The sequence below is a fragment of the Pseudorasbora parva genome, chromosome 11 (genome assembly GCF_024679245.1).
Source record: "Pseudorasbora parva isolate DD20220531a chromosome 11, ASM2467924v1, whole genome shotgun sequence".
NCBI lineage: Eukaryota > Metazoa > Chordata > Actinopteri > Cypriniformes > Gobionidae > Pseudorasbora > Pseudorasbora parva.
Genome location: NC_090182.1, coordinates 3,815,986 through 3,888,074, shown reverse-complemented (window position 1 = coordinate 3,888,074; position 72,089 = coordinate 3,815,986). Strand labels below are relative to the sequence as shown.

Genomic DNA, 72,089 nt, shown 5'->3' with positions numbered 1-72,089 from the left:
AACGTTATTTACCTCATTAATCCAGATAAAGTCGGGTTACGGTTTTATGGGGGGTCTTTTACAGATAACACATGAATCTTTCTTGGCTTACCTTTGTCTGAGGAGGAACTTCCTCCTGAAAGCATTAATCACATCCTGTCACAGGTTTGGGTCGGGCGGCATTAGTTTGGCATTTATGCTGTATAGATTTGCACGTCCTGTGTTTCTTGCAGAATTATTAGATTTACATTGAAAGAGGGACCCAAGCCGTATAGAGAAAAGACACTTGAGGGAGGACTCTTTTATCTTGAGCCAGCGAGCCACCACCCCGAGCATCCTCTTAAAAACACAAATTTCACACCGAAGGAAGTGCAGGTTGAAAACACATGCCTAAAATGCCTCGTTTGTAGTCTTGCCATTATTTCCATGACACTGTGTTACACATTTGCATAATGCCCGCCTCCTTAAGCGTCCCGACCCCTTTTATTTCCGTTCGTGTCCTATGTATTCAGTACTCCTCCTGACCCCCATTATCTGACAATGTTTATTGAAAAAAAAAAAAAAAAAAAATAAAAAAAAAAAAAAAATAATAATATATATATATATATATATATATATATATATATATATATATATATATATATATATATATATATATATATATATATATATAAATATAAATATCTATAAACCATGTAAATGATTACCCTTCATGATTGCATTCGTATGTATCTTTCTTGTTTTGATAGTGGTATATTGTCAGTGTGTTTGTATGCTTTCTTAAATGGTTTAATGTTCTTTTTCTTTTGTTTTTGGACATTCCGTTCTGTACTTAATAAAACATAATGCCCACTTCCGCCCTCAAAGAACCGCTGTGTGAATGCTTTCTCCACGTCGAGCAGACTTTTTGCCCTGCTGCACTTACAATAGTTACAAAAATTCTTTTTCAGCTGCTCATGAATCCTCTGAATTTTACTTTACATTTCGAACACGTTCTAAAGGATTGGCCAATCAGAGCAGACTTTAAAGGGTTAAAGGGACAGGAACTAAAGCACAGAGTGAAAAGAGCCAGAAATATTTTAACGGATTCTAACAATGCGATTTTGTGAGAACATAAATGTGAATGACGCGGGTTCTACATCTTCACGAAAGTTTTAGCCTTTCCGATTTATTACAATAAAATAAAGTAGGCTAGAATTTAATAAAGTATCATTATATTGTACTCTACTTTATTCTACTCTATTCTGCTCTAATTCTGTTCTACTTTGCTTTATTCTAGTACCGGCATACCCTATTCTATTCTGGTCTACCATACTTTATTCTATTCTATTCTATTCTATTCTATTCTATTCTATTCTATTCTATTCTATTCTATTCTATTCTATTCTATTCTATTCTATTCTATTCTATTCTATTCTATTCTACCATACTTTACTCTATTCTACTCTACTACATTATACTTTATTATACTCTATTCTGTTCTACTCTACTCTATTCTGTTCTATTCTAGTCTATTAAAAAATCACAAATACTCTCTTTCACTTCTTCTTGGGCTAGCAGACATATTCAAACAAAATTATGTCAAAATGGCCATCTTGGCAAGTATCCTCATAAACACAGTTTAAGTGAATGTAAACAGTTGAGAAAGTAAACGTGTGTGTATCAGTGTATTTGATCTGTGCGTTTGCTCTTAAAGTGACAGCAGCCTAATATCCCTGCTGCTGCTTTTAATATTAATCAAATAACAGAATACAAATAAAATCACTCACTGTTCTAAACTGAATAACTCTAATAAGGATTCATCTGTTTCATGGCTGGTAAAAAGTATTTATACATTTTCTTAAGTCACCGGTCATTGGCAGGTGTGGAAAAAAGTCACTTTTAGGTCTTGTGTGAAATGTATTAGCAGAACCCAAATAATCGTAAAATGATGGGCTTGTAAATGAGCAGTAAGAGGCTATAATAAGCCGATGGCTGTAGATGAGCTGTGTAACATCTGCGGTATCTCCTGTGTTTGTGGCAGATGTGTGGAGAGCGGATCCTCCTCAACACCTACACGAGGGCTTTATTCATGTGGATCTGGTTCCCTTTAGAGGTCCAGCATGAGCACATGTGCAGCGCAATTACTGATCTGTGTTTTGTGCAATCTGTAGTTTGAAAACTCTCATCTGTAATGCATCTTAAACACACTCCATTTAAAGCACTATATGTCTGTTTTGTGTATTTCTGTATTCCATTAAAGACCCAGGGGATTTTTGCTGCCAGTTTTTCTGTATATCTGGTGACAAATGTTAAAATAATAAAAGGCATGCCTAAATGTTATGATTAGTCAGTGGAAGCTCACCTTTACAGCCCATGGACTTCTTCCTGTTGTGACTCTGATGTCAGCTTTATGTGCACACCAGTTTCCACAGTTTTCAACATTGATATTTTTGTTATTTTAAATGGTTAGCCTTGCTGACCATTAGAGACTCTACAATGAACAGTGTTAATGGCAGTGTCTGACATGTGACAGTGAGGTGTCAGGATCAAAGAGCTGAGGCAGAGGCTGAGATCTCATAGATCTCGTGCTCAATCTGTGCTCCATGTGAATGAACTCATTAGGACTGAGATATACGGGGTAATCAAGCATAGCCTGTTTAAATGAACGCCTCAAGCATGACCTCCGTGTCCTGTGTGTCTGTTTACGGGTGAGTGGAGCTGACTGTACAAGCCCAGAAAAGAGATGGTTCAGCTCTGCTCTCCTCACAGATTCCTTCCAAAACATTTAAAATCTTACAAAAACACAAACCTTTAAATGATACTGTATATGCACCAGGAGGAATAGCTCAATGTTGCTACAGTATTTTGTGCTATGATATAAATGCCCATTTCTGAGAGGAAGGAAAAACATGTGAGTGGAAATTATGCTGATAGGGCATCAGCAGTCGTGGGCGGGGTCTATGCTAATAGGGCATCAGCAGTCGTGGGCGGGGTCTATGCTAATAGGGCATCAGCAGTCGTGGGCAGGGTCTATGCTAATAGGGCATCAGCAGTCGTGGGCGGGGTCTATGCTAATAGGGCATCAGCAGTTGTGGGCGGGGTCTATGCTAATAGGGCATCAGCAGTTGTGGGCAGGGTCTATGCTAATAGGGCATCAGCAGTCGTGGGCGGGGTCTATGCTAATAGGGCATCAGCAGTCGTGGGCGGGGTCTATGCTAATAGGGCATCAGCAGTCGTGGGTGGGGTCTATGCTAATAGGGCATCAGCAGTTGTGGGCAGGGTCTACGCTAATAGGGCATCAGCAGTCGTGTGCGGGGTCTATGCTAATAGGGCATCAGCAGTTGTGGGCAGGGTCTATGCTAATAGGGCATCAGCAGTCATGGGCGGGGTCTATGCTAATAGGACGTCAGCAGTCTAGGGTGGGGTCTATGCTAATAGGGCATCAGCAGTTGTGGGTGGGGTCAGCAGTTGTGGGTGGGGTCTATGCACCTGTTTAGCTGTGCATTTACTGAATGAGCACTGTGCCACTGTACGTCCGACTGATTGCACCTTATCTATGCATCATTTTTTAAATAATTTTTTATAACTGTTTTAGTTTACCTGTTCTTTTCTTTGGTTATCATCATTTTATTATTTTTAATTCTCTTTACATTGTATTCTTTTTCTTATGCATTTTTAGCCCTATTTTAATTCCTTTCTAATGAAAAGTACTTTGAATTGCCATTGTGTATGAAATGTGCTATATAAATAAACTTGCCTTGCCTTGCCTAATAGGGCGTTAGTAGTCGTGGATGGAGTCTAAGCTAATAGGGCAGAGTCTGTCAGCAGTCATGGGTGGGGTCTATGCTAATGGGGCAGAGTCCTTTAGTAGTCGTGGGTGGAGTCTATGCTTATAGGGCAGAGTCCATCAGCAATCGTGGGTGGTGTCTATGCTAATAGGGCAGAGTCCATCAGTACTCGTGGGTGGAGTCTATGCTTATAGGGCAGAGTCCATCAGTACTCGTGGGTGGAGTCTATGCTAATAGGGCAGAGTCCATCAGTACTCGTGGGTGGTGTCTATGCTAATAGGGCAGAGTCCATCAGTAGTCGTGGGTGGAGTCTATGCTTATAGGGCAGAGTCCATCAGTACTCGTGGGTGGAGTCTATGCTAATAGGGCAGAGTCCATCAGTAGTCGTGGGTGGGGTCTATGCTAATAGGGCAGAGTCCATCAGTAGTCGTGGGTGGTGTCTATGCTAATAGGGCAGAGTCCATCAGCAATCGTGGGTGGAGTCTATGCTAATAGGGCAGAGTCCATCAGTACTCGTGGGTGGAGTCTATGTTAACAGGGCAGAGTCCATCAGTAGTCATGGGCAGAGTCCATCAGTAGTCGTGGGCGGTGTCTATGCTAATAGGGCAGAGTCCATCAGCAGTCGTTGGTGGAGTCTATACTAATAGGGCGTCAGCAGTCATGGGCGGGGTCTAAGCTAATGGGGCAGAGTCCATCAGTAGTCATGGGTGGTGTCTATGCTAATAGGGCAGAGTCCATCAGCAGTCGTGGGTGGAGTATATGCTAATAGGGCAGAGTCCATCAGCAATCATGGGCGGAGTCTATGCTAATAGGGCAGAGTCCATCAGTACTCGTGGGTGGAGTCTATGTTAACAGGGCAGAGTCCATCAGTAGTCGTGGGAAGAGTCCATCAGTAGTCGTGGGCGGTGTCTAAGCTAATAGGGCAGAGTCCATCAGTAGTCGTGGGCGGTGTCTAAGCTAATAGGGCAGAGTCCATCAGTAGTCGTGGGTGGGGTCTAAGCTAATAGGGCAGAGTCTGTCAGCAGTCATGGGTGGGGTCTATGCTAATGGGGCAGAGTCCATCAGTAGTCGTGGGTGGGGTCTATGCTAATAGGGCAGAGTCCATCAATAGTCGTGGGTGGGGTCTATGCTAATAGGGCAGAGTCCATCAGTAGTCGTGGGTGGGGTCTAAGCTAATAGGGCGGAGTCTGTCAGTCATGGGTGGGGTCTATGCTAATGGGGCAGAGTCCATCAGTAGTCGTTGGTGGAGTCTATGCTAATAGGACGTCAGCACTCGTGGGGGGTCTATGCTAATAGGGCAGGGTCTGTCAGCAGTCGTGGGTGGGGTCTATGCTAATAGGGTAGGTCTGTCAGCAGTTATGGGCGGAGCCTAATAATATGTGACGTCACTGCTAGAATCTGCAATTGCATGTTCTGAGACACTGCTTATGAATTATGGGGATTAGAAAAAAGAGGAGTGGGTGGATTTTCACTATTATAGGGTAGTTGTGTACACACTGCAGACACACATTTATGTTCAAACACTTTGTAAAACTGATTTTTGTATAAAATATCTCCTTCAATACATTTTCATTGACCACTACAGTAAAAAGTTTGATCAATTACAACAACAAAAAAATTGAAACATGCTAAATCAGAAGAGGCTGAAGTTCTGAATGTAGCTTGAAAACTCATTACAGTCAGACTTTGATGGTTTGTTATGGGTTAGGAAACACAAACCAGCTTGATCTTTGTCAGGTTTGATGAATGAAGCTTGAAAGTTTGGAGGCCTCTGTTTAGAGATGTGGAAAAAGTTGTTACAAAAGTAGTGTTATTCTGGTCAAGCCAGCATCCATCACTGCCGTGGACACACTCGTCACTTCCTTAATCATTCATTAAGCCTAAAGTAAACATCAACTCTACTAATGTCCCGAACAGTCTCTTAGATGACCCAAAGACAACAGACAGGTGTGGACCGTCCACAACAGGATGACTGAGCTCAACACCTCCACGCCCCCCGCTGAGCTCCTCCAGCCCAGCCACACAGCCTCCTGCTGGGGCAGAGAGAGGGAGGAGCCGGCCGCCTCTGTTTCTGTTTCAAACACACACGGCTGATGTTTACATAGCTGCACCCACAGAACCAATGCATGAGCTAAAGTTACCCGTGATAACCTGAAGCCTGCCGGCTTAACCTTCACGCTGGAGCGCCGGCTCAAGTGGGAGTGTAAGGCCAGAGAAGAGCTTTTTTATTTATTTATTGTTCTTCCTGACTGTGGGCGTTAAGGTTTGCTGAGTGATGGTCATTCAATCTGCATGTGTTTGAGTTCTGGACCAACACTGAATTTTCACATCAGATTGCAAAGGGACTACCCACTGTGTGTGTGTGTTTGCGCATGTTTTTGTGAAATATCAGGACACAAATGTGTATAATGCCATGGGTATGACACAGGTATTACAGGAGAGGGTGAAATATGAGGACATTACCCATGTCCCCACTTTTCAAAAGGCTTATAAATCACACAGGAGGAGTTTTTATGAGAAATAAATTGCAGAATGTTTCCTGTGATGGGGCAGTGTGTGTGTGTGTGTGTGTGTGTGTGTGTGTGTGTGTGTGTGTGTGTGTGTGTGTGTGTGTGTGTGTGTGTGTGTGTGTGTGTGTGTGATGTAAACAAGGACACATGGCTCACATTTTACAGTCTTCTTTAGCAGTCTTGATCTGAGTTTTAGGGGAGACTGGGTTTATTTTTACCAGATCAGTGTTGACGGCAAAAGTACAGATCTTTTTTTATTATCTCAATAGTTTTGTAAAGAAACTCAGAACAAATGGAGGCTTTCACTTGAGGCCATTTTCACACTTTGAACCTCAAGTAATTTCTAAACAACATGTCAGACTGTGCTCAGACCCCAAAGATTCACAATGATTTGAATCTATTCACATTCACTGTATTTAAACATTTGCATCCTGTTTTTCTGGGCCCTTCTCCTTCATGTCCCTCTACTTTGCAACGGTTGAAATACACTTTGTAAATACCAATATCATAAAACATATGCATATTTGTATTATGTAGTGTGAAAACAAAATATTTAAAGGGGTGATGAATTGAGAAATCAACTTTTCAATTTGACTAAACTTTATTTAAGTTGAAACAGCCATTTTTTACAGTGTATTATTATTACATTTCTTTGTGATGTTACAAGAAACAATGTCACACTTTTAAGTTTCATGCATTTATGACAATTTCATGTGTCCAACTTTAAGTGATGTTACACTGACAACTTACAGATGTGACGTATTTTATCTAATATTTCCAAAATTAATAATTTAAAAATCCAACTATTCTTAAGCTTACATTTTTACTTAATATAGAATATTTACATATGTATTATTTACAAAAAACAAGCATTTTTTTCTCTTCTATTTGATTAGTGCTGAGGAATTTTAGGAGAAAAAGAAAAAAGTAAATTAAGTAAATCATCTCCAAACTCCATTAGGTCAACCTGTTAGCAATAAAATGCCCTTCTACAACAGAGGAGCACTGAAGGGTCAAGTGTTGAACTGTTTTCATTGGCTTCAGTCGAATTCGCCTTATTTTAGCAGATTCTCCAGCATTATGGCCAAACAAAGAGAGCCAGGCAGGAGTCTGGGCATTGTTCCTAATAATGCTAATTAGCATTGATTGGTTTCTTTACTGTCTACAGGGCTTTGCAGCGTCCAACTAGAGCTTAGTTTGTGTGCTCAGCCTGACAAAACATCTTGGCAATGACAGATTGCGTCTCTGTGCAGACCACCCTTCCCCGGACACGGCTCCCTTTCTTATTCTTTCTCTTTTCTGGCCAAACACACTGCATCTCTTTGGTCTGTTGGGAAGATCAGTGTCCTCGGACAGAGCTCGACATAAACACACACACACGGTCATAACACACAGTGCTTTCATGTTCTTTCATTTTCATTTTTGGTGAATAAGGTGCGAATCTGTTCAGTGTATTTCCCTCTTATTGTATTGATTGATTGTTTCTGCAACACTTTCCTTCGTCGCTCAAATCTCTTAACACAAGCACATATTCAGACTTACTGTGTCAGGATGCATTATGTCAGATTTGATGTAAATTATATGAAAATGAGACTGGTTTGAAACCCAACATGCCCAGTTTGAATATGTGTAAGTGTGCATGACATTTGAGCATTTCAATGAATTAAAACGATGCTTTAATATAAACATTGATGTTCAAAGAGCATTGTGTGTTAACCATGTTTAATGCTCCGTGTATGTGCATTGGTCAATGTTGATATGTCAATAAAAAGCTTAAATTACCCCTCTAGTCACATGGTGGTCACATTTTTTTATTATTTATAATAAAAAAATAATGAGTGCACTATTTGTAGTTTGATAGTGTTTTTTTTTAATTTTAAAAAAAAATTTTTTTTGTTGCATTTTTAGGAGATTTGATGGTACTAAATTATATTCCATTTGTTGACTTTAAGCAAAAAACTGAAAATTAAATTTCCAAAAGGGGTGATGAATTGAGAAATGAACTTTCACTTGAGCTTTTGATATATAAAAGGTCATGGTAATATAAGAATATCCTCAGAGCTGAAAACAAAGAAAAGCTTTTATAGACACCAGGCCCAGAAAACGAGACTGTCAAATCTGTCACCTGCGTATGTAGCCCCACCCACCTGCATATGTAGCCCCGCCCACCTGTATATGTAACCCCGCCCACCTGTGTATGTTGCCCCGCCCACCGACTCATGCAGCTAAGAGCAGTAAACATTCCGAAGATAGCAAGATAATTGTTTGTAAATAAGACACAGGTCGACACTGGATTAGCAGACATATTGAGATTAAAACACAATGCTGTGCCTCTATATCGGATCCGCATGGTGCAACACACTTATGTGAGCAAAACACAGTTTTTATATGTGACAGTATTGCATTGTTACAGATCGTTTTGATTATGTGTACGTGTCTAACAGAACATACCTTAGCATGCTGTCACAGGCTGGAGAATCCTTCATTTGTTGGATCATTGGGATTTGGGATCAGACTCGGACATGTATGGGCCAGGGCTCGCAACGCCCAACGTCCCGGGGCTGTGTTTTCCAGACCAAAACGTAAGCCCATTGGCAGGCGGTGAATCTTAAATTGTAAAATAGCATTAATTTCTTGATCTGCATTGTTTACTCTCTTGACTTGATATTTGATCGGGTGGGCCAAGTAAAAAAAAAAGTATCAATCGCGGGTGGATGAGAGAAAAATCATTGTGTTTGTTTGATAAAGACGTTTTGAGAGTCGGAGAATTATACTGGTTGCCGCTTTCAAAACAATCCCTCCCTCATGTGAACTGACAGGAGAGCTGAAGCTCATTAAATATGCAAATCTTATCCAATCCTAGCCGTGGGCGTTTACTTCCAAGTCGCCAGTGACACAAACCCAGCGTTCAGGAGAGAGCCTCAAAACCAGTGTAGAAAATAGACTATTACTGATTAGTTATGATGTTTCTGAATGTAAAAACAACAAAAACGTCATTAGTTGACCTCAACAGTATAAAAAATAAAAAACTTTAAACTGTCATAAATCTTGAAAGTTTTGGAGCAAAGTGTAACAGAATTTCCACTGGAGGCGAGTTTCAGAACCCAAGTGCAGTTTTTTCCCAAAATTATAAACAAAACAAAGACTTGGCTTGGCAAAGCTATAAACAAAAGACTTGGCTTGACTAAACCAAATTTGACTTGATTTGATTTGACTTGATTTGACTTGACTTGACATAACATGAACAGACGACTAAACTTGACATGACCTAGACTTAAGCAGAAACAATCTCACCAAACAATAGGTTACAACGTTCAATACCAGACAAGGACACATGGCAGACATGAGGGTTTAAATACACCGAGACTAATGACTGGAGACTAATGACTGGACAACGGACACCTGTGAACAATCATTAAACAATGAACCAATCACATGACAGAAGAACGCATGAGGGCATGGGAATCACATGACAACCAGGAAGCCTGATGGACGGAAGGATGAATGGAAGGACAGATGGAAGGAGGGAAGGAGGGATGGATGGATAAACAGAAATAGGGACGCATTGATAGACGGATGGAAGGATGGACGAACGGATGGATTGATGGATGGACTTTTAGACATCCAGACAGATAGACAGATAGATAGATAGATAGACAGATAGATAGATAGATAGATAGATAGATAGATAGACAGACAGACAGACAGACAGACAGACAGACAGACAGACAGACAGACAGACAGACAGACAGACAGACAGACAGATAGATAGATAGATAGATAGATAGATAGATAGATAGATAGATAGATAGATAGATAGATAGATAGATAGATAGATAGATAGATAGATAGATAGATAGATAGATAGATGAGTTTAGTGGATGTAGCTTGAAAATCTAGAAGTAGCATTTAAAAATTTAGTCTAGAAAGAATAATAAACAGCTTAGATCTGCTTTTTCAAGCCAAATGACGACAGAATGTTAATTTTTGTGGGCGAACCCTTCAGTGTGATCTTTCTCATGGCTATAGTGTGTGTTTTTCTCAGAGCTCCTGGTCACTGTATGCTTTCATTATCTGCTAGGCTTTTGTGTTTTACGCCATTTTAATTTTTGGTTGAACTGTTCCTATATGGAGTGAATGCATGTAAAGGACAGCTTTATTGTTTCAGAGTCATCTGATATCCACAGAGCCGATGCTTCTGGGAATTCAGGATTCGGCGGAAAGCCTGTCCCAGTCCGTCAAAGGTGCAGCGGCGTCTTGTTTAGCCAACATCTCAGCAGTCCAGGCAGAAGGTACGGCAGCATTGTTAAGCCACAGTTTAGTGCGGATGAATAGAAGGCCCGGGGAAAGACTGGCGAACCGCATACGGAAGGGCTGGAAATAATGGAGGGTTAATCCCAAAAGCAGCTCCTCCGATGCCCGCCTCCCAGACCCAGCATGTCTCCCATTCAGTCCTAAACACAGAGGACCTCCCCGAGCCGAGCCGGGCTAAAAAGAGCCTTCCCGAGGGATGAACTTTCTGATGGGGCCCTCAACTCCAGGGGCCAAACGAGCCCCCCTTCTCAAAAATACAGCCTCCCCTATACGAGGGCCATGAGGATGACATCATCAGCTGGCACAGGGAAAGGGGTGTAATGAGGCTGATATGGCACACAAATGAGTGTGTGTTGCTGAATACACAGAGTGTGTCAGCGCGAGTAATAAGAGTTACGCCACACGAATCACGTACACTCCATTCCCACCTCTAAAATTAGGAATGGGTTTTGTTTTGTTTGGTTTTTGTGTATGGCACAGAACACAGCGATTCACACTCCTAGGGCACTGAGAGGAATCCTAACAAGCCCAGCGTGGAAAACAATACGACGGTGAGCTAATGAGACGGCTAAGAGTTAATAAATCATCACATTAAAGAATCGGGCCCCCTTTATATCAAGAGTCTTAACCGTGTATTATTTAAATAAATCACTAATTGTGTACATACATGTTTTTACATTTTACTTATATTAAAAAAAATATATCTGCATGTAATTACAGTTACTTTCACAGACTTTCATTGAAGGGGTCAAAACTTTTGTACTATAAGACTTATAGCAAAGCTCAATGACTATCTTAGGACCAAATGTTAATTAATGCTAGCAAATATGTAAATTCATAATAATAATGTGCTAATTCATGTTAGCAATGTGTTAACCATGCTAACCACATGCTAAAACATGATAATTCATGCTAGCAAAAATGCTAATTAATGCAAGCAGTGTTTAAAATCATGTTAGCAAAAATGCTTATTTACAGGATGGACAGACTGACGGATGGACGGATGGATGGGTGGATGAACGGACGGATGGATGGACAGATGGACGGACAGATGGACGGACAGACGGACGGATGAATGGATGGACAGACTGACGGATCGACGGATGGACAGAGGGATGGGTGGATGGACGGACGGATGGACAGATGGATGGATGGATGGATGGATGGATGGATGGATGGATGGATGGATGGATGGATGGATGGACGGACAGACAGAGAGACAGACGGACGGACGGATGGATGGATGGATGGATGGATGGATGGATGGACGGACATATGGATGGATGGATGAATGGAGAGACGTACAGATGGATGGATGAAAGTATGGATGGACTGACTGATGGATCGACGGATAGATGGGTGGATGGACGGACGGACGGACAGACGGACGGATGGATGGATGGATGGATGGATGGATGGATGGATGGATGGACAGATGTACGGACGGATGGATGGGTGGATGGATGGATGAATGGATGGACAGATGTACGGACGGATGGATGGGTGGATGGATGGATGGATGGATGGATGGATGGATGGACAGATGTACGGACGGATGGATGGGTGGATGAATGGATGGATGGATGAATGGATGGACAGATGTACAGACAGATGGATGGATGGAAGGATGGCCAGATGGATGGAAGGAAGGACAGACAGAAGGATGAATGGAGAAATGGATGGATGGAAGGAGGGATGGATTGATGGACGGACGGAAGGAGGGATGGATGGACGGATGTTTGTTTATGCTAGCATAAGGCTAATTTGTGTTAGTAATGTACTAATCATGTTAGCAACGTGTTAATTTGTGGTGAGAAAAATAATCTTATTTCTGAAATCTTGTTTCTTGTTTCCTTCCCAAACAGAAATAAGATTATTTTTCTCACCCCGTCGGCAGATCATTTTGCCGGTTTTAAGCAAAAACTCACTTCATTTAGATTTTATTTTCCCAGAAAACAAGCAAAAATATCTTATGTCATTTTACTTATCTAGTAAATGCATCTTGATTTAAGAATATTTAGATATCTGGACTGGAAGCAAGAAAAAAATACTAAATAAGAAGAGCATTTTTTTGCAGTGTATAAGTTCACTGATGACCCTTAACCCTTCCCATTCCACCTGACCTGTGCTTGACCTTACCCGTATCCATCTCATTGCAAGTATAGAAAGACACCCAACAAAAAGTGCAACTTTGAAATAAACAAATAACACCTTAAAAATAACTTGATCTGTGAAGTCCCCAGTTCAGTGTGTATTGTCTGATGTGGAGTTGAGGGTGGGAAGGGCCGTGTCTATGTAAATGACTGACTATACATGACCCGCCCTCCGCGGTCCTCCCCGTCCCCGCAGTATACATCGCCTATTTAGTCATGTCCCTTTGTGTGCCGGCCACGCTTTGTCAGAGACTTTAAAAGACTTCCTTTAAGAGGCATTGGTCTTTGAATATTAACTGTGTGATCACACAAGGAGCATTCTTCAGACGTTCTGTAAAAACAGCTGAGAGTCTCTTCCCTTTGAGAGTCCATGAAGCCCCTGCGTTCAGATACACTGAGACCCTTGAGTTTGCCCGGTGGTCCACAGCAAAACTCTGCTTTTGAACACAAAACACATACAAATTGATCATATGACGTGTGATTGTTCCCTAGCGGATGATGGAAACCAAACATTCCCATAGACTTGATGGAGACTACTCGAAGTGACCCTATAGTGACCATTAGGGATGCACAATGTGATCATTTTTAATGTTATTGTTATCTAAGTTGCGCATTTGTGGTTACAAAGTGTACACATTTTAGATTATTTTTCCGAAAATGTCTGATGGTTTGTCTGGATTCCTCTATTCCTTGGAATAGTGATGGTTTGAGACTCTATTCCTCCTCTGGGAGTCTCTGAAGCTCTACCTCTGAAACTGAATTGATTTGGATCTTCAACCGTTGGTTCCCATTGAAGTCCATTATAAGGAATGTTTTCCTAAAAAAAAAACTTAATTTATTTTCGACTGAAGAAACAAAGTCATGAACATCTTGGATGAGATGGAGTGAGGAAACTGAAGTGAACTAATCCTTTAAAGGTGTCATGAACTGGCTTTTAAAAAAATTGTATACTGTTGTCTGATGGATGGATGGATGGATGGATGGATGGATGGATGGATGGGTGGACGGACCGATGGATGGATGGATGGATAGATGGATGGATGGATGGATGGATGGATGGATGGATGGATGGACGGACCGATGGATGGATGGATGGATGGAAGGAAGGACGGACAGATGGATGGACGGACCGATGGATGGATGGATGGATGGAAGGTTGGATGGAAGGACGGACAGATGCATGGATGGAAGGACGGACAAATGGATGGATGGATGGATGGATGGATGGATGGATGGATGAACGGACAAAATGGATAGGTGGATGGACGGACCGATGGATGGAAGGATGGATGGATAAATGGACAGACGGACAGATGGATGGATGGAAGGATGGATGGAAGGATGGACAGATGGATAGATGGATGGATGGATGGATGGATGGATGGATGGATGGATGGATGGACAGAAGGACAGATGCATGGATGGAAGGATGGACAGATGGATGGATGGATGGATAGATGGATGGATGGATGGATGGATGGATGGATGGATGGATGAATGGACAGACGGACAGATGGATGGATGGATGGATGGATGGATGGATGGATGGATGGATGGATTGATGGATGGATGGATGGATGGATGGATGGATGGACCGATGGATGGATGGATGGATGAATGGACAGATGGACAGATGGATGGATGGATGGACAGATGGACAGATGCATGGATGGATGGATGGACGGACTAATGGATGAATGGATGAATGGATGGATGGATGGATGGATGGAAGGACGGACAGATGGAAGGACGGACAGAGGGACGGATGGATTGACAGACGGACAGATGGATGGATGGATGGATGGATGGATGGATGGATGGATGGGTGGATGGATGGATGGAAGGATGGATGGAAGGACGGACAGACGGACAGATGGAAGGACGGATGGATGGCTGGATGGATGGATGGATGGATGGATGGAAGGATGGATGGAAGGACGGACAGACGGACAGATGGAAGGAGGGATGGATGGATGGATGGATGGATGGATGGATGGATGGATGTTCATTAGGCAACTAATGACGTTTTTGTGTTTTTTACATTCAGAAACATCATAACTAATCAGTAATAGTCTATTTTCTGCACTGGTTTTGAGGCTCTCTCCTGAACGCTGGGTTTAGATGGGCGTGTCACTGGAGACTTGGAAGTAAACGCCCACGGCTAGGACTGGAGAAGATTTGGAAATAAAATCAGAATGAAGTGAGTTTTTTCTTAAAACAGGCAAAATGATCTTATTTCTGAAATCTTGTTTCTTGTTTCCGTCCCAAACAGAAATAAGATTATTTTTCTCACCCCATCGGCAGATCATTTTGCCGGTTTTAAGCAAAAACTCACTTCATTTAGATTTTATTTTCAACAAAACAAGAAATAATATCTTATGTCTTTTGACTTATCTAGTAAATGCATCTTGAGTGGTGAGAGGGACGTCTGAGAACTACATGTTCATAATTAATGAGTGTAATGCATAATGTACATTAATTCTAAAGATAATCCACTAGTCATGACTCAAGTATTACCAAATCCTTCAGAAGGAATTGGATTTATTCTAAAGTGAGAGGCATTAAAATTGACTGAAGACTTTGCAAGCTTTTGCGGTTTCATAAACTGTAGCTCATTAGTCTTACTGTAGGCCATGAGCTCACCCAATCAGAATACAGAGTCTGTTTTATAAATCTAGTTTCACATGCTTAGATAAAGGCGTAATTTAAATTGAGATGGGGTTATTGTGTACATGGGCGTGATTACAAAGCCATGACTAGGAACAAGGCGAATTTAACAGGTGTGTGAGCAGCAATAATCCCTTTCATTACGGTTATGGAGTCGAAATATGAATAATCCCAGACCTCCCGTGAGTACATCCACCGACATCACACCCAAAAATAAAATAAGTCTGTGTTTCTACGGCATGCTTTCAGACTTTTTGCTTAGCTAGAGAAACAAGAACATACTTGCTTTGGCAATACACTGATCAGGATCTCACAATGCGTCGCAGCGTACTATATTATGTGGGAAATGCGGGATACAATGTCCTCACAATAGGGAGGAGAATAGGAACTCTCTCTTTATCGGCTTCCAGTTCCCGGGCCTCATGCCAAGAAGAGCTCATTCAAACTGCAGTGTATGAAAAAACCTGCTGGACTCACTTCAGCTCTGCCTATATTTAGATGGTTTTGTGAGCGATGGTCAATCTGTTTTCTCTTGAATGATGTCTCTCATGTCACTTGTTTTTCGCTGGTTCTTTGTCTTGTTTTCACATGAATGCTTTTGGACACCTGGGGTCCATTAAAACCCCAAGAGCCTGTGATCAAATGCAGGTGTGTCTCTGATCTTCAAACACTTCCAAGAAGGATGCAGTCACCATATTACAAACAGCTCCCCCACACAATCAATGCTGCTGCACAACGACTGCACAACACTTCTCATGGGTCTTGCACATGTTGGCATTTCATGCAGGTTTGTAAAAGGGAACGCTTGAGTCAGCGACTTTGCATTCTTTAGTGTGTGTTTTTGTTTTGTTGCTGGCAAAGAGGGACCAAATGAAATTGGATAAGTTCATGTAATGACACAGAGGACTGGTTTGTACGGTATAGTGTCAGACAGCACGCCCACGCTCCGCTCCGCTCACAGTGTGTGGAGAAATGCCAAGCTTCAGTCTACACTGCAGAAGAATCCTCTCCTTACTTATAATTGTTTTCTTGTTTCTAGTCTAAATATCGAACAATTCTTAAATCAAGACGCATATAAGTATAACAACGTAAGATATTTTTTCGTGTTTTGTTGAAAAATAAAATCTAAATGAAGTGAGTTTTTACTTAAAACAGGCAAAATGATCTGCCAATGGGGTGAGAAAAGTAATCTTATTTCTGATTGAAATCTTGTTTCTTGTTTCCGTCCCAAACAGAAATAAGATTATTTTTTTGCAGTGTAGCTGTGCAGTTTCCAGCTGAAAACGCCTAGTTCTTCAGTTTAGACGCTTTTCTTGCTATGATACAGAATATCCACATAAATGAACACTCGTCAAGTGCCAAATGCAAGGATAATTCAGCATTGACGAGTAGATGAAACATGAGAACAGTGTCACCCGCCAGTTGGCCGGTCACATTTTTGATAAATCCTAAAGGACTTTTTTCAACGGAACGATTTACATGCGTGTTTATCGGCGACGTTTAAAGGTGCCATGTGTAAAAATTGAGGTAAAAATATCCCAAAAATGACCTACACGCATCAAAAGATTCAGAAGAAATAAGGGCGAGGATGTCATTAAAAAAATGTCAAGTTATGGTGCTGCAGAGATATCAACCTGAGGCTACGTCTACACTAATCCGGATAAATTTAAAAACGTTTTCCTCTAAAAACGCTCTGTGTCCACACTATCATTTTCAATCGTTTTCCAAAAAATGTTCATCTACACTGAAACGTCTGAAAACACTTACATCCCCGTACTGCGCATGAGCAAATCCAAGACGCTTCGACTTGCGTCATTTCCGCTACTCGTTTATTTACTCTTTGAAATTTTGCGACAATATCGAGAAAAGGCACTGAGTTTTTTAAATGGGCAGTGAGGTGGAGTTGTTGCTGCGAGTAACACATGAATATAAAGTGTGAATTGGTAATATGACTGCATCACATGGCTTAAAAATGCGTCATCGTATTAAAAAGCCTCCGTTTTCACAGTCCACACTACGACGCGAAGAGGACGTTTTCAAATTGATCTGCTTTGGAGAGCGTTTTCAAAACGATACGTTTTCATTGACTTAAAACGCTGTCTCAGTGTGGACGGAAGGCCAAAATGGAGAGAACAATATACGTTTTCAAATGAAAACGTATTAGTGTGGACATGGCCTTATTTAGCAGTAGCATTACTAGCCCCGGCCCGACAGGTGTCGTAATACCAGTCTCGGCCATGGGAGGCGGTATGCGGCCAACATAACCACCAGCCAACCTGCAATACACGAATAACTCGCACAGCTTGTGGGCGTACTTGAACCTGATGTCAATCGTGTGTAAAGTACAACCCACTTCTTTATTTCAGTTAAGGGAAGAGAGCAGACGGATGGCCGAAGCCCTTGGCCCCTTAAATGTATCTAATATGATAAAAATAGCTGTTTTACCTGACCGGAAAAAGCAGAAGTCCGTGCGCCCGGCGACTGTGTCCCGTCCCGTCATAATAAAAGTCCCGGTACTCGCGAGCCGTGTGTGTATAACTATCGCTCCAGCGGCCGTGCTCAGCTCCAAAACACTCGGTCCTGCTCTGCTTCACACTACAGTAACGTTAATAACCGCATCTATGAACATGATTTCTGCCCGAGTCCTATTTTCCACTGGCTATGAGGTGAAGACCACATGTCCCAAGATACTGCGCTCACACCTGGCGTCATCAAACTACGCCTTTGTTTAGAATAGGCGCCCTCCAGTGGACGGAAAGTTGCCTAGTGCACCTTTAACACCCTGTGTTGCCAATTTGAGTGTGCACACCAACACACAAAACAGCAGGCGTAAAAGCATAAATATTATTATTTTTAAATCCCTTGGGTTCGTTTTTTTTGTTTTGAAGCGGTGCGTCAAAAACTGTCCGACCAATGAGATCAGCGCTTTTGTTCACGTGCCAAGAGCTGCTGAAGTTACAGTAAAACACGACATGGTCGCACTCAAGCACAAAACGAGCACAGAGCACACACTAGCTATATTTCCATCCATCTATTTGTATGCGCATTTTGGGATATTGCATCAAAAAAAGCTGAATGGAAACGCCAAGATGCGAATAAAAACGTATGCCGTGTTTCGGTAGATTCGAATACATTTTCCATCTGATACGAAAACACGCATAAACTACGATGGAAATGCATTTACCGAATATATGCCGTCTCATGGCGTATCCTCAGTATAAACAGTAAAGTTAGTAAACGCGTGTGTATCAGTGTATTAGATCCGTGCGTTTGTTCCTAAAGTGACAGCAGCCTGAAATTTTGAAAGTACAATCAACTTGGAAGTTTAAGTTTTTTCAACTTAGATTGTGTTAAACTGACTTAAAAAAATGAGTCAGATCTTGTATAACTTATAAAAAAAGTTTTTTCATTTCTTAACTTATTCTGATGAGTTAAAACAATGTAAAAACACACGTTGTCATAAATTATTAAACATATTAGTTTTAGCTGATTGTGTTTAATGTCAATCAAACAACAGAAGACAAAGATAAAATCACTCACTGCTCTTGATTGAATAACTTTTGTAACTTTAATAAGGATTATTAAAACGGAAAAACTGTGTGAACGGCTCCTTATGCTGCCTTCAAGTGTCATCAGTATAATCATAAATACGAGTTTCCTCAAATTGGACGTGGACGTCCTCTAAAGTCGTAATTACCTCTGGAAAGCTTGGAGATATTTTGATACTCAAGTTTCTGAGATGGGCCATAAACTTTAAACATAAACTGACTGCTATTCTTTATTAGTTGTTTTTTATATCTAGGCTACACTGCAAAAAAATGCTTTTCTTACTCAGTATTTTTGTTCTTAAAATAAGAAACATTTACTAGACAAGTAAAAATTATTGTCTTGTTTTGGGCAAAAAATAACTCAAAATGAAGAGAGTTTTTGCTTAAAATAAGATAAATAATCTGCCAATGGGGTGAGAAAAATAATCTTGTTTTTTGTTTGAATTAAGATTATATTTCTCACCCCATTGGCAGATTATTTATCTTATTTTAAGCAAAAACTCTCTTCATTTTGAGTTATTTTCCCCCAAAACAAGACAATTACTTTTGCTTGTCTAGTAAATACTTCTTGTTTTAAGAATTTTTAGATGTTTTGACTAGAAACAAGACAAAAATACTGAGTAAGAAAGCATTTTTTGCAGTGTACTTCACCCTATCTTGTCATTAAAGTGCATCTTTACATATGAATAATCATTTGAGGCGTGTATTGTATGTTTTACACACAGCAGAACTTGACCAAAATTCCAGATACGCTGCCTTCATGTGCAATCGGAAATTCCCCGCTCTCCCGCTTCTGAACTCCTGAAGCCTTTCAGACGCAGTATTTATGGGAGGAGAGTATTAAAGGCATCCTGACGGGATTTACTCAGGTTTGCGCTCGTCGATTTACTGGAGTTTGGGCCTTTATTTACAGAATGGAGTAATGCTGATGCAAATTTAGCTTCAATCACAGGAATAAATTACAGTTTACAATACATTTCAATAACTGTACGAATATTTCACAATGTTACTGTTTTTACTCTATCTATCTATCTATCTATCTATCTATCTATCTATCTATCTATCTATCTATCTATCTATCTATCTATCTATCTATCTATCTACCTATCCATCTATCTATCTATCTATCTATCTATCTATCTATCTATCTATCTATCTATCTATCTATCTATCTATCTATCTATCTATCTATCTACCTATCCATCTATCTATCTATCTATCTATCTATCTATCTATCTATCTATCTATCTATCTATCTATCTATCTATCTATCTATCTATCTACCTATCTATCTATCTATCTATCTATCTATCTATCTATCTATCTATCTATCTATCTATCTATCTATCTATCTATCTATCTATCTATCTTTTAAACATCAAATGTCCATTATATTTGTCTGTATTTGTTACTTTGTATCAGTCTAAGTGGCTGGTCCAGCAAACACAGCTAACCATCTCACTCAGTTAAAGTTACAGACGTGAATTAATAATCTGTCCTTTATCTCTCTCATGAAAGCACACCTAGAGGGTGTCAGTGAACTAATATTTATGTAACCATCCCAGTACATCAAAGCAAGATTAACATGTCAGACTAAGCCTTTTAGACACCTTCTCAGTGCAAAGCCGTTACACAAACATCTCTCTGTGCTCATTATTCCACATTTTGAACAGGCCATATTTTTTGTGAAAGCAGTGCATGTAGGAATTAATTTTTGCCCCTTATTGCATCTGAGCTGAGATATCACGAGTGCAGTTATGAATCCTGAATAAAAAGGGTTTCCCGATACAAAGATCCTGTTCTGGCCGGGCAGTGCTGAGGGATCTCACATGCCGAGCTTTCAGCGTGAGCTTGAGTTCATCTGGGAGAGGAGCTGTTCAACACTTGCTCCGTCACCTGATATCCTCTCATGTTTCTCCAGGTTTGAGGGCTCGTGTTTTTTCTCGCTGGCTGAAGCTCCGGCGCTCATTTTGTGGTTTCCCATGAGCAGTTCTCGGCTCACTTCATCTCGGGTTCTCATCACCAGAACTGATCAAAGCCTCTCAGAGATTACAGCGCCTGGGCCTGATAATGGACATCAGAGGACGATCATATGAATGTTCTCAGGGTTGGAGAACCGATGCACGATCAATTTCACCCTTTGTGTCTCAGAGGAGCGTATTTTTACCTGTGAGGAAGCTGACCTGAGATCAGTGCCGTTACACTGAATCTATCTATCTATCTATCTATCTATCTATCTATCTATCTATCTATCTATCTATCTATCTATCTATCTATCTATCTATCTATCTATCTATCTATCTATCTATCTATCTATCTATCTATCTATCTATCTATCTATCTATCCTTCTGTCCGTCCCTCCGACCTTCCGTCCGTTCATCCATCCATCAATCCTTCCTACCATCTCTCCATACATCTGTCTGTCTGGCCATCCATCCATCCATCCATCCATCCATCCATCCATCCATCCATCCATCCATCCATCCATCCATCCATCCATCCATCCATCCATCCATCCATCCATCTATGAGATCAGTGCCGTTACACTGAATCTATCCATCTATCTATCTATCTATCTATCTATCTATCTATCTATCTATCTATCTATCTATCTATCTATCTATCTATCTATCTATCTATCTATCTATCTATCTATCTATCTATCTATCTATCTATCTATCTATCTATCTATCTATCTATCCTTCTGTCCGTCCATCCGTCCGACCTTCCGTCCATCCATCCATCCATCCATCCATCCATCCATCCATCCATCCATCCATCTATCTATCTATCTATCTATCTATCTATCTATCTATCTATCTATCTATCTATCTATCTATCTATCTATCTATCTATCCTTCTGTCCGTCCGTCCGTCCGACCTTCCGTCCATCCGTCCATCCATCCATCCATCCATCCATCCATCCATCCATCCATCCATCCATCCATCCATCCATCCATCCATCCATCCATCCATCCATCCATCCATCCATCCATCCCTTTATCTATTTATCATCACGTGTGTAGCCATTATATAACATACAAATATTTAAATTTAAAGATTGTAGATTTTAATTGAGACATTATAACATCTGTCTTGCACATATCAACAAAAATTCTGTTTTGGTATCCAAATTAAAATCCTACCGCGGAGAATGTCTAACTAATGAACATTAATTAGGTCACGTCGACGTTTCTTACCAGTCCTGGAGCGTCTAACGTTATTTTCAGTTTTTCTCAGTCGCTTTGGTTCATTTCTCAGATCAGAATTGAAATTCTCAAAACTACCTGTTCAATTCTCACATCTTTGTGTCACTTGTTGCTTCTCATTTCTTTGAACAAGTTGTAAATGCTTTGGTACATCCATGCCAATGATTATGTCCAATTCTCTGTCGTTTCCTACATTATCAGTTGCTTCTGTCATGTTGATCAGAATGTATTACATCGGGTCTCTGTTGAATAGTCTCACCTCCACAACATTTAGACACAAGCTCATAGCATAAGTCTTTACATGCAAAATGGTTGAACAAGTTATCATAATATGTCAAGCATATTTCTATACTTTCCATATTTCCAATAGACTTTTTTTCTAAATCAGTTATTCAGTGCTGTCTTTTCATTTCTGTATCTCAAAGACATGTTCTGTCATTAAAATACAGGACAAAAGTGTAAATTTGAATCTTTTCCATTCTCTTGCAATTACACTCACACATACACTAAGATATAACTTACAATTGACAATAATTGTCATAAAAACTTTAGCCGTAGTTTCCATCAGAACATCCCTCCAGAGTAAACTGTTATATTGACAACATGATTGAACAATCTGACTGTCTTATCCGCACACAATGACACAAGGACTTGTCATTCTGATGGCACTGACATGTTCATTGACACAGATATTTACCTTTGAGAGATGAACGAAGGATTTAGAGAGAGTGGCTTTTGCAGGTTATCCATGGTGTTTTGCTATTTGTACAAATTGTTTTGAGAAATGCACTTACTGTTTTGCAAAATGTGAGTTTGATTCGAGAAATGTACCAAAGCGACTGAGAAAAACTGTAATATTTTGTAATAATGTAAGTTGGACTATCCACTTACCAGTGCGCGCTTCAGCCAGGAGAGCCGCGCGTTGCGTCATTAATATTCATGAGATAATCCTTACCCGTAGTAGGATTGGTAAATTCCAGTAGGGGAAACCCAATGAGCGCATCAGGCGCATGCGCAAGCGAGAGAGCGCACCAAAAGTTTGAGAAGTGTTCTTCAGTCTCCCGAGTGTGCCGATGGGACTCCCGGCGTTTGGAAGAGTTTGGCGTTGGTTTGCCTTCATATTCCCTGAGTGAGAATCCCTCACAGTGGACTGGAAATTATTTTACAGCTATTTCACTCAGTTCTAAATTGGATTACACCCGTAATGATACGAAGTAAAACGTAAGTAGTGTTTTATCTGTGTGTTTTTCTGCACAGTAGCCTACAGCAGACTGACCTCTCGTTAAAGTCTTGAGTTTATACTGTTTCATTTCATTATCGAACGGTATATCTCCTTTGACATTTTAATTTGCAATTTATTTTAAAGCAGTTAATTTTTGACACCACTTTGTGTCCTATGTTTGGGAAATAAAAAAAATCTGTTCTAGTCATATATCTGCTGTTTTTGAATAATTGGCTTATTTCCAGGATCTTTCAAAGTAACAATGTGTTCAATAAGCAAACAATGTTTAAGTTGATTAACTGAAGAAACAACCATAAAGTGACTCTTGAAGCTTTAATATTTCGCCAACTGACTGGTTAGAAGTTTTGACATTATCTTTAATTGCCGTTTTGATCATTTGCTGTTTTTCCCCCTAATGATTTGTTTTGTAGAGAGTTTGATAGAGCGCGCTCAGGTGGTATTGAAGAGAATTAATGCTCTGCTTGCGTTTCAGGTGAAGATTGACATATAATACACATATAATGTTGTTTCAGGTGTCTCTAGACACAAAAAAAGTCGTGTTTTTGACTGAACGCAAAGTAAAGTTCAAATCCTTTTGTCGGTTCCACTCTATTTTGGTTTCACTTGCATTGTTACTGATCTATATCGATTTATGACTCATTACGCTGATTAAGTACAATCGACTTGAATGTTTACTTAATTTCAACTTAAATTAAATTAAACTGACTTAAAACACGAGTTGAATCTTTATAACTTGTATTTGGATATTGGTTAACTTGTTTTGATAACTTAAAGCAATGTAAAAACACATGCTGTCATAACTTATTGATTTTTACAGTGTTGGGGCTTTTTGAAGTGACTGGCAATGATGATGATCAATTCTTAAAGGGACAGTTCACCCAAAATACAAATTGATTGTTGATTTTCATGATAAACATGGACACCATTTAAAAAAAAAATGCTGGACGTATGACGAGTATTTCTGTGTCAGATACACTCCAGCAGGATTCAAAGTTTCAGAAAGTTTTTTTTCAGAGTATAATGTGATTGTGAGTGTGTGTGTGTGTGTGTGCGCGCGCGTGTTTGTGTGTGGTGTGTGCTCTCTTCAGCTCCGCCCCCTGCACGCCTCCACGGACTCAGCTGTTTTCTGAAAGACTCTGTACTGTGTATCTGTCTTTAATAAATATGATAAACTAAAGACTCTTCTGAGATATGAAGGATCAACACTACTCTATAGATACTCAAGATTAACATGAGACTGGCAGAAACTGTGTGTGTTATGACCCTTTAATTCCTCACCCTCATGTCGTTTCAAACCCACAAGACTTTTGTTCATCTTTAAAACATAAATGTTTTTGTGCAAACAAAGCACTCGCGTCGCTTCATAAAATTGAGGTTAAACCACTGGCGTCACATGGATTACTTTAATGATGTTTTTAATGATGGTAGTTGCGTAGACTGTCAATGGAGTGACAGAAAGCGCTCAGATTTCATCAGAAATATCTTCATTTGTGTTCTTACGGGTTTGGAACGACATGAGAAGGAGGAATTAATGACAGAAATGTAATTTTTGGGTGAACTAACCATTTAAATATACATCTACCGATTGCTTTGCTAGTTGAAAACTGGACATTTCCTTCATTTAAAAACAAAACAAAAAAACATACATATCCAGAACACATGAACTCCTTGAATACTTTTTAAAAGCCTCCCATTAAATTGGTTAAGAGCATGAACAGTGTCTAGACCATTTTGGCTCATCTCTCCCATACTTTAATTTACGTTCTATCATCGTTTTGATTAATAGTGTGGAAAATGGTGCAGAGGATCGTATTTGGAAGTGCATGGATTACAGCATGCTCATGTTTCTGGCTGCACAACGTCTTGTGTGCTCTGCCAGGAATCCCGAATCTGTGTCAGCTTCTCTTTTTCTCTTTTTTTTCTGTTATTGTCCTGTGGCCTCATTCGCATTCATTAACTGGACCGCAGGAAGGAACATCACGCAGGGTGTGTGTAGTAGATCCTCGGAGCGCAGGAGCTTCTCGGAGGAGGAAGAAAACACAATGTGCTCACGTGCTGGGATCTCACAGCACCTTGGACCCTTTTGAAAGTGTGACCTCAGGTTAAACACTTCACTTCGCTGAGGGGAAGCTCATACTCATTACAGACACCCTCGTGTTAATTGGGCGACAAGAGCTGCCAGGTGCCTGACCTCATAGGCTCACTTTGGGTCGCCCAATGGCGGTAAACAACCTCATTGTGTGTTGATCGGTGCTTGTGTGTTTAAAGCACGCAAGTGAGGGCGAACTGCATGAAGTCATCTGATTACCGCGGTACTGTTTGTTGATCGCGCTGGTCTTGAAGCCTCTGGTAGCATTCAGTATTGGGTCATTCGGCTAAACATTTGGATTTGAAGAAAAAAGAAGAAAAAAGAAAAATATTAAATGTCACAGATGTTTAATATTTAATACTTCTGGAGTTACAGGCATGCAAATTTGAGGCAAAAACACAAGTGCTTTCCCCCCGTTTTTGAACAGTCATGCTTGGGATATAATGAAACAAAGTTTAACATATTTGATCTTGACTAATAGATCTACCAATCTCTGTGTGAAAATTAATTGTGATTTTGACCCTCCTCTACAAAACAGTGGATTATAATCCACAGTTTTGTAGAGGAGGGTCAAAATCACAATTTTCACCTGAGATCTGGAGCCAAATTACAGGGGTGTAAAAATGACTTTAGAAAGATGGCAGCATCATTATTTTATTTTCACATAGAGATTAGTAGATCTATTAGTGAAATAAATTGACTTTATTAATCTTTGTCTCATTATATGCCAACGGTGAATGTTGGCAAAAATGGGGGGAAAGCACTTCTTGTGTTTTTGCCTCAAGTTTGCATGCCTGTAACTCAAAAAGTATTAAAGATATCTTAATATCCTTTCAGATTGTGGTTCTTAACAATACGTTCTTTTGGTATCCTCATTTTAAAGGCCCTCGATGGTTATTTCCCAGAGATATGGGGACCTCAATGTGTATAATTGAGCAATTTACATATTCATTGGTCAAAAATCAAATGTGGTTCACTTTGTATGCAGTTGATTTTTTTTTAAGAGGAATATCTGAAGAACAAATAATGTTGAAACTAGAAATGTATCTTGTTTTTTCTATCAACACAATTGCATGGAACATACCTGAGTGCCAAAAATGATCTTTCCAAAGTTTGCGTGCCTGTACCTCTAAAAGTGTTCAAGATATCTTAAAATAAACTTTTCTTTTGAAATCTTCATTTTCAAGGCCCTATATGGTTCAATCCCAGAGATATGGGGATCTCAATGCGTCTCCATGTTCAAATAGTTGTATTTTACCCATTTTTCAATGGTCAAAAACCAGATGTGGTTCACTTTGCACACAGCTGATACTTATTGCATTTACAGGGGAAATGTCTGAAGAATAAATAATGTTAAACTAATCCTGTTTCCCTCAATTAAAACAACTGCATGGAACATTTGAGCTGGAAAAGTTTCTGAAATCGGGTTGATTTGACAAGGGCATTGCGAGCAGGTTGGCTTTTGTTAAATGGCTTTGGATTTGTGACTTTTTGCATCAGATCAAGATGATTTTTGGGTAGTTGAAAAGTATTTTTTAGGTTAAAATGTACATTGCCCGACAAAGAAATAAGTCACTGCTCGGATTTAAATAGGCAAATGCTTGGATTGGATCATTATTGCAGTGATTTATTATGTTTCTAGCATGTTATATGTTTGGCAACAGATCATTCCCATGAATGTCAAGATTCATCAGGCTCAAATTGTGAACGAATGGTTGGGAGGTAGCATGTAGGATCATTTTCACTCATGAATTGGCATCTTAAATTCATTGAAAGCCTTTGGGATGTGCTGGAGGAGACTTTACAGAGTGCTGGACTCTTACAGTGTCAATACAAGACCTGGACCAAAAATATACCTCTTGATTAAACCAAAAAAAAAGACACACTGCAAAAAACGATCTTCTTACTTGGTAATTTTGTCTTGTTTCTAGTCTAAATATGTACACACACACACAAAAAAACTTACTTTCCCCCAGAAAACAAGCAAAAAAATCTTATGTCATTTTACTTATCTAGTAAATGCATCTTGATTTAAGATTTTTAGATATTTGGACTAGAAACAAGAAAAACATACTGAATAAGAAGCAATGCAAGTACTGTGTCAATCCTCCTCCACCTCCATCCCAAAGACTCTCAATGAATTTAAGGTCTGGACTCCGAGGGTTTTCAGTGTAAAGGTTTTTATTCCAGTCTGTCGTTCTTCTGTCCCACTGCAGATACACATCACAACCGTGAGGAGCTTGAGCGAGCGGATGCCATCTTTCTCCTGGACATTTATATAACTTCTCCGAAAATTAAAGTCATTAACTTTTCACGGAAAATACTTTGATGACACCCAAGAACGGGAAGTGAGATTCATGGCCTCCGTCCCCATCCCGCCTGCACCGATTCCTCCTCCTCCTCCACCTCCGCCTCCGCCTCCACCTCCTCCTGCCCCAGCCAGCGACCTGACCCGCGCTGACTCTGGCCGAAAACACCGGCTTCGCAATCTGAACTGGGAGCGCATCCCTAAAGAGCGCGTGGAGGGCCGTGCGAGTGTGTGGAGCGGCTCTGTGGATGAGGACCGGGATCTCTCCATCGACCTCAACTCTCTGGATGAGCTCTTTGGGCAAAAAGAGGGCGGCAAGCCCGACCGGGCCAATGCCATTCGGCGTAGTTTGCTGAGGTGCAGATCTCCACAAGAGATGAGTGTGGACAAAGTAAGAGCACATTTTTTTCATTATCTGCCACACTGAATAAGCTTTGAATTCGTCTTGAAAAAAATCTATTTTTAGGGTCATGACCAGGGCTTGACATTAACACCGGCCAACACGCCAAATGCGGGTGTATTAAATACTTCTTACTCAGTATTTTTGTCTTGTTTCTAGTCCAAATATCTAAAAATTCTTAAAATAAGAAGTATTTACTAGACAAGCAAAAGTAATTGTCTTGTTTTGGGGAAAAATAACTCAAAATGAAGAGAGTTTTTGCTTAAAATAAGATTAATAATCTGCCAATGGGGTGAGAAAAATAATCTTAAAACAACATTATTTTTCTTACCCCACTGGCAGATTATTTAGCTTATTTTAAGCAAAAACTCTCTTCATTTTGAGTTATTTTTCCCAAAACAAGACAATAACTTTACTTATCTAGTAAATGTTTCTTGTTTTAAGATCTTTAGAAGTTTGGACAAAAATATTAAGTAAGAAATGCTTTTTTTTTGCAGCGCAGGAATTGTCTTAAATTAATGTTGAAGATAATGGATTTCTTGCAAAACGTCACCTTGCTAACTTTTGCTAAATGTATAAGCTTGCATGATAATCAATTATTGTCTTAATTTATTGTTGAAGGCAGTGGACTTTACTCTTACTTTTGGGTTTGTGAGCTGATTACCTTTTGTTTGTGTTCACAGGTTACACTACTTGACTCGAAACGCAGTATGAATGTTGGGATATTTCTACGGCAGTTAAAAATGTAAGTTTTGGTCTAATTTTAACTAGTCATGGACAATATATATATTGGCCTGGCCAATTAAAAGGATTGACTTTTCGTTTGAAATCTTCATTTTTAAGGCCCTTTTTATGGTTCAATCCCAGAGATTTGGGGATCTCAATGCGTCTCCATGTTCAAATAGTTGTATTTTACCCATTTGTCAATGGTCAAAAACCAAACGTGGTTCACTTTGCACACAGCGGATACTTATTGCATTTAAAGGGGAACGTCTGAAGAATAAATAATATTGAAATGAATCTTGTTTCTCTTAATTAAAACAATTGCATGGAACATTTGAGCTGGAAAAGTGTCTGAAATTGGGTTGATTTGACAAGGAAATACCCAATAGGCATTGCGAGCAGGTTGGCTTTTGTTAAATGGCTTTTTGTTTTGCATCAGAAGATGATTTCTGGGTAGTTGGAAATTAATTTGAATAAAATATACATTGTCCGGCCAAAAACTTATCTAATAACGCAGCATGGATGTTGGGATATTTCTGCAGCAGTTGAAAATGTAAGTTTTGGTTTAATTTTAACAAGTCATGGACAATTTATTGGCCTGGTCAATTAAAAGGATTGACTTTTCTTTTGAGATCTTCGTTTTCAAGGCCCTATATGGTTCAATCCCAGAGATATGGGGATCTCAATGCGTTTCCATGTTTAAATAGTTGTATTTTACCCATTTTTCAATGGTCAAAAAACAAATGTGGTTACTTTGCACACAGCGGATACTTATTGCATTTAAAGGGAAATGTCTGAAGAATAAATAATGTTAAACTAATCCTGTTTCCCTGTATTAAAACAATTGCATGGAACATTTGAGCTAGGGAATTTTCTGAAATCGGGTTGATTTGACAAGGAATTACCCAATAGGCATTGCGAGCAGGTTGGCTTTGGTTAAATGGCTTTGGATTTGGACTTTTTGCATCAGAACATGATGATTTCTGGGGGTAATTGTTTGGTTAAAATATACATTGCCCAGCCAAAACTTGACTCAAAACAAAGCATGAATGTTGGGATATTTCTGCCGCAGATGAAAATGTAAGTTCTGGTTTAATTTTAACTAGTCATCATGGGCAATGTATATTGACATGGTCGATTAAAAGGGCAATATTTGGAGTAAATATAGTTTTGTTGGCCGCCCTGCTTTCTAGGCATTGTATTGGCCATTTAAAAACGAGGGCAGTGATAAAGCCCCATTTGTTACAGACAGGAAATGAAGGTGTCCGAGAGGAAGTGTCTTAACACTTTAGACAGGCGACAGTGCAGGCTGTGTTTATTTTTGAGTCATTGATTGTCCTCAGACGGAGGATGTATGTGTGAACCCCTGGGGGCAGATGACAAGTGTTCAGAAGATGCCGTCCAATCAGAACAGCTGGGTTTGACGGTCAGTGAAGGTGGTCAAAGGTCACACCTGCTTTGTGCCCAAATGAGCCTTGATGAGGAACCTGATCTCTACAGCTACTTTTCAAAATATGCTCTGAGATTATATATATCCATGCCAATTCAGTGTTTCCAACAAAATGGGATGCAGCTCATAAATCATTATTCAGCCCTTTCAATGCAATGGCCATTGTTTTATGAAGAAAAGAAAAAAGGCTTGCGTTTTCATGTCAGCACTTGCTCTCTGAGTAAATATATGGGTGCAGCAGTTCCCATTTGAGTTTGAAAAGCTCTTCCATGAGACTGATATCTGTCAGAACATGTGGAGAAATTACGGAGAAGTGCTCATGCAGACAAACACATTTCCCCGTGTGTGTATCCTCACATAAGTGCACACTTTTGAAGTGCAGGAGATTGAATTATACTCCGCCGTGGCCATACCTTTTCATTATTTCATTTTGAACACCATGAAGAAACCACACGAGCCTTCAATACTCTCTGACATTAACAATGTCATAAAAGTACAAAACATAAAGCTAGTTGGGTCTTGTAAACCTTTTTTGAGACAAGCAAAAGACCAGCTGTGTGTCCACATGTCCTCCATTCTCCTGGCTCGAGGAACAAAGTGAAACTGGATTGACCAGCAACTATGACCTCATTTAGGTCATCAGGACCAGATGTCAAAATGATGCAGATTTGTTAAAATGGAAAATCATGTTTACAGTAATGCAGTAATACAGTAATGTTAAAGGGGCGTTTGACTTGTTTAACATTAGTGAGTGTGTAGTGTCGCTCTAAACAACATCTGCAAAGTCACGCCGCTCAGAGTTCAAAGCAAAGGGAGATATTTTCTTTAAAATAAATCTCTTTTAAAGGACTACAACAATTTCTGGTAGGGACTACAATGAGCTAGTGACATCACTAACCCTAACATTTGCATAACCCCGCCCCCGGGAACATGTGGAGAAGACAAGTTGCTGTAGTCGAGCACATTTGGGAGTCGCTCAAGCTGTCGTCCGTCTTTCACATTCATTGATACAGTATGAACATAAATGCAATCGCATGTCATAAAGCAAGATGACAACATCAGTTATAACCGTAATTAAACTAAACAATCACTGTTCTCTCTTCATCTCATAAATTCATCAACTATCCCTTCAGAAACGTTCTGTCTCATTCTACATGTCGTCTCTTATTCTGGAGCCTTTCCATCATTGTCAGACTCTAGTTTGAACATAAAAGGCTGAACAGTTTCTGATATTATCAGTGTGTGTGTGTGTGTATGAGAGGTAATCAGAGATGCTAACATGAGCTCTTAAAGCTCCGCCCTCTTCCTGAAAGGGGGTGGGGAGAACCAGCTAATTTGCATTTAAAGGCACACACAAAAACTGTGTATTTTTGCTTACACTCAAAAAGTGACTATTTTGACATGCTATAAAACATGATCTGTGGGGTATTTTGAGTTTAAAGTTCACATACACACTCTGGGGACATCAGAGACTTATTTTACATATTGTAAAAAGGGGCATTAAAGGATCCCTTTAAAATGCATTGATTAGAGATTGCATTTTTTGTCTAGGGGGGTCAGGATAAAAACCGGAACCGTTGATTAGTCCTGATGCAACTAAGACTACTAAATATACTACAGATGGACAGAGAAAATGCTTGAAAGTGATGTAATGTTCGCAGTTATTTCCTCTTCCCTCAGTTCTGCTGAGGAGATCGTGGAGGACGTGAGACGAGGAGCCGGAGAGCGCTACGGGGCTGAGAAACTGTCTGAACTCTGCAAGCTGTTACCTGATCATGAAGAGGTATCACATCTCTGACACATGCCACATTTCACAGAAACAGACACTTCTGTCCTTCAACACATTAGAGAGAATTAGACGTGATGCTGCGTGTCCCTCCACACGATCTCCAATCACAACACTTTCTGTTGGACTGAGTGCTGTATAGACAGGACATTACACATATACAGACAGGCGCCATCTTGAAAAACAGTATCGACGAGTCGAGCCACGAACGCTGTGCTAAGTGAGCTGGTTGCGTTCAGTTTTTAAAAAAACTATTTTTATTTATTTACTTTCTCCGTTGCGTTCAGTGCTTTCTTCCGGAAACAACGGACCATATGAGATTCCAAGTCATAGTTCATCACTTAGACCAGCGTTCGTGGCTTGACTTGTCCAAGATGGCTGCTCTCTGTAAACGAGTAATGTACTGTCATTATAAAGTATCTTATTATTAAACTGTTTGTACACTTACAAAGTTCTCAATGCTTCGGTTTGCATGTAGGGACGCTCATTATGCTACCGTGTTCGTGTGAGGCTATTTTGAGCCTTGTTAGTGGTATTAACTAGCGACTTACTCTGTGCTCCATATACTAGCATTATAAGCTAATCTGTTTTAGAGATAAAACTCTTTACATTCGATTTTCATGAAAACGCATCCCAGAGAACGATCTACTCGGTAGCCATCTGTTAATTACCCCTAGGGTCATTTCTCACCGGAGTTGTCCTTTAAGTCGCTGTATTTCCTTTTGTCCAGGAGGCCAGGCTGAAAAAGTTCAGCGGTGACCGTGCTTTACTGGCAGAGCCGGATCTCTTTATTCTCTTACTGGTGGAGTTACCCAGGTAAGAGTTCAGATCCAGTGTAAACACATCATGATGTCTATCACCGAGCACTGATTAATCCTCATTATCACTAGCTTTCGCATGCGTCTGGACGTCATGATCCTCCATCAGGAGTTTGACCCCGCGGTGACCTCTCTCTGTGTGGCGGCCAGATGTCTGCGGGAGGCGGCTCGAGGTAAATAGTCCGCCTACTTCCTCTCACTGGATGGGTTTGAAGCTGGCGCAGCTCTGAAAGCTTCAGCTCGCCTCCTAAATCAAGCTCACACGTGAGGCACAACGTTTCAGAGATCTTGTACTTGGCCTTTTCTTTGATATCAGGGCTCCAGACTAACATCTGAGAGCAGGAGAACCGGTGACACTGAGCTCTACAGATGGAGACACCAGCACCTGATTTGGTGGCGCTGGTGGGATTTAATTAATTAAAAAAAATTGTTTTGCATTAATAAGAGCTGCTGTTACTAATATTATTACATTTTTGTTTGTTTGTTTGTTTGTTTATTGGATATTCGACAGTAAAGCACTGAGCTTGAATTGAGATGCAGATCAAATTAACTTTTATTAATAACAGAAACGTGCAAAAACTTGTATTCATAGGGAAAATATAAATATTCTACTGTTATTAAATTGTTCTTCTATAGTCTCACATTAAACTGACCGACAGCTTCAGTGATTATAAAATGAGCTCTTTACTTGTTTCCCATGTAATTCAGTCACAGTTTGAAGACTTTTCATTAGTCTTTGTGACTCTTTTCCATATATTAACGAGTGGAAATTGCTAAAAAGTCAATAAAGTGCTCCTCTGCCGTCATCTACTGGTTATAATGTCATTTCCTGTCTTTTTTTTTTAAATAAAAGTTTGTTTGCCACGCATTTTTAGTTTCCATCTTTAAACATTGAGTTTTATAAATCATCACATTAAAAAATAACATACAAATTTGATATATAGAGCTTTGAAGTGCCAGAAAAAGTGTATTTTGAATTTCACTCTCAAAAGGTTGTACTATTCTGAGATGATTAATGTAAAAACATTCAACCATTTCTGCCACAATCCCCTGGTTACAGTTAGCGTTACTTCTTTAAATCCATGGCGAATGTTGGTGATTGGTGGATTGAAAAGCCTTCTTTAACTTGTTCATTCATGGCACAATGTTTCTCCTGGTTTCCATGTCAATGCCGTTTCATCCGATACGGTTTATAACATTTCTCATCTATCTCACTGCAAAGTTATTAATAATGCAGCAAATTTAAACGCTTTCCCACTGGATCTCCCAGCGGTGTGTAGTAACGGCGTTGTGTGATCAGGATCGGCCCGCGAGTAAACCTGTTCTGAGCTCGAGATTGCAGTCTATTAATCCCCGAGCTAATAAATGGTATTTTTAATTTTTATGTTTCTCGTATGCAACAGAAAAGCAGCTCTTATTAGTTGCGAAATGTGGCGGTGGTATAGTGCGACCTCTAACAACATTTAGTCGCACCGGCACAAAAAAACGGTAGCAAAATGTGACCATTTGGTTGCAGTCTGGAGCCCTGGATATGATATTTGATGGTGTGGGTGGAAGCTGGTGGAGGCTTTGATTGATTGACGTATCAGTGCTTGATACTCGTGTTGTTTGTGCAGAGTTGCTGAGCTGCCCCGAGCTTCACTACATCCTGAGACTGGTGCTCAAAGCTGGAAACTACATGAACGCTGTGAGTCTTTGATCTGCCGCACATCTGTTATGCTGTTTTTGATAAGCCATGTCCTCGTATGAAGTCGTCTGAGGTCTCTTGTTCTCTCAGGGTGGTTACGCTGGGAATGCTGCTGGATTCAGGATTTCCTCTCTGCTCAAACTGGCCGACACCAAAGCCAACAAACCAGGCATGAACCTCCTACATTTTGTTGCCATGGTAAGTGTCGTGTCACTCACTCTCATTATGCCACTTCACATGAAAAGAATTGAATCAGTTGGACAGAATTCAGCATGAGTGATTTATTTTCTCTGACTACAGGAAGCTGTGAAGAAGGATAAAGACTTGCTGATGTTTCCCAGCCGCTTGAGTCACGTCGGCCCAGCTTCAAGGTCAGGATACAAACAAACCTTTTGAGAGTTATCTGAGGCTGTGTACAGCTGGTATTGAGATGCGTTTGGATCGGGTCTCAAGTGGAGACTTTAATACAGGTGTGAGCGCGTCTGAAACGCTTGTCCACTTTGGTCCACTTCCAGAGGGAGTTAAATGCATTGCTGTCATAGTGTAGATGTGGTCAAAGAGTGTGTGAGACTCTCATGTGGTCAAATGTGCTGAACAGCCATAAAGACCCGCTACTCTCCGCCGACTGACCGAATGCGGAGACATTATGGGACGGGATCTAAACTCTCGGCCGGAGACCCGAGTTTGGTGTGAAGATGAGAAGCGTGCTGAGCACAATGTTCTCTCTCCATTCCTGATCTCCAACACACACACACACACAAGCAATGTTCGGCTGCTCCTGAGTCTGTCAGAGCAGAAACTAAAGCGGATACTCTACGTGTGTTTCTCCGGCCGTTCAGAGGACAAGTGTATGAGTTTATATCGTCTCTACTTGTGATCCGATCCCTCTTGAAGAATACCCGTGGATAAATATCATGAAGCGTGTCTGGGTCATATTTCCCCCCAAAATACATTTAATGTAGAAGAAAATGGTATAAAACCGGCTTTGTGTTTGTTCAGCTTTACAGGACACCGTGTTCCTCAGTGGATAATATTAGAGAGTTATAACGGTCAGGCTGTTTTTGTGTTCAGGTTGTCAGAAGAGTCCGTGGTGGAGGATCTCTCTCGACTGGAAAGACGAGTCTCGGAGCTGGAAGTCAGATCTCAGGCGGATGCTGAGCTCCAGCTGCAGACCACAGCGTTTCTCGAGGTGCGTGTCCTTCCAGATCATCTTCACAGACGCTCATGTGTTCAGCGTGTAACTCCATCATGTGTTCCTGCAGGCGGCGGAGGTGAGGCTGAAGGAGGCTCGGGATGAGCTGGAAAGCCTACAGAAGAGCAGCAAGGCCCTGGTGGAGTTCTTCTGTGAGGACGACCGGTCCTTCAAACTGGAGGAGGCCTGTCTGATCTTCCACGGGTTCTGCCATCGCTTCCAGAAAGCCGTGCGGGTGAGCGGCTCTTCACACACACCACCAGATGCAGTTTCAAAGCACTGGCCTGAACCTAGAGCTGCACGAATCTGAAGCTGACAGTGCTGTTACAAACACACACACACACGGTTTAACTTGACACTGGCCTGAACAGCAAGAATCTGACATTATTATTACACACACACACACACAAACAGTTTAACTTGAAATTTAAATGTGATTATTGGCATCCACTTAACTGATGTTTAATTGGGTAGGTTGTTTGGAAATATTATTGATAATATAAATATTATCCAGTAACCAACGGGAAAACTATGGAAGCTTGTTTCCAAACCTGAATAACATTTTTATTCAACTCTCACAATTCTGACTTTTCTCTCAGTTCTGACTTTTCTTGCAATTTTGACTTTTTTTCTCTCGCGATTTTGACTTTTTTCTCACCATTTTGACTCTCAATTCAGTTTTTTTTCTTAATAATAATAATGCATTCGATTTATATAGCGCTTTTAAAGGCACTCAAAGCGCTTTTACATAGAAGGGGGGAAATTCTTCTCGCAATTTCTAAGAGAAATCTTATTTTCTTATAATCTTACATAAAACATATTTTTATAGCAATTCTGACTTTTTTTCTCTTTTTTCTCTCGCAAATTTGACTTTCTCAATTTGGATTTTTCACATTTTAACTTTTTTTCTCTCCATTTTTTTGCAATTCTGAGATGTAAACTCGTAATTTTCTGACAAAAAGTCTTGTGAGATGAAAAAGTCACCATTACTTCCATAGAAAACATTCTGTCAGAATTGCAAGACTTGTCCTCCAATCAGAAAAACCATCATTTCAACCACAGTACAGTCATTCAAATGTTAAATATGAAATTTGAAATGTTTAATGTAAAGCATCTTAATAAAATAAAGGTTAAAAGGCCAAATAAAAGCATGCATTTCCCTCAATAAAATGTAATGCTATCTACATGAACAGTATGTGGTTATGTACACTAAATATTTTGCATGTACTAAACATTTTTATACATGGAAAAATCTTCCATGAGCACTTTATTCACTCCATTCAATGGTTAAGAAAAGAAGTTTACAACTCTGACTTGTTTCCTGACAGGAAAACACAGAGAGGGAGTTACAAGAGCAGCGGCGCGTGGCTCGCGAGCGTGAGAATGTGGAAAAGCGGCGTTCCCTGGCTCTCTGCACCGGGCTGGAAGCGGAGCGCGAATCGGACGAGCTGGAGCACGCGCTGCAGAGGAGCTTAAGCTACACCGGCAGCCGCCGCAGCCTGAGAAGACTCTCACAATTCTTCCTCCGCTCCGGTGAGAGAAACATCACACCTGACGTCCCACAGAAGCCAAACCTGCATCCCGAGGGATTCAGCAGAGACTCGGAGCATAAGAGCGATGAGGACAAGCTCAAACAACCTCCGTGTTTAAGCCTCCAGCGAGACGCAAACACTCTGAGAGGCAACTGCAGGTTGAACACAAGGACAGTCCCCAGTGATAACGCTTTTGTTGCTTTGGGACAAACGAGTATCACGTCACATCAGCAGGGGGCAGTGAATGTCTTCCCGCTCACAGGACTATCCCCTAACAATGTTTTGAAAGTTGAGAAGCTGGTTCAAGACGCCTCTGAAAGGCTGACTGAGATGGCGGATGCTGAGAAGAAGGATTGTGTAAGTGGCAAAGACTCCCGGAGAGGAGCAAAACCACAGACTGAAGCCGAAACGAACACTACTTCATGGGAAAATGCGCCCCCCGCTGTTGAATCTGGCCCCCCTCTCTCCCAGGATCCCTGCGGTTATCCGCGCGTCGGCGAAACGCTGGAGTGCCATACGCTAGTGAAGGGCCTGCGCTCCTACGAGAGCCTTTCGCCGACTGTGACGCGACCAGCCACCAACCACTGCTCCAAATGGAAGAAAGAGCAGGAAGCCGAGGAGCGACATGGCTCGCCGCATGCGAAAGACGATTCCCGGATGCTAAAATCGCCCAGTCGCGGACCAACCAAAAGACTCCTGGTGCCCCGAGGAGCGCCGTCCAACTTTAGCGGGATCCCAAGGGTGCACTCGAAGGCAGAGCAAACCTCTTCTGATAGCATTTCAGCTAGTCCCGTATCGCGCCCATCGCTAATGTCTCGCTTTAGCGCCCAAAATGAACTCAAGCTGAAAAAAAAGGTGTGTTGGATTTACAAGATTCAATCATGTACATCAGTTCCACATGATTTAATTAAGTTAAACAAACATGATTTGTTCACATAACTTCAACATTATGGAATTAAGTAATTTTTAAGTAACCCAATTGCCTAATCTCAAAATGATTTTAATATGGCTTCCTAACAACAGTGGTGTGAGAGGGGGGCTGAAGACCCTTCCTCTTTAATCGAATCACAAGCTTTGTGGTCACTTGACTGATTTATAAGACTGCACTATCTAGCTTTTATTCTGTTAGTCAGCAATAGTACATAATGACCATGTCAAGTGCTGTGAAAGTCTCTTTAATGACATGAGCCGTCTCAGTCCACAGCCTAAGCAATCACCCTACTCTTCTCCACTACGGTAACCCAGAATAACTAAATGGTTCTAATTATTGGAACATAATTAAACAATAAACACTGTTTAACAATATAAAGTCTCCCCCTCATCTAATTTTGCCCAAAAAACACATAAAATAACACGTAAGTTCAACAATCTTCTCGTCAAGTCTCAAGCAAAGCATGCTGGGAACTACAGTTTGAGTAAAAATCATGTTTGAGTACTTAATTGGTTCGCATTTACCCCAAATAATGTAATCTAGTTGATTGCACATTTAAGAGAATTACAATAATCGAAAGCAAAGAAATCACGTTTAGAAGAGAAACACAATTTTGTTGCGTAGATCGCAAATAATAAGATTAAATAAATTGGACAATGTGTGTTTTCCTTTTTTTTTTCAGTGCAATGGTGGTGTGCGACAGAAGATGAACACCCCGCCGTCTGATCCGGGGAAACCGAAGGCTAACGCTCCGGAGAGGTCGAGGCCGGACGAGGATAAGCCGTTTGTGAGAGGGTCGCCACTTCGCGTGTCCAAACGGCTAGCGCCCAACTCTGAGTCCGCGGCTCCACACCCCATACACAGTCCCACCGCGGCTACGACTGCTAAGACGATCCGCACGGCCATCATAAGTGCAGCCAAAGCCAAGACCAGCAAGACCCCCGGATCCAGGATCCCAGGTCCCAAGATTCCCAGACCCGCCGCACAACCCATGTGGAGATAACGTCCGGTTTCCTGAGCTCAGGGCGCGAGTCTCAATAAAAAGTGCCTTTAAATAAAGCCGGCAATTACTCGCTCGGCCCAGAATGGACAGTCCACAGGCGCTCACTGCAAAAAATGCTTTTCTTACTTAGTATTTTTGTCCTGTTTTATGTCCAAATATCTAAAAAATTATTACATTAAGAAGCATTTGTTACATAAGCAAAAGTTTTTGTGTTGTTTTGGGGGAAAATTACTCAAAATTAAGTGAGCTTTTGCTTAAAATAAGCTAAATAATCTTGTTTTCTGTTTGAATTAAAGGGATAGTTCACTAAAAAATGAAAATTCTGTCGTAATTTACTCTCCCTCAATTTGGTGAAACAACCTTTCACTACCATAGCAGGGAAAAATACTATGTTAGTCAATGGTTGTTCTCTTTGCTTTGTTACAAACATTCTTCCTAATATATATTTTTTTGTGTTCAGCAGAACAAACCCTACAAAAAATGCTCTTCTTACTCAGTAATTCTGTCTCGTTTCCAGTCTAAATATCTAAAAACTATTAAATCAAGATGCATTTACTAGATGAGTAAAATGACATAATATATTTTTTCTTTTTTTTCTTAAAAATAAAATCAAAGTGGAGTTTTTACTTAAAACAGGCACAATGATCTGCCAATGGGATGAGAAAAATAATCTTATTTCTGATTGAAATCTTGTTTCCGTCCCAAACAGAAATAAGATTATTTTTCTCACCCTATTGGCAGATATATTTGCTTGTTTTAAGTAAAAACTCACTTCATTTGGATTTTATTTTTAAGAAAAGAAAGAAAAATATATTGTCATTTTACTCATCTAGTAAATGCATCTTGATTTAAGATTTTTTTTTAGATATTTGGACTGGAAACAAGAAAAAGAAAACTAAATGAGAAGAGCATTTTTTGCAGTGAAGAAACTCATACAGATTTGGGACAATCTTAATTTTGAGTAATTTCCCCTAAAACAAGACACAACTTTTTGCTTGTCTAGTAAATGCTTCTTAAATGTAAGAATTTTTAGATGTTTGGACTAGAAACAAGACAAAAGTACTAAGTAACAAAGGTGTTTTTGCAGTGTAATAGATCCAAGAGGAATGACCGCCACTTTCAGGTCACTGTGAGTTTCTCCTCCTGTTTCAGGACAGTCTCTACCTCTGAAAGCTGGAGAGCTTTGTGCAGAGAACAGTGAACATCAGGCGTTCCTGCCAGAGCCTTCTTTCAAAATGACCGCAGTAAACCAACACTCATGTGACCTCTGGTCCGGCTGACTTTAAATGACCCTTTGAGTCAGGACAGATTGACTGACTTGGTTGCAGGTACAAAATAATGAGGCAAACGAATAGGTTATATAAATCAAGATCCCAAAGCCTTAATGATGATGAAGAGTTTCCGTTCGTACATGTTGAGTTTCTTCCACTTTGATGCACTTTACAGATGAGAGAGATCTAATGCTGGCAGGTCTCTGTGTTAATCTGCTGTACATGTGTGTGTTCTGTATGTCAAATGTTAAATTAACAGAATCAAAAAGCTTTGTAATATTTGTATTTTGTAAATAAGAATTTGAAATAAAGGATGAATTGACTGTTCAGATATTCTATGCTTCAATTCTGACTTTTCTTGCAATTCTGACAAGACATTGCAATTTTTTTCAGACAATTTAGAAATCTCACAATAAAAAAAAAATTGCAATTCAGATGTATTTTACTTCACAACTTTGACTCTTTTTGTTGCATTTCTAAAGAAAAATCTGCGCAATTCTGAAAAATTATTATTAAACTCTGAATTAGCGTGTTTTGCTAGCATGAGTTAAAACATTGCTAGCATGTAAGATGTAGGTGTGTTTGTTTCTTCAGGAGAACAAAAATGAAGATTTTTAACTCGACCGTTGCTTGTATGATGCATGTCAATGGGGTGTCTTTCTATGAGAGTTAAAACACACTCTAAACACCTGCAAAAGATTCCTGAGGCTTTTAAAAACTCCCAGCCTGGTTCATTACTCAAAACCGCAATCATGGGTAAGACTGCCGAGCTGACTGCTGTCCAGAAGGCCATCATTGACACCCTCAAGCGAGAGGGGAAGACACAGAAAGACATTTCTGAACGAATAGGCTGTTCCCAGAGTGCTGTATCAAGGCACCTCAGTGGGAAGTCTGTGGGAAGGAAAAAGTGTGGCAAAAAACGCTGCACAGCGAGAAGAGATGAGCGGACCCTGAGGAAGATTGTGGAGAAGGACCGATTCCAGACCTTGGGGGACCTGCGGAAGCAGTGGACAGAGTCTGGAGGAGAAACATCCAGAGCCGCCGTGCACAGGCGTGAGCAGGAAATGGGCTACAGGTGCCGCATTCCCCAGGTCAAGACACTTTGGGCTACAGAGAAGCAGCACTGGACTGTTGCTCAGTGGTCCAACGTACTTTTTTCGGATGAAAGCAAATTTTGCATGTCATTCATAAATCAAGGTGCCAGAGTCTGGAGGAAGACTGGGGAGAAGGAAATGCCCAAATGCCTGAAGTCCAGTGTCAAGTCCCCACAGTCAGTGATGGTCTGGGGTGCCATGTCAGCTGCTGGTGTTGGTCCACTGTGTTTTATCAAGGGCAGGGTCAATGCCGCTAGCTATCAGGAGATTTTGGAGCACTTCATGCTTCCATCTGCTGAAAAGCTTTTTGGAGATGATTTCGTTTTTCAGCTCGACCTGGCACCTGCTCACAGTGCCAAAACCACTGGTAAATGGTTTACTGACCATGGTATTACTGTGCTCAACTCTCCTGACCTGAACCCCATAGAGAATCTGTGGGATATTGTGAAGAGAAAGTTGAGAGGCGCGAGACCCAACACTCTGGATGAGCTTGCGGCCGCTATCGAAGCATCCTGGGCCTCCAGCACACCTCAGCAGCGCCACAGGCTGATCGCCTCCATGCCACGCCGCACTGAAGCAGTCATTTCTGCTAAAGGATTCCCCACCAAGTGTTGAGTGCAGAACTGAACATAATTATTTGAAGGTTGACTTTTTTTGTATTAAAAACACTTTTCTTCATCTTCTGGACTTGTCCAAAGTTAAAACCATTTTGGGAAGATGTTTATAGAGTACTTAGGGATATATTCAATACCGATATTCCCTTCGACCCCATTGTGGCTATTTTAGGGGCAATACCGGAGGGTATGAAGGAAAGAAGATTGAATTACTTACTTCAAATACTACTTTCAGCAGCCTTGAAGTGTATTACGTTCAAATGGCTAAAGCTAGAACCGCCCACACATGAACAGTGCATCCAAAGAGTCAGAGATATTTATGATATGGAACGAATAACTTACTCACTTAGACTTAAGTTGAATATTTTTGAGGCAAGATGGAGCCCAATTTCAAGAATATTACATAATGATTAATGAACCACGCAGAAATGGATAGAAATATACTATGGCAAACCTCGGTCTTGTTTGTTGTGCTTGATTTAAGAATGTGACAATCTTATTTTATTTTGATTTTTTTTTTGTATATGTATTTTATTATTATTATTTTATTTTTTATTTATTTTTTATTATTTAGATTCTGTTAACTATTGTATATGCGCCCCTATTGTCTATTATTGATGTATATTCGTTAAGACATGCTGGTTCTAATAAAAAATTAGTTTGAAAAAAAAAAACACTTTTCTTTTATTGGTCGGATGATATATGTAAATTTTTTGAGACAGGAATTTTGGGTTTTCATGAGCTGTATGCCAAAATCATCAGTATTAAAACAATAAAAGACCTGAAATATTTCAGTTGGTGTGCAATGAATCTAAAATATATGAAAGTTAAATTTTTATCATTACATTATGGAAAATAATGAACTTTATCACAATATGAACATTTTTGAGAAGGACCTGTAAATATATATTCCTATATAATCAGTTGAATTAGGCATCAATGTTAATATATATCTATGATCGCGCCGGTATTTTGACCTTCTCCGCTGGAAATAATGGCACTGGGAATACTAGATGAGATTTGCCTGATATGAGGTATAAAATAACAGAAAGCGACATCAATGTGTCTCCACGAGCCTCAGGGTTTAATAAGGAATCGTATGTCTGTGTGTTTTTTACTCTCATAGAAATACACCCCATTGACATGCATTATACGAGCAACGACTGAGTTAAAAATCTTCATTTGTGTTTGACTCGGATGCCCTGGGGGTCAGCAGATAAACATCAGAGTCTCATTTTTCGGTGAACTATCCCTTTAAATAGTAGATCGGTGTGTAGTAAACCATAACTGTAAGAAATCTGTAATTAAACACTGATTTTGTGGTTTCATGCTGGTGGTAATATGGCAGCCCTCTCACTCTCTCAGTGACTTGTGCCAGAGCTATAAGGTCAGGGTGGGCGAGTTAGGCAGAAGGTCCCGACCCCTCCTCTTATAGCAGTGCTCATTAACAGCTCATTGTTTCGTGGCCCTCGCTGCACCCAAAGCCCCCGTCCCCTCATCCGCATCTCTTGACACAGTCACTCCCAACTTGTAAACGTTGCTATGGTGATGCTTCAGGCATGGTCAAGAATCCACAGAGGAACAGTGGGAGACGGAACGGGGGAAGATGCGAGTCCCAGTGGGAAAGATCCTTTTACAGGACACAATGACGCCAGGCCGCTTGGGAAAGGCAATAAAGTGCGTCTGTATGTGCTCGCATGTCATTCAGCGCGTCGCTGGTCTGATTCAGGCTCGTCAATGACATCATTATCCTGTGGGAAATGTAATGACGCTTCAGGAGAAGTCACGACTTGGATACAAAAGGCCTGCTAAAGGCATTAGATTAGATAGTTTTGATTCATAATATGTGCAAACAAGTTCTCCCTTAAAGGGGTAGTTCACCCAAAAAGTAAAATTTGATCTTTATCTGCTGACCCCCAGTGCATCCAACATGTAGGTGTGTTTGTTTCTTCAATAGAACACAAATGAAGATTTTTAACTCCAACCGTAGCTGTGTGTAGGTCATATAATGATGTGAATGGGTAACAAGTCTATAAGAGCAAAACAAACAAACAAAAAACATGCACAAAAACCCACCCCATCGACTATTACTTCCGTCTGGTAAGGTCAAACTGGCGCTATATTATCTATATTCCTCATTAGTGCATGCGCGGATCAGCCGAATGAGGCATCTACATAATATATATCTATGATCGCGCCAGTTTGACCTTATTAGACGGAAATAATAGCCAATGGCAACACTAGAGGAGATTCGTCTGGATATGAGGTAAAAAAATAAGATATACTGTTGTGTGTTTCTCACAGAAACTGATTGGTTTGTATCTTTAGACATCAATGTGTCGTCAGGAGCAGCAGGGTTTTTGTGCGCATTGTCTAAGCATTTTTTTTTTTTTTTGCTCTCATAGACTTGTTACCTATTCACATGCACTATACGAGCAACAGTTGGAGTTAAAAATCTGCATTTGTTCTACTGAAGAAACAAACACACCTACATGTTGAATGTACTGGGGGTCAGCACATAAACATCGAATTTTCATTTTTGGGTGAACTATTCCTTTAAATGTCAAAATTGAAGCGTGTCCAACTTTTTTTTTTAAATGGCTGTTTTTTTCTAATGTATAACACAAATATATAACACACACATAGTGGTTTTTGGATATTTTACTGATGAAAAAATGTTACATAGTGCACCTTTAAACGCAAATAATTTGCTCAGTATAGGCCAACAGTATATTCTGACTTTTTTAGCATCTTTTTGAGTCATTATTAAGACAAACTGCCAAGATTTTATATATATATATTTATTATATATATATATATATATTTAAACAAGATTGTTTTTGTCCATTGAAAAGATGCATTTTATTTTTTAAACCACGTTGCTACCTAGACACCATGTAGTCCTATAAGAATTTTCTGAAAATAATTTAAATTGCTGATTTTAATAAAAACGAAGCTGAGTCCAGACTCAACCATTCCACTAAGCACTCCTGTGTGCATCAAGGTGTTGCTCACACTAAGCTCTGTTAGAAATTCATAATTTCTCTGCCATATGCATTACATTAGATTAAATGGGATAATAACTTCAAAATGCTACAGAGTAAAATAGTCTGGTGGTGACAGTGACATGCACTGGAAATAAGGCCCCAGTGCAACTTTCAACACACCCATAAAGTCCCCTGTGTTACAGCGCCTCTAACTGGGCCAACAGTGCAATGGCTGGTCTAACTGTATTATCACATCTGTCAAATATATGGCTACATTACCTAAATATGCTACTGTAAAATGTCTGGAATTTAGCATGGTGACAGTCAAGCGCACGGTATAAGGCCCGGGTGCAACTTTTAACCCCCATCCCCAAATGGGCCAACAATATGATGGCTATTCTAACTGTACTGCCAGAGTCCAAAACTTCAACGTGGTACAGTAACCAACAATTCAATGCATACATAATTAATTTGCATAATGCTTTTCATAATACATATTTCATGTTTCTATGTTACAAAACCACAACAGTGTTTTATGAGATATCAGAAAGTTGTAAATAGTACTATTTATAAATATCATATATGCATTTAAGCTAAATTAGTGTGCACTTTAAAGCAATGATAGCATGGTCTTTTTTTAATAAGCATCCATATTTGATGTTCTGGAGTCCCTGCAGGGTTATCTGAAGTCCTCATGAGAGGCTGGAGCTGGCAGAATCTCCTTACCTTGTGATATTGAAATGTGTAATTGCTTTAATTAGCATTTGTATCTTATTCAATTGATTTATTAATGCATTCAAAGCATGATGTGTAATAATTAATGGAGTAATGATGTAGCCTAATTATATTTTATGGTTTTTTTTTTTTACAGTAATTTCTGTTTTACTTTTTTAATAGTTTATTATTCACAGTAGTAACATGGTCCCTAAAATGTGTGAGTAAGAGAAACACCACATGGTCCATAAACTGAGCATGTACAATATCGTAAGAAACGTGAAGCTTATCCACTCACACTCTGCTCGTCTACACTCCCGACGAAGGGCACGGAGTCGTTTAACCATGGTCCTAATTTTGGTTTAATTTTGGCACACATCTGGTCTTCAGGCATTAAGAGTCTAAAATATTGGAGCACGCATAGAAGAAGAGAGTAGCTCAACCACAAACAAGTGCGAAGGTGAACTTTCATAACACAAGAAACAACCTCATTAAACACAATATAACAATCCTCAATAGTGTCAGAGTTCATAGCACGACACCTACGAGTGGACACACATGATTTCTCCACAGGGTATGAAAGAGAAATGTTGAAAGCATAGGCATTATTAAGGTAATGAGACAGCTGAATATAGTCAAGCATAATGAGTCCAGGCAGTGGGTTATGGGTAATGTAGTCCATGATAAGATAGCACAAGGAGTCTGGAGGAGAGCCCCTAGTGGAGATCATGAGCACTACAGCTGGACTATCAGTTTTTTTTGTCGTTTTTTTGTTGTTGTATAAAATTATGCCAATGTAAATGTTTATGTAACTGACTTAAAGTTATGAACAGTTTTAAAGAAATAAGAAGATGACTAACTTGTGACTAGTTTTAGTGATTTATGTAACCCCAGAAACTCCACCCACTTACAAAACCTTTCAGGAAGTGACTAGTGTTATTATTTCTACTGAAAGCTAAAACGAGTCTGTGTTGTGAAGAACAGAGGACACATTATAATGGGATTATTGTGTATTTCTGAATTTACCAAGATTATAATTTGATTGTTATCGTTATTAACTTTTCAAAGCAACGTTCAGAAAGTGAAAGATAATTGTAGATTATCTTTTACAAGACGAGGGAATGGATTCAAAATCTGTTGAAGATCCTACTTGTCCTATTTGCTATGAAATCTTCAAGGTTCCTGTTTTTCTGTCCTGTAGTCACAGTATTTGTAAAGAGTGTCTACAACAGTTCTGGAAAACTCAGGGAACTCAGAAGTGTCCCGTCTGCAGGAGAAGATCCTCAAGAGGTGATCCTCCAGTTAATCTAGAGTTAAAAAAGTTGTGTGAATCGTTGATAAAGGAGAGAAATGAGAGGCGTTCATCAGAGTCTGAGGAGATCTGCAGTTTACACAGTGAGAAACTCAAACTCTTCTGTCTGGAGGACAAACAGCCTGTGTGTTTAGTGTGCAGAGACTCAGAGAAACGAACGAAACACACATTCAGACCCATCAGTGAAGTGGTTTCATCTTACAAGGTAAGACAAATGTCTCTTATTTCATGCTAAATACAGTGACAAACACACAGTAGCTACTATTTGCAGGGTTGCCAACTCTCACTCATTTGGCCTGAGACACACACGCTGGCTCGGTGTCACGCTCTCATGCTGCCCAACTTCATCACACGCCAAATTACCAAACCTGCTTTTGATATTAAACAAAGCTAGGCCTATAGATTTTGTATTATTATTATTAATTTTTAATGCGAAATTCAAACAATAAATAGCGTTTTGGCGTTGATGTTAAAGCCAGAGGCATTTAAAAGCGAGTTGCAACATGTTCTCATCCGGTGTTACGGGATTTTTGGTTTCTGGGATTTTTGGCAGCATTGCCAACTATTTTCCAAGGAAAGTAGCTTCTTCTTCTTCTTCTTCTTCTATTTTTTTCGGGCAGGCTATACGCTATAAGGCGCAATGCTGCTCTACACAGTTATCCAGCTATCATCAGATTCTTGCATATACAGTATTGTTCAAAATAATAGCAGTACAATGTGACTAACCAGAATAATCAAGGTTTTTCTTATATTTTTTTATTGCTACGTGGCAAACAAGTTACCAGTAGGTTCAGTAGATTCTCAGAAAACAAACAAGACCCAGCATTCATGATATGCACGCTCTTAAGGCTGTGCAATTGGTCAATTAGTTGAATTAGTTGAAAGGGGTGTGTTCAAAAAAATAGCAGTGTGGCATTCAATCACTGAGGTCATCAATTTTGTGAAGAAACAGGTGTGAATCAGGTGGCCCCTATTTAAGGATGAAGCCAACACTTGTTGAACATGCATTTGAAAGCTGAGGAAAATGGGTCGTTCAAGACATTGTTCAGAAGAACAGCGTACTTTGATTAAAAAGTTGATTAGAGAGGGGAAAACCTATAAAGAGGTGCAAAAAATGATAGGCTGTTCAGCTAAAATGATCTCCAATGCCTTAAAATGGAGAGCAAAACCAGAGAGACGTGGAAGAAAACGGAAGACAACCATCAAAATGGATAGAAGAATAACCAGAATGGCAAAGGCTCAGCCAATGATCACCTCCAGGATGATCAAAGACAGTCTGGAGTTACCTGTAAGTACTGTGACAGTTAGAAGACGTCTGTGTGAAGCTAATCTATTTTCAAGAATCCCCCGCAAAGTCCCTCTGTTAAAAAAAAGGCATGTGCAGAAGAGGTTACAATTTGCCAAAGAACACATCAACTGGCCTAAAGAGAAATGGAGGAACATTTTGTGGACTGATGAGAGTAAAATTGTTCTTTTTGGGTCCAAGGGCCACAGGCAGTTTGTGAGACGACCCCCAAACTCTGAATTCAAGCCACAGTACACAGTGAAGACAGTGAAGCATGGAGGTGCAAGCATCATGATATGGGCATGTTTCTCCTACTATGGTGTTGGGCCTATTTATCGCATACCAGGGATCATGGATCAGTTTGCATATGTTAAAATACTTGAAGAGGTCATGTTGCCCTATGCTGAAGAGGACATGCCCTTGAAACGGTTGTTTCAACAAGACAATGACCCAAAACACACTAGTAAACGGGCAAAGTCTTGGTTCCAAACCAACAAAATTAATGTTATGGAGTGGCCAGCCCAATCTCCAGACCTTAATCCAATTGAGAACTTGTGGGGTGATATCAAAAATGCTGTTTCTAAAGCAAAACCAAGAAATGTGAATGAATTGTGGAATGTTGTTAAAGAATCATGGAGTGGAATAACAGCTGAGAGGTGCCACAAGTTGGTTGACTCCATGCCACACAGATGTCAAGCAGTTTTAAAAAACTGTGGTCATACAACTAAATATTAGTTTAGTGATTCACAGGATTGCTAAATCCCAGAAAAAAAAAATGTTTGTACAAAATAGTTTTGAGTTTCTACAGTCAAAGGTAGACACTGCTATTTTTTTGAACACACCCCTTTCAACTAATTGCCCAATTGCACAGCCTTAAGAGCGTGCATATCATGAATGCTGGGTCTCATTTGTTTTCTGACAATCTACTGAACCTACTGGTAACTTGTTTGCCACGTAGCAATAAAAAATATACTAAAAACCTTGATTATTCTGGTTAGTCACATTGTACTGCTATTAATTTGAACAATACTGTATGCCAGACCGGTGAAGAAAAGAGAGCACAGCTTTTTCAACTTGCTTTAAACATGAAAAAATCATGACCTTATATGAGAAAACAGTTATGCCTAGACCAGCTAGCTCCTTAGAGAGCCGCCTTCTCTCTCTGCTGTATTTACTGCATGACAACATGACATGATTTACTTTTTCAGGATTTCCACACTCATAAAGCCCACTAGGATGTTTTCCTATTCTAAACAAGTAAGCTGCAAGACAGCAATGCCCAAGTCTCATTCTGGTTAGAACAACTTCATCCCTGCGACTAGCATTTACAAAACCATCATTATTTACAACTGACGGTTGACAAGAATTATAGTGCCTGCCTCTCCTTTCTCCCTCCCATTCCTTTTGCTACTCCTTAATAAGAAAGTATTTGCAGATACTGTAGGCTTCCAGCTTTGCCAGTGGCCGAACAAGATCTACATGCTATCGTTGCAGTGATTCTTTGGCCAAAGTATTGCCAAAGTATCAAAGTACCACCACTTCATTTCCCATCACCCCAGCATGCCCTGGGACCCAAACAAACAAAACATTAGATCCCATATCCTCAATTTGTTTAAGACAACATAGCATTTCAAAAACAAAATCCAAGGAAAGTAGCTAAAGCCTGCTAGCCTAGAAATGTAGATGCACCCTAGCGGCAGCAAATTTAATCCGCAAGTGTCGTCTAGCAACTCTCAATACCCTTCTGAGCTGTATTCCCCTAACTCTTGCCGGGCCTATCACATCGTGTATAGAGTCGGTGGGCGGGGCCATAATGACGACGGCCGAGTTGCGTTTGCGTGCTTCTAGTAAACACAGAAACTGGCGAACGGCGGTCTTTCGAATCAGCTTTGACCGCGACTCTGAAAGACTTTGAGTTAAGCTTTTCTCTGAGAAAAGAACGCCACCGAAGTCATTCTTAAAAAGGGAAGATGTGTTCTGAGTTTAGCCGACCGGATACGGTGAATGTTTAATCATCAGCGAGCTCCGCTTCACCTTCGTTGCTCTGGTTGGTTGTAGCGCTATCCTATCGCATGCAGAGGGAGTTTGAAAGACAACCGTTTATCCGCCCCTCAGATTGAGCCGTCAATGGAGAGTTTCCAGACCAAACATCTTGATGTGGGTCTGGCTTGTCAGGCTAAAAGCCTGCCCCAAAAGTCGCTAAATGTCGCTAGATGACGTCATGCGTCAATTAGCATACCCATGACGCCATCACGCCGTCCTTGCGTTCAGTCTGCCTGACGTGTTTTCTCTCCTAATCCGTGCTCATTTACTGTATTTTAAAATAATATAATACAGCCGACTGTCCAATAAATGTTTTAATTTCCTATACCTTTGTCATACAATCGGAGTATGATGATATAGTGAATTACAAAATTTTATATGTGTAAAATCTGAATTGAGAAACTGGATGAAATAAAGCTCTGTGATAGTAAGTAATATAAGCAATAAGAACAAGAGAAGAATGGAACTCATCATAACTAATTTCTTTAGATATAAAACAAAAGAAGCAGATATCATTAAGTGAGAAATCCGTGGCAACCCTGTGTGCTCATGTATAGCTCGCTCATTCACGTCTGTCAGCTGCTGTGTGTGTATGTTCACCGGCATGCGTGCAGCTCCTCTCAGCCATTCACTGACCAGGGCAGACACAGAGAGAGGTGTGTGACGGCAGAGGGGGAAAAAAAGACCTCGCGCTCGCAGGATAAGTACTAGCTTTTTAAAAAAAAAAACGCTAGAGGGGTCTAAAAAGGCGCTAAATTGGCAACACTGATTTTCGGTTTCACTGGACGGAGCTGACATGAATATTCATAAGATTCTTCCGCATGCGTGCCGCGCTTGAAACTGAAAATTTTAGTTTACACTTCTCAAGCTCCACACGTTTTCGGATTACTGAGAAAACAATTATGAGAAAAGGTAATCAGGTTTCAGCGACGAACGACGTAACAGTAGTACAACTGTTATTGTTAAACAGTGGTGTGGGGTTGATTTCCAGGGTTTGGGCTTGGCCCCTTAGTTCCAGTGAAAGGAACTCTTAAAGCTTCAGCATACCAAGACATTTTAGACAATTTCATGCTCCAAACTTTGTCGGAACAGTTTGGGGACGGCCCCTTCCTGTCCCAACATGACTGCGCTCCAGTGCACAAAGCGTCGGTCCATAAAGACACAGAGTCCTGAGCTCAACCCGATAGAACAGCTTTGGGATGAATTAGAGCGGAGACTGAGAGCCAGGCCTTCTCGTCCAAAATCAGTGCCTGACCTCACAAATGAGCTTCTAGAAGAATGGGCAAAAATCCCCATAAACACACTCCTAAACCTTGAGGAAAGCCTTCCCAGAAGAGCTGGAGCTGTTAGAGCTGCAAAGGGTGGGCCGACTCCATATTAAACCCTACGGATTAACAATGGGATGGCATTAAAGTTCATGCGCATGTAGAGGCAGGCGTCCCTAAACTTTTGCCAATATAGTGTACTTTCACTTCCTGTATTTGCATTTGTACAACCACAAATTTACAACTGCATGGATATAATAATTAAGAATTGCAAATAGCAAAAAACCATATTTGTTTGGTGAAAACATGATTTCTTGATGTTCATCTTTTGTAATTAAGCATTATATGTCCTGCCATTTTCAGGCACAAATGCTTCTGAGATTAACACATTCAGCATAAAAATATGAATATAACAATAAAAACATCCAGATACACAATGTTTAAACCTCTTAAAGCTTCATCAGTTTCACAGATTTTCATCTTAACCTGTAGGAGAAATTTAATACAGCGCTGACGTCCTTACAAAACAAGCTCAAACATGGAGAAGAAATGAAAGGAGAGTGTGATAAAACAATCCAACACATCGAGGTGAGGATGTGTAAAGAGTTAAACACTCAACATTCACACACAGTTTATTATTGACATTAGTGGAGTGTGTGTTCACACAGAGCTGACTGAAGTGAATGTGATGTGATTTCAGTCTCAAGCTAAGCACACAGAGCGTCAGATTAAAGAAGAGTTTGAAAAGCTTCATCAGTTTCTCAGAGACGAAGAAGAAGCTACAATCACTGCACTGAGGGAGGAAGAGGAGCAGAAGCAGCAGAGGATGAAGGAGAAGCTGGAGGAGATGAACACACACATCTCAGCTCTTTCACACACAATCAGAGACATGGAGGAGATGATGAAAGCCAATGACGTCTCGTTTCTAAAGGTGACCAATCAATCTGGCTTCATTCTTTGAGCATAAAACAACTTGAGCCCCACTGACAATGAGAGTGTTTGATAAGATATTAACATGTTTTCAAACTCTATATTTTCCAGAACTTTAACGCCTCAATGGAAAGGTGAGTGAGCTGCTCGTATCTCTTCTCTCAGTGGATCTGAACTCAAATTCACTGCAGTTCTGACTCCTGAATGTTCCTCCAGAGTCCAGATCCCACAGCCGGATCCACGGATGAGTTCTGGAGCTTTGATTGATGTGTCCCGTTATCTGGGTAACCTGCGGTCCAGAGTCTGGAAGAAGATGCTGGAAACTGTCCAACACAGTGAGTCTCAGCAGATCTGACACCAGTGCAAAACATCCTTCAGATAGAAACACACACAACATTAACATCTGATAGAAATATATTTAATAATCACTTGAGTTTCTAAATGAATCTGAACTGTATTTCAGAAGATCATCAGATCATACAGTGAACTCATAATGACTACAGAAGTCTGTTCCTCATGGTCTCTGCTTATGTATTAGGATACTGAAGGGGGGAGTGGGCCGACACCCTTGCCTCTTCATCATATGCATCTTATCCTTTTGAATGATTTTTAATAACCTCATGAATTAAATAATCATTTATTATCCTTTCAAAATAATGAATTATTGACAATCAATTTTATGTGATCATTAATACATTTAACTATTATTTAATATGATTTTGACTCTATGTCTGCAGTATGGTGTCTAATTTGCTTTCCAGAGACGGTCTGACAAAGACAGCCTAACCTCTATCTCTGGGTCCTGACCAACAGGGCCTTGGAGAGAAGTTTAGAACTTCCAAGAGGTGAATCCTGCCTGTTGTTAGTAACCCCAGGACAGGAAGGGGTGGGAGGATTTGAGTCTCCCAATTGTGATTTCTTCCCATTTATATATTGTGATTTTTCCCATTGATAGAAGTACATTTTTGTCTTTATATTTCTTTATAGAATGAGGTAGATGACATGAGCCATACTTTTCTTTCTGGAGATCCGTTTGTCATGTGGTGTTGATATCTTGTCCTGTTGATAAGCTCACTGCTGCCCTAACCTTGGAGGAGAGATGTGCCCTAGAGTCTTGTGTGTGTGTGTGTTACATGTTCCGTGCAGGTCTTCCGACTGGATTGGACCGCTTTTCTCACACCCTAGACCTCTTGGCGTCTTTCTAGGACTCCCCTGAAGTCAACACTATCCCAATCTTGGGATTGTCTGATGTATACATCCTGATTAACAACAACAACAACATCTATCTATTCTCGCGTGACACATTGTTTAGACTTTATGCCAATCAGTAATATTCCACGTGTTTGTAATGATGTAAATCATGCCCTTGAAATTGGTATAAATGGTGTGGTAATTTTGTGTAGAGTAGAGTCTGGCCTGACACCGCCCTGAGAGACTCTGAAGCTGACTCTACTGATGAAACTGCAAAATATTCTTCAGTAAAATTCTCTCCGATGATTGAAAATCTTGACTCCTGGTCTTCATTTCGCATATATGGTCTATGGGTCAAAACTGTGAACCCCTAACAATACAATAGTGTTCCCTATCTCGAGGGAACTTCGAGCTGCGTCGAAACGCTAGGGGACGCCTCTGCGTGCCATGTCATGAAGCACTTGTGTAATCAGTCCAATAGCGGGACGATACGTCACAGGCGGGTTACGTCATCAACCAGGAAGTTATAAAGCATACCCGGACCAAACAGTCACTAGCTTCTGTGTCTTCACAAAGCGCTCTGTGTGATATTGTATGTCCATTTATTGTGTGTGTGTCAAAAGAAAAAGAGAAAGAATGTCTAGTCAGTTCAGGCGATGTGTCACTCCCTGCCCTCGTTACAACACGGGTGGGGATACACATAACGGGTGGGGATACACACTAATGTGTTTGGGGCTCGAGCATGCCCAGTCAGCTCTCGAGGGGATTGGCTGCGAGCATTGCGAGAGACTTCCAATGCGTACATTAAGATCACGCCGGGCACTCTTCGAGGAGAGTGCTTTGGCTTGCGGTCCTCAGGGCTCGGGTCCCGCTGTCGCCGAGGCACAGCGAAGGCTCGCGTCCTGGGGATCGCAGTTAGATCTAGTGGCAGGGTTAGAGACGGGTGATCCCCTATCTCTGCCCTTACCCACTGGATCTCAAGCCTCAGTTCGTGAGTTGGAAGCACGCCCTGCGGTTTCTTCCGCTCACGCTGAGGCTCGTGATCAGCCGCAGCATTCCAGTTCTGAGGAACTGGATGTTGTTAGTGTTGAAGAAATGACTGACGAATTACTTCTACCACTGCACACATACGCACAGGAGGAGCTTATGGAGGTTGTGACTCGTGCCGTTGCCAGATTAAGCTTAGACTGGCCGGCCGAGCAGTATGAAACACGCCAACAACAAAGCAGGCTAGATGAAAGATTCTTACCGTCATACACACAACCTCCTAGGTGGGGCTTGCCATTTTTCCCGGACCTCCACACCGAGGTGTCAAGGTCCTGGGTTAGACCAGCGTCAGCCAGAGTTTTCAACCCGTCCACATCAGAGTATTCAAACATAAGCGGGTTGAAAGCTCATGGTTATGCGGCGATGCCGCAGGTGGAAGTGACGCACCCGAGGTATCTCTCCCCCGAGTCTGCATCGTTGCTGCAAGCCCTGCAGCTGCCCACCAAGCGTCTAAGAACGACATCAGCGCTGGTGGGCATGGCGTACTCGGCAGCCGGGTAGGCGGCCGCCTGTTTACATACGGTGGCCGTGCTGCAAGCATATCAGGCAGATTTATTGGGGGATATAAATGAGGAAACCGAAGAAGTGGGGAGAGAGACGATAGCTGAAATTAGGCGGGCGGCAGATTTGTCTCTTCGTGCCACCAGGGAGACGGCCAAATCCATCGGCCTCAATCCATTCTGGAAGCTGAAAGCTAGGCCAGTCACTCACTGTCAAACACTTTCAAAGAGTGTTGGGTTTGATGGCAGCAGCGTCCAACGTGATACCTTTTGGCCTGCTGTACATGAGACCCTTACAGTGGTGGCTCAGGACCAAGGGGTTCTCCCCGAGGGGAAACCCTTTTCGCTTAATCAAGGTCACGCGGCGCTGCCTACGTGCCTTGGTGAAGTGGAAAGATCCTTAGATCCTTTCCCAAGGTCCAGTTCTGGGTGCTCCTTGTCGTCGCGTAATGCTAACGACGGATGCCTCCCTAACTGGCTGGGGAGCGGTCATGAGTGGCCGCTCGGCCCAAGGTCTGTGGAGGGGCTGTGTTTCAAGCACTCAAACACTTCCTCCCAGACCTGCCGCCATGTGTTAGTTCGGTCAGACAACACTTCGGTGGTCTCGTATATAAATCGCCAGGGGGGATTGAGATCGCGTCGGTTGTGGAAGCTCATGCATCACATGCTAATATGGGCCCAAGGCAAGATGCTCTCGCTCAGGGCGATGTACATCTCGGGGGTCCTGAATGTAACGGCAGACTCCCTGTCGAGGCAGGGAGTGGTGCCAGGGGAATGGAGGCTCCACCCCGAGGTGGTGGAGGAGCTGTGGATCCACTTTGGGCGAGCCCAGGGGGATCTGTTTGCGTCTTGAGAGACGACACACTGTCCAGCATTCTTTTCCCTCACACATCCAGCCCTGCTGGGGCTGGACGCAATGGTACAGACGTGGCCGAGGCTGCGTCTGTACGCCTTTCCCCCTCTGGCGTTGCACCCTGGAGTGCTGGAGAGAGTCCGCCGGGACGGGGTTCAGCTCTTATTGGTAGCCCCGTTCTGGCTGGGCCGAGTATGGCTCCCAGACATCATGTCTCTCCTAGAGGGTCCTCCCTGGGAAATCCCAGTCAAGAGGGATCTTCTTTCGCAGGCCGGGGAGTCAGTACTGCACCCGCGCCTGGAACTGTGGAAACTGTGGGCTTGGCCCCTGAGGGAGCCCAGTTCATAAACACGGGTCTATCGACTGAGGTGATAGAGACCATGTTGCACTCCAGAGCACCATCCACAAGGAGACTTTACGCACTCAAATGGAGAGTTTTTGTCGCCTGGTGTACGCACCAGACTTTGGACCCTGTTAACTGCCCAGTCGGTTCAGTTCTCGAGTTCTTACAAGAAAAATTCTCCGCAGGGTTATCCCCGTCGACTCTGAAAGTGTAAGTGTCGGTGATATCTGCGTATCATAATCCATTAGATAATGCATCATTAGGGAGACAACCATGGGTCACGCGTTTCCTCCGTGGTACCTTGAGGCTCAGACCTGCGGCACACTCAAGGGTACCGACTTGGGACCTGGCCATAGTGCTGGAAGGCCTTATGTTGGCTCCCTTCGAGCCATTAGAGGAAGTGTCAGAAAAGTTCCTCACACTAAAAACAGTGTTTCTTCTAGCGATTTCATCACTGAAAAGAGTAGGAGACCTACAGGCTCTATCAGTAGCACCCTCTTGCCTTGAGTTTGCACCAGGAATGGTAAAAGCATTTCTTTTCCCGAGGGAAGGATATGTTCCCAAGGTCCTGACCAACGTGCCGGGACCAGTAATGCTGCAGGCTTTCTGTCCGCCTCCGTTCACTAGTCAAGACCAAGAGAAGCTAAATCTGCTATGTCCGGTCAGGGCTCTAGATGCATATGTCCACAGAGCTGCCCTGTGGCGAAAGTCAAAACAGTTTTTCATGTGTTTTGGGTCCTCGAGCAAGGGAAAATCGGCTTCAAAGCAGACGCTTAGCAAGTGGATAGTCGAGGCTATTTCGCTCGCTTATAAGTTGGCCGGACATCCTTCCCCTATGAGGGTTCACGCCCACTCCACTAGGAGTATGGCTGCCTCTATGGCTCTTATTTCGGGAGTTTCACTGTCAGAAGTTTGTGATGCGGCTGGGTGGTCCTCTCCGCATACATTTGTGAGGTTTTACAATCTAGATGTAGCCTCTACTCCGGGGTCCCGTGTGTTTCTGGGTTGAATCACACATACAGACATTTGGGACTCGGCGTGGGTATTGAGGTCCCCTAGCGTTTCGACGCTAGCGAGTTCCCTCAAGATAGGGAATGTCTCAGGTTACGTATGTAACCATGGTTCCCTGAGAGGGAACGAGACGCTGCGTCGCTATGCCATACTCCCGGCATGCCTGTGATCGATTTGTTCGACTTTTCCAGAAGCTAGTGACTGTTTGGTCCGGGTATGCTTTATAGCTTCCTGGTCGATGACGTCACTCACCCGTGACGTATCGTCCCGCTATTAGACTGATTACACAAGTGCTTCATGACATGGTACGCAGAGGCGTCCCCTAGCGTTTCGACGCAGCGTCTCGTTCCCTCTCAGGGAACCATGGTTACATACGTAACCTGAGACGTTTATTGAATATGATATTAAACCTGAAGCCTCATGTAATAATAGCAGGACTTATAGAAAGTCTTTATATGTGTTTTATATTTCATCCTGTAATCTGATGTTCTTCTCTTTGCAGCTCCGTTGACTCTAGATCCAAACACAGCACATCCTCGTCTCACACTCTCGTCTGATCTGACCAGTGTGTGTGTGTCGGTCAGTGATGAAGATAAAACACTTCCTGATAATCCAGAGAGGTTTCACAGGTATCCATGTGTCCTGGGATCTGAGGGCTTTAACTCAGGAACACACTGCTGGGATGTGGAGGTTGGTGACAGTACAGGCTGGACTCTTGGAATAACCACAGCATCAAGCCAAAGGAAGGGAGAGGATTTCTTTGACTCTAATTTCTGGTTTATGCTGCACGGGAACAGCAAATACTTCTCACAATCCCCAGATCAACCCTTCACTGTCTTTCCTGTTGAAGTGAATCCTCAGCGTGTGAGAGTTCAGCTGGACTATGACAGAGGAACAGTGTCATTCTCTGATGCTGTAACTAACACACATTTACTTACATTCAGGACGTCCTTCACTGAGACTGTGTTTCCATTCTTATGTAATTGCTGCACAACTTCCCCTCTGGGGATCTTACCAGTTAAACTGATTATTACAGCAGAAAATCACAGTTAAATCTGCTTCTGCTTCCAGATCAATGGGTTATTGATGTGATATGATACAAATTAATATAATTAGTAATGTCATAATTTAAAATGCAGTGAATGGTTAAGTATTTCTTTTCTTACATGGACCTGTTGTTATAAAAACTGCTTTGTCTTTTGATTCTTTACATTTTTGAGCACAATTTCAGAACCAATCAGAGCAGCGGAGCGACGCATAACGTTAGTTGTCAAATGTCAACAGATCTCAACTGCACTGTGTTGTCAAGTCCGCGTTTTTTTCCGCGGGTTGTTTTCTATGTCCACGGGTTGAAGCGACTATTATGTGATATTTAGATCCATGAGTGCAAATTTTAGCAGCAACCTTTCCAAAATAACACACATTTTACCCCCTAAACGGCAATTTTTTTTTCTGGAGAACCCCACCGAGAAGCTATTGTTTAGGGCCAGTAGTTGGCGGGTTTTGTTGTAAAAACTTGGCAACCCTGTCTGCACACGCGCTGGAATACACAATCTTTGCTGGTGTTGTAAAAAAATTAAAGAATTTATTGATACACAGAGTACTTACCCAACATGATGATCATTTCTGAAAGAAATTGGGAAGGTGAATGCATAAACAAACAAGCTCTCCGTTTAAGATTCGAACAAATATAATCCAAGCCCCTTTGATGACGTGATGATTACGCTACTGTTGATCATCTGTCCGTCATCGTCTAAAGCCCGCCCTGATGATTTCATTGGTCAGTTTCTGTTCGGGGATAATTACTCCTCTATGGAGCGAGGCCAGACCGAACCGACCAACCTAAAAAAATTGTGGGCGGGGCTAAATTCGGCTGGTATCCAGGCTACCCAAATTATATTTTACATTAAAAATGTGCGTTAAACTACATAATCATGGGAAACTATGCAAATGTGTCTTGCTAACTGCTAATGACAGGTTATCAAGATCATGAACGGACTCAAACGGCTGAAACATCCTTTGGTGTGACAGAGAATGACAAAGACGTCACACAAGAGGACAAGGTCTCTTTAAAAAAGCATTTAAATCATTAAATAAGATTTTTAAATGCAATAATTACATTGAATACATTATTTGTTTATTATTATACAATAATATGTATTTTTGCTGTCACACCACAGGACACATTTACAGTTCAGAAAAATGTTAAAGAAACAGTGAAAGAATTGATAAAGTTAGTGACCCCTTATATTTCCTCATACATCAGACTTCACACTACAGAAATATATGTATTTTATCTTAAATTAAAAAAAAAAAAAAGCATTTTACTGCCCATGTCAACTGCTTCAGTAACAACACTATAATCACCTCCGCCATGTCTCGTTCATCGCTCACTCTTACATATAACATTAGAGTCAATTTAACCCTTGAGTGTCCTTCAGAGCATTTCTGTCTCTTTCAGTTTTTAATAATAATTTTTCCCATGTTAAGCAAATAATTTATAACTTTATAACAATATACTTATAATTGTGTGTGTGTGTGTGTGTGTGTGTGTGTTGCTGTGAGGTTTGTATGTATGTACTAAAACAATATGTGTGTGCGTAATATTTGATAAAGAAACTTTCTATTGTAGAAAGTCTACACGACTTGTTTAGATTAATAGCTTTGAGTTTATTCCAGTTTTTGAGTTTGACATGTTTTATTAACACACATTTGATATGAACTAATGTTGTGAGTGCAACAAGCTTACTCACTAGCTTAGGTCTTTAAAGTTATTTTGTACTCAACACAAAAGGTCAGTGAATAAAAGTCTTGAATCCAAAGTTCTTCATTTGACTGTTTAATTATGAATCGCAAAACATAAAAAATAAAAACTGTTCTTACAAATTAACTGTGCCGTTCCTTGTAGGTCAAAAGACTGTGTTGCTCCAAAGTCCAGTCGCTTCTGACTAATTTGCGGGGTTCTATTTCCTTCATGCTAAATCTAACACCCAATCAAATTACATTATACTAGATCACTGGTTAACTGTTTACATTACAATTTCTTTGCAACACAGGTTTTTTCAGGTTTTACTAAATTAACTTAAAATATTATTGCTTCCATAGGCTTCAATAAATGTTTCTGAATGAGGAGCGAGGGAATGAGGAAGCATCAGGACTCTGAAGCTGACTCTACTGATGAAACTGCAAACTATTCTTTAGTGAAATTCTCTCTGATGATTGAACATCCTGACTCCTGGTCTTTATTTTGCATATCTGGTTTCTGGGTCAAAACTGTCAACCCCTAACAGTTTTTGGGGGAGGATTTGGCGGGCAATTATTCCTTGGTGACACCCTGGCAAACCAACAAATAAGGTAGTATTTATTTATTTTATTGTTTGGTTGGGACTGTCTGACTGGAAGAGTTTGGGTACGGGGAGAGAGAGAGCTTCATTTCAATAGGAGTGGGGATTAATTATACTAAGTGTTTGTTTTTATGGGAACAGCATAAGGGTATAAGAAGGTCGCTGATAGCACGCCACGTTACTACGGGCAACGGCTTATGCGTAGCAGACAGCGCAAGACACGTGTCTAATACAGGGGAGAGCCCATTGGGGGCCACTGGTGTAGCACCACCTCTACAGGGGCACGTCTCTCTGGTCTGTGATCTGTTTGTCTGAGTTAGAGTCTTAAGAGACGGTCACACGGTCCAGGGGGCATCGCAAACCTGCTTTCTCTCTTCCTTCAGACAGGGGTACCCTGAACTCAAACAAATAAAATAGATTCAGGAGTTGTTTGCCAGGGATGCACCTAGAACGATACCGAGTAGAATAAAATAAGACCCAAATTGGTAAGGACCAGCATCTGTGTCCAGGAGTAAAAAGTTACTTTGTGTTTTCATGAGTAGAACTCACTTCTATTCTATTAAAAACTAAATTTAGGATAAAAATGAGATTCATTCCCTTACGCTGCTAAAAACCTTCTCTGTGATCAAGAAAAGATTGTTTAGAAAACAAATAGGCGTCAGATAAACCCAAATTTATAGCCATTTGCGCTCGCTGTAAAATGGGAGGTGTACCAATGAAATCAATCCCTAACAGGGCTAATGGGTGGTATGACCTGGATGCATGTGACAGAATAGCAAAATTAAAGGAAGTGCTGGTGGGCCATGATCTGGGAGGTTTTAATAAGGGGCTTGGAATGATTTGTGTCAAAGTAGAAAATGCTGCCAAGTCTCTTTCTCCCTCTATCCCGACTGACTCTTATCAGGAAGTGCAGGTGGCCCCCACTCAGGAATCCTCCTGATAACAGAGAGGAGGATCCATATGCAGAGGCCCGCCCAATATTGAATGCACAGGTTGAAATCCCTCCCCCATACAACCCAGAGGCCAGAGGCCATACCCCTGGACCAGTGTGACCCAGGTCAAACAGAGAGTAGGGGAAAGCCCTTTAGAATATGCTGACCATTTTCACATAGCCTATGAAACTTACTGTGCTGTAAACCGTAGCCCTGAAGATTTTGATTGCTCCATTGTTCTTGAATCTGCCACAGACGGCCTGAACGTGCTCAATCTGGCACCCATTGTAAGATGAGATGCACAGTGGCTGATGTTGACAAAGAGACTGAAACTCTACCTGAGTGGAAGTTTTTGATTTCTAAATTTCCTGATGTTTGGGCAAAAGATACATTTGATTGTGAGCTTGCCCAAGTTCAGCCACTGAGCATCCCAGGACCCATGTATATAGCCAAACAACAATACCCGTTAAGAAATGAGGCAAACTATGGTAGACAAACTATGCAAACGGGGTATCATAATACCATGCACCTCTCCGACAAATTCACAGATGTGGCTCATGAAAAAGAGCGACAACTCTTGGGGTCTCCCAATAGACTGCACCGCGTTAAATGCAGCTTCCAAAAAGATGCACCCCCTTGTCACAAACCCCGCCACGATCCTTTATGAAATAGGGTCTGAACACTGTTATTTCAATGCACTGGATATTTCTAACGGTTTCTGGACTTGCCCTCTAGCCAAGGAGGACCAAGGGAAGTTTGCTGTCACCTGCAGGGGTCGCCAATGGACATGGTGCCAGTTGCCACAAGGATTCTGCAACTCTCCAACCCCGTTTCATCAGGTACTGGCATCCTTCATTGATCCGGTAAGAAAGACTGTTGAAAATGATGGATCGGTTGTCCTACAATATGTGGATGACATTCTGATTGCCAGCCCAAGCACATTCAAACATTTAACTGCTGTACGAACTGTTTTGAATGCCCTGAAAAATGAGGGATTCAAAGGCAACTTGAAAAAGGCACAGCTGGGACTGCCCGAAGTGACTTATTTAGGGCAGATTGTTGGGGTGCACAGCCGACGAATCACTCCAGAAGTTTCAAGGAAGAAACTCCTACAGAATGGTCCCGGGGACCCGGTCCCGCCGGTGCGCGCATGGTTGGCTGGCTGCACCGTCCATCAAGAACCCCCCAGATGTGTTGATTATTACTTTTAGTTAGAGCTTTCTGACTGGAAGAGATTGGAATAGGAGAGCAGTGTACTTTGCTTCTTTCTGCTAGTGGTAGCAGAGAGTGGTAAGAAGCGGACTCAAGAAAGGGGAGGCCCTGCGGGGCAAAGGTAACTTCCCCTACTGGAGCCCGTCTTGGGCCGACTTGTAATGTCCAGGAGACATTGCGAACCTGCTCCATCTTTTCCGTCTTAGATAGGAGTACCTACATTTAGAATCAGGCAGATAGGAATCTATCTGGAATCTTTTTTTTTAAATTATTATTATTTTATTTTTTATTCTCTTTACAACTGTTTCTATTTTAATTTTTATACATTGTATTATTTTTCTTATGCATTTGTTATCCCTATTTTAATTATTCCTTTCTATGTAAAGCACTTTGAATTGCCATTGTGTATAAAATGTGCTATATAAATAAACTTGCCTTGCCTTGCTGTGCCTTGCTTATTCGCGAAGGCTCAGCTGGAGGATGACTGCCTAAAGAACTGTTGGGCTCAGGTCCGAACAGGCGATGGCCAGGACCATTAGCCAGCACCCCATCCTCTCCTGCACTTCATCGTACAAAACGGCCTATTGCACTGTCACGCCCAGCGGAGGGGGGAGGTCAAAGAGCTCCTCGTGGTGCCAAAGCAGAAGGTAGAGATGGTCATGGAACTAGCCCACGGCCATCCGATGGCCGGTCACCTGGGAGTCGCCAACACCATCCAGGGCATCCGGGACCGTTTCCACTGGCCAGGTTTGGATGGAGATGTGAAGCGGTTGTGAAGGATGGAGATGTGAAGTGGAAGACCATACCACCCCACCCCATCTGCCCCCTGGCTATCTGATGTTCAGACATCGTGACCATCGCTCTGGACTCAGGGCGGCAGAGAGGAAATGGCGGAAATCTAAAAACTATACTGACCTTACCTTGTATCAGTCTCTTCTCTCTTCTTTCTCTACAAATGTCTCCACTGCTAAAACAACATACTACCACAACAAAATCAACAATTGCTCTGACTCTCGCACACTCTTTGAAACATTCTCCTCTCTCCTTTGTCCTCCCCCTCTCCCTCCTTCATCAACTCTTACAGCTGATGACTTTGCATCATTTTTCACAAACAAAACATCTCTCATCAGCAACCAGTTCTCCTCACCACAATCTGACATGCACTTCTCAACAACTAACACGAACATGCTTCCATCCTTCTCTCCGCTCTCCGAGGCAGATATTTCTAAACTCATCCTTTCCAATCACCCTACTAGCTGTCCTCTTGATCCTGTACCCACTCACCTCCTTCAGGCCATTTCTTCTTCAATCACTCCTGCACTCACTCACATTGTCAACACTTCTCTTCACACAGGAACCTTTCCCACAGCATTTAAGCAGGCTCGGGTAACCCCACTGCTTAAGAAACCCTCTCTGAATCCAGCACTTTTAGGAAACTACAGACCGGTATCCCTTCTGCCTTTCATTGCAAAGACACTTGAGCGAGTTGTGTTCAATGAACTCTCTGTGTTTCTTGAACAGAACAACCTCCTGGACAACAACCAATCCGGCTTCAAAAGCGGCCATTCGACTGAAACTGCCTTGCTCTCGGTAACTGAGGCACTGAGACTGGCAAAAGCAGCTTCCAAATCCTCAGTGCTCATCCTGCTGGATCTGTCTGCTGCTTTTGACACAGTTAACCACCAGATCCTCCTGTCAACACTTAAGAAGACGGGGATCTCAGGAACTGCTCTCCAGTGGTTCAGGTCTTACCTCTCTGGTAGGTCCTACAGGGTGTCATGGAGAGGTGAAGTGTCTAAGTCACATCATCTAGCTACTGGGGTTCCCCAGGGCTCAGTGCTTGGACCACTTCTCTTCTCCATCTACATGTCATCATTAGGCTCTGTCATTCAAAAACACGGCTTCTCCTATCACTGCTATGCTGATGACACTCAACTCTACTTCTCATTTCAACCAGATGATCCTACAGTCAGTGTTCGTATCGCTGCCTGTCTGACAGACATTTCTGACTGGATGAAGGAGCATCACCTTCAACTCAATCTTGCAAAGACAGAATTACTTGTTTTCTCAACCAACCCAGCACTTCATCAAAATTTCTCCATTCAGCTTGGTTCATCAACCATAACTCTATCCAGGACAGCCAGGAACCTTGGAGTTGTGATTGATGACCAGTTAAACTTCACTGACCACATCACTGCAACAGCCCGGTCCTGCAGATTTGCTTTATACAACATTAGAAAAATTATACCCTTCCTATCAGAACAGGCTGAACAACTCGTGGTTCAAGTTCTTGTTCTCTCCAGACTGGACTATTGTAATGCTCTTCTAGCTGGGCGTCCAGCATGCACTATCAAACCCTTGCAGCTGATCCAGAATGCAGCGGCGAGAGTGGTCTTTAATGAGCTGAAAAGAGCTCATGTTACACCTCTCTTCATCAGACTGCACTGGTTGCCAATGGCTGCTCGCATCAAATTCAAGGCACTAGTTCTCGCCTACAAAACAACCACGGACTCTGCACCAGTTTACCTAAACTCGCTTGTTCAGACTTACACACCCTCCAGAAGCTTGCCTTCTGCGAGTGAGCAACGCCTCGTGGTTCCATCGCAAAGAGGCATAAAATCGCTCTCACGGACATTTTCCTGGACCGTTCCCACCTGGTGGAACGACCTGCCGATCTCAATTCGTGCTGCCGAGTCTGTAGCCATTTTTAAAAAACATCTTAAGACACATCTCTTCCAATTGCACCTGACCAATAAAGAATAGCACTTAACAATCGAGTAATTTTTGTTTGTTTGTCCAAAAAAAAAAAAAAAACGGTGTACTGTGCTAATTAACTGAGACTTCTTACAGCTCTTACAGGTTGTTGGCCTTGTTTGTTTCGTTGCTTCTATTGCTCTCCTTTTTTGTAAGTCGCTTTGGATAAAAGCGTCTGCTAAATGATTAAATGTAAATGTAAATGCGGTTCTGTCAAGCCTGTCTGACCTGCCAACAAACCGTACCAAGAGCTCCTCCCCCCAGCCCACACATTCCGCTTCCCATCATCGGGGTACTTTTCAAGCGAATCGGAATGGACCTGGTGGGGCCGTTGCCTAAATCTGCCCGAGGACACGAACACATGCTGGTGATAGTCGACTACACCACTCTGTGTCCAGAGGCAGTTCCCCTGCGGAAAGCAACGGCCGAAAACATCTCCCACAAGCTTTTCCTACTCTGCACCCGAGTTGGCATCCCAGCGGAGATACTGATGGACCAAGGGACCCCCTTCATGTTCCGGCTGATGGCTGACCTCTGCCGGCTGCTGCAGGTAAAACAGCTCCGCACCATGGTCTACCATCCGCAGATGGACGGCCTCGTAGAACGCTTTAATCAAACCCTGAAACAGATGCTCAGGTGTGTGGCAGCAGAAGACAAAAGGGACTGGGACTTGATGCTCCCCTACGTTCTGTTTGGAGTTTTCAATGTCCCGCAAGCATCCACGGGATTCACCCCTTTCGAGTTGCTCTTTGGACGTCAGCCGAGGGGCCTCCTTGATGTGGCCCGTGAAGCCTGGGAACAGTAGCAGCCGGCACCTCTCCACTCCGCTATCGAACACATCAGGGAAATGCGTGAGCGGATCGAAAGGGTCATGCCATTGGTCCGGGAGCATCTTACCAAGGCGTAAGCAGTCCCAGCAGCAACGGTATGACCGGGCGGCGCAGCCCCGAGACTTTCAACCAGGGAACAAAGTCCTGGTGCTGGTCCCCACCTCCGCGTGCAAGTTCCTCGCGACCTGGCAAGGCCCTTTCACCGTCGGGGAGCGGGTCGGTCCCGTCAACTGTGTTGGCCTCCGTCGATCCCCTGGTTGTAGACATTGGCGACTATCTGGCAGCTGCCCAGAAGATGGAGCTGAACCATCTGGTCTGTCAGTTCTCTGATGTGCTCTCCACCCGTCCCGGGCAGACCAACATAATCCAGCACGACATCCGTACACGACCAGGAGTCATCATGAGGCAGCGGCCCTATCAGGTCCCAGAGGCTCGGAGACAGGCCATTGAGGATGAGATTTGTGAGATGCTCAAGTTAGGGGTAATCGCGCCTGGTCCAGCCCAATTGTTCGAGTTGCTCTCGAATTGCAGTAGCCTTCGTAGTGTCGCTGTGATGCAATCGCACTTCAGATGCGGCCTTCAGGGTGCAGCCTTCACATTGGGACAGCCTTCGTAGTGCTGCTGTGATGCAATTGCACTTCAAATGCGGCCTTCATGGTGCAGCATTCAAATTTGGACAGCCTTTGTAGTGCCACTGTGACCCAATCGCACTTCAAATGCGGCCTTCAGAGGTGCAGACTTCACATTGGGACAGCCTTCGTAGTGCCGCTGTGACACAATCGCACTTCAAATGCGGCCTTCAGAGATGCAGCCATCACACTGGGACAGCCTTTGTAGTGCCGCTGTCACGCAATCGCACTTCAAATACGGCCTTCGAAGTGCGTGCCCTTCATTTTGGGACACAGCTGTTAAAAGCATAGGCAGAGTTAACAAGGTAATGAGACAGCTAAATAAATGAAAGTATAATGAGTCCAGGCAGTGTAATGTAGTTAATGTATGCAATGTAGTCCATGATAAGATAGCACCTGCAAGAGTCTGGAGGAGAGCCCCCTAGTGGAGATCATGAGCACTACAGCTGAAGGATGAGAGTCTTATGGTATGCGACACTAGCAGTTCATCAGGGAGTTTTTTGTTTTGTTTTGTTTGTTTGGGGGGTTTTGCGGCGGGGGGGGGGGGGGGGGGATCAATTTATGCCAATGTACATTTCTATGTAACTGACCTAAAGTTATGAACAGTTGAAAAAAAAAAGAATAATTTGTGACTAGTTTTAGTGGTTTATGTAACGCCAGAAACTCCCCCATCTTCCAAAACCGTGATCAGGAAGTGACTAGTCACATTATTTCCTTTCGTTTTTACTGAAAGCTGAAACGAGTCAGTGTTGAGAGGAACGGAGGAGGACACATTATATTAGGATAATTGAATATTTCTGAATTAGATTTTGATTGTAATGGTTATTTACTTTTCAAACCAAAGTTTAGAAAGTTAAAGTAAATTGTAGATTATTGGATCTTTTACAAGACGAGGGAATGGATTCAAAATCTGCTGAAGAGCTTTCTTGTCCTGTTTGCCTTGAAATCTTCAAGGTTCCTGTTTTTCTGTCCTGTAGTCACAGTATTTGTAAAGAGTGTCTACAACAGTTCTGGAAAGCTAGAAAAACTCAGAAGTGTCCCGTCTGCAGGAGAAGTTCCTCAAAAGCTCGTCCACCAGTTAATCTAGAGTTAAAAAACTTGTGTGATTCATTGATAAAGCAGAGAAATGAGAGGCGTTCATCAGAGTCTGAGGAGAACTGCAGTTTACACAGTGAGAAACTCAAACTCTTCTGTCTGGAGGACAAACAGCCTGTGTGTTTAGTGTGCAGAGACTCAAAACAACATGACAATCATAAATTCAGACCCATTAATGAAGTGGTTTCACCTTACAAGGTAAGACAAATGTCTCTCATTTCATGCTAAATACAGTGATAAACACACAGTACTATTTATGTGTACAATAGACTATGAGCCTATTTACTTTTGCTCAGACTAAAGACTTACTACTGATATACAATTCTCCACTAAGCTTCAACTGCTCTGATGTTCATATCTTGAATGTAACAGCATTGGCATAAAAATGTTTTGAAAAAATAGATATGTTATGGGTTATTAATATTTCTTTCAATAATAATATGTGATTTATTACAAGACAAACCCAAAAGTTTTTTTCAGGGGTTGGCCCCTCAGATCCAATGAAATGAACTTTTAATAGTTCAGTATATAAAGACATTTCAGACATTTTCATGCTCCCAACTTCATGGGAAGAGTTTGGGGACGGCCCCTTCCTGTCCCAACATGACTGCGCTCCAGTGCACAAAGCGTCGGTCCATAAAGACATGGATGAGGAGTTTGGTGTGGAGGAACTTGACTGGCCTGCACAGAGTCCTGAGCTCAACCCAATAGAACAGCTTTGGGATGAATTAGAGCGGAGATTGAGAGCCAGGCCTTCTCGTCCAACATCAGTGCCTGACCTCACAAATGAGCTTCTAGAAGAATGGGCAAAAATCCCCATAAACACACTCCTAAACCTTGAGGAAAGCCTTCCCAGAAGAGCTGGAGCTGTTAGAGTTGTAAAGGGTTTAACCCTTTTAATTAAACCCTACGGATTAAGAATGGGATGTCATTAAAGTTCCTGTGCATGTAAAGGCACACGTCCCTAAACTTTTGGCAATATAGTGTACTTTCACTTCCTTTATTTGCATTTGTACAACCACAAATTTACAACTGCATGGAGATAATAATTAAGAATTGGCCATTGCAAAAACCACATTTGTTTGGTGAAAACATGATTTCTGGATGTTCATCATTTGCATAACAATAAAAACATCCAGACACAATGTTTAAACCTCTTACACTCTTAGAAGAAAAGGTTCTATCGGGGCTATCGTAGTTGGAACGCCTAAAAGGTTCACTGCAAAAAATGCTTTTCTTACTTCATCTAACATTTAAACATTCTTAAAACAAGAAGTATTTTTTAGACAAGCAAAAGTAATTGTCTTATTTTGGGGAAAAAATTACTTAAGAGTTTTTGATAAGATAAGAAATGCCTTTTTTTGCAGTGTTCTATATAGAACCCTTTTTAAGTGCCAAAAGGGTTCTTTCTTGCCGTTCTTTTAGCATAAAAGGGTCTTTGGAGTATACTCAACTATACTTCTATATATAACCTTTTAAGGGTTCCAAATACGTAGTGCTGATAGAACCTTTTCTTCTAAGAGTGTATAGCTTCATAAATTTCACAGATTTTCATCTTAACCTGTAGGAGGAATTTAATACAGCGCTGACATCCTTACAAAACAAGCTCAAACATGGAGAAGAAATGAAAGGAAAATGTAATAAAACAATCCAACACATCGAGGTGAGGATGTGTAAAGAGTTTAACACTCAACATTCACACACAGTTTATTATTGACATTAGTGGAGTGTGTGTTCACACAGAGCTGACTGAAGTGAATGTGATGTGATTTCAGTCTCGAGCTGAGCACACAGAGCGTCAGATTAAAGAAGAGTTTGAGAAGCTTCATCAGTTTCTCAGAGACGAAGAAGAAGCTACAATCACTGCACTGAGGGAGGAAGAGGAGCAGAAGAAGCAGAGGATGAAGGAGAAGCTGGAGGAGATGAACACACACATCGCAGCTCTTTCACACACAATCAGAGACATGGAGGAGATGATGAAAACCAATGACGTCTCGTTTCTAAAGGTGACCAATCAATCTGGTTTCATTCTTTGAGCATAAAACAACTTGAGACTCACTGACAATGAGAGTGTTTGATAAGATATTAACATGTTTTCAAACTCTATATTTTGCAGAACTTTAACGCCTCAATGGAAAGGTGAGTGAGCTGCTCGTATCTCTTCTCTCAGTGGATCTGAACTCAAATTCACTGCAGTTCTGACTCCTGAATGTTCCTCCAGAGTCCAGATCTCACAGCCGGATCCACGGATGAGTTCTGGAGCTTTGATTGATGTGTCCCGTTATCTGGGTAACCTGCGGTCCAGAGTCTGGAAGAAGATGCTGGAAACTGTCCAACACAGTGAGTCTCAGCAGATCTGACACCAGCGCAAAACATCCTTCAGATAGAAACACACACAACATTAACATCTGATAGAAATATATTTAATAATCACTCGAGTTTCTGAGTGAATCTGAACTGTATTCCAGAAGATCATCTGATCATACAGTGAACTCATAATGACTACAGAAGTCTGTTCCTCATGGTCTCTGCTTATGTATTAGCAGGGCAAGGCAAGGCAAGGCAAGGCAAGTTTATTTGTACACTGTAAAAAGTGAACCTGGGTGAAAGTTGGATTACTACAACTATTTGAGTCTATTTACTTGGTATTTCTGCTTTCCTAATTGTAATGGATTATTGTACACTTTTTCAACTTAAACACATAGAAATTCAGATAGATTCAAAATCTCACTTTCACTCAAAGTATAATTGTACACTCTTTCAACTTGAACGCATAGAAATTCAGATAGATTCAAAATCTCACTTTCACCCAAAGTATGATTTCCCTTTAAAATGTCACTTTCACCCAAAGTAAGATTTCCCTTTAAGGACACCCGCGTCAGACGTTTTTTTCTGACGTCATGACGCACGAGCCTGTCTGAAAATTGGAAAATGTTCTGTTCGGCCGCCATTTTTTTCTCTCTCGGGACTCGGATGAAAAAGGTAGGTTGGAAGTTTGTTTTAATTACTATACTCGAAAATGTACCTTGTGGACGTGTGTTTTAGTTGTTTTTGAGTTAATTGATGTTGTCTGTGAACATAAATTCTAATGAAATCTAAATTAACCGAACTTTTGAACGTACGTTTGCGATATAGCGTTTCTGAGTATGTTCTATGTAACAATATGTTGTAACTTAAGTTACTCGTTTGTCTTATATAAATGTGTTCAGTTTGGATCTTGGGAGTATGTGTATGAAATATATATTTTTTAATTGATGCCTCCTTAACCGTCTGTGCCGCGCGAGATAAAGTTAACGTTAACGTTAGTGGAAATGCTGTGGGCAGGAAGTGCTCGCAGAGCGGGACAAAATGCTCGAATTTGAATTCCTGCAGTATAATATTGAGTTTGCTTTTAAAGTAATGTTTGTCTGTTCTTTTATCTGTCTTTAAAACGTGACTTTTTCGGGCAAAATTATGATGTGAAGTCGGACATCCGTTTGTGACACCGGCTGTAACTTACACTGGTTATTGCGGTGCAATG

At 41.4% G+C, this 72,089-nt stretch overlaps 3 protein-coding genes and 1 long non-coding RNA gene across 4 annotated transcripts in view; all 4 read left to right on the top strand.

The window, feature by feature from the left end:
- Window positions 1-23,183: 23,183 nt before the first annotated feature.
- Window positions 23,184-39,831, top strand: fhdc2 (FH2 domain containing 2). Its single transcript, XM_067456801.1, has 13 exons — window positions 23,184-23,372; window positions 27,700-28,182; window positions 28,875-28,936; window positions 32,045-32,147; window positions 32,881-32,966; window positions 33,041-33,141; window positions 34,585-34,655; window positions 34,746-34,853; window positions 34,956-35,026; window positions 35,727-35,844; window positions 35,918-36,082; window positions 37,176-38,234; window positions 38,993-39,831. The coding sequence occupies exons 2-13, from the start codon at window positions 27,841-27,843 to the stop codon at window positions 39,311-39,313; spliced, it is 2,607 nt and encodes an 868-aa protein (XP_067312902.1). The 5' UTR covers window positions 23,184-23,372; window positions 27,700-27,840; the 3' UTR covers window positions 39,314-39,831.
- A 7,123-nt stretch (window positions 39,832-46,954) lies between these two features.
- Window positions 46,955-64,037, top strand: LOC137093088 (E3 ubiquitin-protein ligase TRIM35-like). The gene is made up of 8 exons (XM_067457810.1): window positions 46,955-47,510; window positions 52,391-52,486; window positions 52,599-52,829; window positions 52,940-52,962; window positions 53,045-53,163; window positions 58,276-58,752; window positions 62,785-62,912; window positions 63,864-64,037. Exons 1-8 carry the CDS (start codon window positions 47,115-47,117, stop codon window positions 64,035-64,037), a joined length of 1,644 nt encoding a protein of 547 aa, XP_067313911.1. The 5' UTR covers window positions 46,955-47,114.
- Window positions 64,038-68,371: 4,334 nt separating this feature from the next.
- The window catches only part of LOC137093083 (nuclear factor 7, ovary-like), a 13,266-nt gene continuing 9,548 nt past the window's right edge, over window positions 68,372-72,089 (top strand). The window contains exons 1-5 of the mRNA XM_067457804.1: window positions 68,372-68,767; window positions 70,137-70,232; window positions 70,345-70,575; window positions 70,686-70,708; window positions 70,791-70,909. Coding sequence (XP_067313905.1) covers window positions 68,372-68,767; window positions 70,137-70,232; window positions 70,345-70,575; window positions 70,686-70,708; window positions 70,791-70,909 — 865 coding nt within the window. The remainder of the gene's footprint in view (window positions 68,768-70,136; window positions 70,233-70,344; window positions 70,576-70,685; window positions 70,709-70,790; window positions 70,910-72,089) is intronic.
- LOC137092548 (uncharacterized) overlaps window positions 71,044-72,089 on the top strand; it is a 4,403-nt gene continuing 3,357 nt past the window's right edge. The window contains exon 1 of the long non-coding RNA XR_010908309.1: window positions 71,044-71,551. This is a non-coding gene — a long non-coding RNA (uncharacterized lncRNA). The remainder of the gene's footprint in view (window positions 71,552-72,089) is intronic.

Bases quoted from the DNA above. Each gene is read 5' to 3' on its own strand.
- fhdc2 (XM_067456801.1), top strand. From the start codon at position 27,841: ATGGCCTCCGTCCCCATCCCGCCTGCACCGATTCCTCCTCCTCCTCCA. The intron at 33,142-34,584 runs GTAAATAGTCCG...TTGTTTGTGCAG, and splicing joins TCTGCGGGAGGCGGCTCGAG to AGTTGCTGAGCTGCCCCGAG. The intron at 38,235-38,992 runs GTGTGTTGGATT...TTTTTTTTTCAG, and splicing joins AACTCAAGCTGAAAAAAAAG to TGCAATGGTGGTGTGCGACA.
- LOC137093088 (XM_067457810.1), top strand. From the start codon at position 47,115: ATGGATTCAAAATCTGTTGAAGATCCTACTTGTCCTATTTGCTATGAA. The intron at 47,511-52,390 runs GTAAGACAAATG...CTTAACCTGTAG, and splicing joins AAGTGGTTTCATCTTACAAG to GAGAAATTTAATACAGCGCT. The intron at 53,164-58,275 runs GTGAGTCTCAGC...TTCTCTTTGCAG, and splicing joins GCTGGAAACTGTCCAACACA to CTCCGTTGACTCTAGATCCA.